Below are 51,940 nucleotides of genomic sequence, written 5' to 3'. Positions count from 1 at the left end.
TTGCTGTGTTCCAAATGGTCTTTCTCGAATTCTTGGCAATGTGTGTGTGGTGTGAGGATGAAACAGTATGATTTGTATCCTTCTTCAACTGGCCATTCTTTTGATATCGTTTCTGAACTGGCTTACAGTTGTAGTAATTGTAATAGCCATTCCTTGAGTACTGATTTTTGCGACTGGATCGTTTAGATGACCAGTTTCTTTCATCAGAGCTATATCCAATTCCATACCGTTTGCCTTTGTTCTTACTTTCAGTCAATTGAACAGCTGGTTTACTTGGTTTTGAGAATTCATTTACCATAGTTTATTTTACAAAGGTAATGTACTTTCCTTTGTTTTCATTCAACCTTGGCTGTGTATCACTTGCAGAATTTTCATCATGATCATTAAAACCCAAATCGGTTTTATCAGCAACAGATTTTTGAGAATTCTGCATTTCAGTCAATGCAACTGAAGACTTGTTCCAAGCTTGAATCAGCTCATTATGTTTTGAAATTTCATTTTTTAACTGACATATCGAGGCTTGATTTTCAATCATTTCAGCTTTTTGCTGTGCAATCTCTTTTTTTAGACTCAACAGTTCAACTGACTTATCAGTTTCTGTTTTGTTGTCATTGCGATCATTTTGCTCAGTTCTAACCTTCTGAAATGATCGAGCAAGTTTGTGATACTCATTTACAATGTCATGTAGTGTGATAATGAGTTCCTCACGAGTGAAATCAGTAGAGCTGAAATCAAATACATGTTCACTTGCTGACTCCAGTTTTTCATTGTCAGCCATCAAGCATTTGACTTCTTCTTCATCATCACTTGAACTGTATGAGGTTTCTGGCTCTGACTCCTCACTGTCAATTTCTGCCCACTTAGATTTGTTTTCCTCAGCTAAAAGTACCTCGTGTTTCTTTTTGAATGCCTTTTTGTCATTCTTGGTCCTTCTTTTGTGCTCATAGGGCTTTTTCCCTCTTTCAGCTGAACCTCGGCTGTCCTTCTTTGGTTTGGGACAGTCTGCAATAAAGTGATCAGCTTTGCCACAGTTGTAGCAAGTATACGGTTCTTCTTTAGAATTGTTTCTATGGTATTGCTTCTGAAAGTTTCCTTGATTCTTCCTCATAAAACTTCCAAACATTTTGACAAATAATGACATTGCATCATTGCTCAGCTGATCGGCAAATTTTTCAACTGAACCAGTTGGTTCTAGTCTGACAGCAGTTAAAGCAGTTGTAGCTGCTGGTGTTGAAGGTTTTCCTTCTCTAGTCTGCAGCTCAAACTCATAAGCCTTTAGATCAGCAAACATGTCATGGAGCTCAACCTTGTTTAGGTCTTTTGACTCCCTCATCGCCATGGTCTTAACATCCCACTCTTTCGGAAGACCCCTGACAACTTTCAGTGCAACCTCTTTGTTGCAATACACCTTTCCAAGTGCATTTAACTCATTGATAATGCAACTGACTCTTTCGTCGTATTCATGCTTTCATCTTGATGTTATCAAATTTTTGAACGGCAACTGATAGCTTATTCTCTTTGTCTGCTCGTTTTCTTCACACATTTGTATCAGTTTCTCCCATATTTCCTTAGCTGTTTTGCACATTTTGATTTTGCTGAAAGTGACTTTATCCAGCGTTTTGTATAGGATATCATTCGCCACATTATCCAAGTTGGCTTTTCTTTTATCTTTAGCTGTCGATTCTTCTCTGGGCTTTTCTATTCGATGAGGTGCCTCACCAGTTATGTCAACAGCTGTATTGGCTTTCAATATCTTCATGGGTCCATCAGTAATGACTTACCACATATCGTCATCTTGTGCAGCTAGGTGAGCCTGCATTTTGATTTTCCATTCATCAAAGTCTTCTCTGGAAAACATAGGAATTTTGTTGAATGAAGTCATAATGATAAGTTTCGTGGATAAGAATATTCAAAGACAAGATCAAACTGCTCTGATACCACATGATAGGATCGGTTAGAGAATAAGAAGTGTTTAGAAGGGGGTTGAATAAACACTCACGGTTTTTAACTCTTTCTCGAAGGTTGAATCAGTTTGGTGAGAAATTGATTATCAAAATCTTGTCAGTCGATCACCGTCAGTTAACAGTTAAGTGCGGAATATAACTGACTTAAAGATAGAATATAGTAACTGAAAAGCTTGTAAAAGATGCACAAGGTTTGTTTCTAGATGTTCGAAGATTTCAATTACTCATATGTCACATTTTTTATCACGAAGATAGGATTTCCACTAAAAGACTTTGATCAATACAAGACTTGTACAGACCCACTTCAGTTTGGACTTAACAGTGTCAAAACTGGAACTCTTAGTTTACAACTAAATTTACTCGATTGAAAAACTTAGCACAACTGATCTCTAGGATCAAGTTTCACAGTAATCACAATGTGCTAAAATGCTCGAAAGATAACCTAACAGCTATGAATGTATATGATAAGTGTGAGCGTAAATTTCAGCAGAGTAACAGTAAGAAAGATTGTTAGTTCACTCTTCGCAACTGATTATAAAGTTTCGTTATAATTCTTCAGCTGCTTCTCTATGCTATTTATAGGCTTCCCTCCAACGGTAATATTGAATGCGGTTTAAAATTTCTATCCGTTGATGTGCCATGTCAAAATTCTTCTGCCAGTAGTACAATGCATCTTTTTCTGAAATGCAGTGTTCCCACTAACAGTTGCAGACTGTTGTACTAATTTTCGTTTGTCGTTTTCAACTGATGACGTGTCCAGCTGAAACTTCAGATGAAAGGTAGAAGCTGATAAAGTTCACAACTGCTGTCAGTTGATTGCGCGTCTAGTTACGCAGATCAGTTGGTTGGATAGTTCAGTTGCTGGATTCAGTTGAGGCGTCTGATTATGTTTAGTTTATATGATCAGTTAATTCGATCTTTTAGCCCTTCAGTTTGTCAAACATCCGAAACTTAGTTTCCAACAGGTTTATTATTTTTTAAAGAAATAGAGAAAAGACCATCAATCATTGTACCATTTCCAACAATATTTGATTTATAAAATAAATTTATTGATTTATCCAAAAACTGAAAGGAATAACCAAGTAGTACAAGATTTGAAACCGAAATTAAATTCCTAAAAAACTAGGAACATAAAATGTCTTTTCCAATTTTAAAATAAAACCATTACCCATTATAAGGTAGCAAGTCGCAATAACCTTCACATGCGAAGACATCTTGTTTCCTGAATAGATGTTCCGCTCATTTCCTTAAGGTTTCCTTAGGTTTTGCATATCCTGCAAGGTATTTATAACATGGATTATAGAACCAGAATCGATTCACCATGTGTTCTAAATCATATCAGTCATATTAGATTCATAACAAACAAATGAAATATGAATACCTTTCTTTCAAGTCAATCCTTAAATTTATTACAATCATTCTTCATGTGTCTCATATTTTACAGAAGAAACACTTGGATTCTTTCTTGATGTCACGTTGGGGTGGAATTATTCATTTCCCTTTCCCCTCGACTTTGGCTTGCTTCTTATACTTTTCTTGTGTAGTCATAAAAACATTATCACTCATTTCCAATTAACAACCTTCCTTCCTCTTGAACACACATGGTCATTAATTCATTTATTGACCACTTATCTTTATGTGTGTTGTAGAAAATTTTGAACGGTCCATATTGTTGTGGAAGAGTACATAAAATTTATTTCACAAGAAAAGTTTCAGACATTTCTACTTCAAGTGTCTTGAGCGAACCACTATGTACCGCATTTTTATGATGTGCTCTCGCACACCTCTCACACTGGTGAGCCTTAATGAAGAGAATTTCATAATTAGGGTGCGAGCAAATGTCTTATCTGAAAACTGAAACTGTTCATCAATAGCCTTCAGTAATTCTTTACCATTATTATGCTGATCAACAGAGCCACGCATACCAGCAGAGATTTTGGTCTTTATGAACATTACGCGGAATCGATTAGATTGCTCCCATTTTTCATAAAGATCAACATCATCTGTAATATTGTTTTCAATAATAGCAGAGGGTTCGTCTTTCCTTATAGCATAATCAATATCCATCCACCCTAATTAAAGAAGGATTCTTTCTTTCCATATTTTATAATTGTCGCTCTTTAGTTCGGGAATATCAAATTTCATATCAGAAAAACTCGCAGATTGCATAAATACATAAAAATATAATATGCTTATTATTTTTAAAATTTTGAGGTAATATCATGTTTTACCGATATAAATAATTAAAAATATAGTGACATAAAATTGCATGTGGGCTAAAACTTTAATTCAATAAGATTTTTCTGAAACTTTATAATAAAACTATCAAAATATATTTTCCCTTAACTCCTGTGGGTAAATTAAGAAAATTATAATTTTGATATTTTAACCTAATTAGTTATATAAATATAACAAAAATCCATGTGAGGTAAAATTTATTAAATTTATATAATCAATTATTATTGATGTCCATTATATGATCCAAGTCCACTTAACGCATAACTTTCAATAATCAAGGATGTTGTGATTATTCCTCAACTATTTAAAATTATACGCTTCACTGAACAAAATTTTGGCTTTATTTAATGTTTATATAACAATTATTTAGTGACACAATCAACACTTTCCAAAAGTTCTCTCGGGAAAGATAGGTAGTGCTAAGGTCCTTTAAATACCTAACTCCTACACAGAGCAACGTTCATCAAGGATACCAGTGGCTAGTCAAGACAGTTTAAACCGATCTATAAAGAACTTTCTCAGATCATGTTTTCTTGTGTTACCTTATAACTATTATTCAACTTAATTATCCACATTTATGTAAATCTTTATAAACCAAAACTTTTCATTAAATAAATTTATATTCACATTTTTACTTGACATGTTTATTGTAAATTATAAACAACTTAATATACTTTAATATGAACATAATGTGAATCTTGATTTACCAAAATATTTTTCAATATATTTTGCATTTAAAAATTTCAAGAATAAATGCAAGCATAAAATTAAATTCGCGTGTCCATATCGAATAAATAAATATCTATAATATTTGACATAATATATAACATGTAAAATTAATTCGTAAACATGTATTGAAACTTGAGATGCTAATTCCCAAATTAAAATTTATAATTATTATTATTATTATTATTATTTTAAATTAGGAAATAAAAAATTTTCAAATTTGACAATCAATACCAAGAACCACATCCTTAATAATCATTATCAACAATATTTGATTTATGTTGAAAAATTATTTTAAAATGTGTTAAATATTTGTGTTGAAAATGTGAATGTTGAATGTTGAAAATTAGGTAAAATTAGGTGTTGAATATTGAAAATTAGTGTGTGATGATGTAGGTAATGATGTATTTTATTTTTGGATTATTTGTAAAAATTTTCTATAAATAGATCTCTCATTTGTGAAGAAAATCACAATTGAGTTGAGAGAAAAATATTATAAAGTGTGTAGTGTGATAATTTTGAGAGTTTGAGATTTTTACTTTTTTACCGTAAATTTTTACTTTTTCACAACACGTTATCAGCACGAAGCTCTAAAAGTCCTCCATATTTTTCCAAGCTCCGAACAGAAGAAAAAGGTAACAAAAGTAATAATATTTATTTTACTGTTATTTATTTATTGTTTATATATGTAATATATAATATAATGTTATTGTTAGAAATAATAAAAATAATTTTTTCAAAAACTTGTTATAAATCCTGGGAGGATGTTAAGACGACATCCCACACTCCCGGTAAGGGATACGACAAGTATAAAAGCCTATAAGGTTTTTTATAAAAAATAACTTATGACACCTAATTATAATAATGTGATATGATATACATAATTATTTAAATATGACTAATATTATATACACCATATTATTACCATAAAATTATACAAATACATACATTTATTTTCTTATACACCAACGGTAATAAACGGTAACAAAACGGCTAGTTTTTGCTCTATAAATACAATCTCACAAATACATTCAATCACTCCAACTTTCTCTTCTTCTCTAAAAATTATTCTTCATCAAATTTTCGAAGAAAAAAAGAAGATGGCTTTCACGAGGTTATTTTTAATTATTTTGGTTATCATACTCACCAGTCTTGTATTTATCGGAGAATATCCTCCTCGTGTGTTTTCTTTATTTTTACGAATACTTGTACTTGTTGTTTATCCATTACTTTGTATTGCAATATTCATTAACTAATAAAATGCATCGTAATTTTTAGTACCACCATGGCAAACTTGGCAAAGCTCGAATTCATCGCTCTTGATATTACTGGGAAAAACTATATGCCATGGACTCTTGATGTAGAAATGCATCTTGAGTCATTGGGTCTAAGCGAGACCATTAAAGAAAATGGTATATCTTCATCACAAGAAAAAGCAAAAGCTATAATATTTTTACGACGACACCTTGATGAAGGTTTAAAATGTGAATATCTCATCGAAAAAGATCCCATGGCTCTGTGGAAAGGATTAAAAGAGAGATTTGAACATATAAGGGAAGTTATACTTCCGACCGCCCGTGATGAATGGAATATGTTAAGATTCCAAGACTTTAAAAAAGTCAGTGATTACAATTCAGCGATGTATAGAATAATCTCGCAGTTAAAATTTTGTGGACATGAGGTTACAGAATCGGAAATGCTTGAAAAAACATTTTCCACGTTTCACGCATCAAATATAACACTACAGCAACAATATAGAGTGCGTGGATTTGCGAGATATTCTGAACTCATCGCCTGTCTTCTTGTGGCGGAAAAGAACAACGAGCTATTAATGAGAAATCATCAGTCCCGACCCACTGGATCAACAGCATTTCCAGAAGTAAATGCTGTAAGCAAAAATGAATTTAAACCTGGAAACCAAAATCAAAGTTACAGACAAGATTTTGGTCGAGGACAAAATCGAGGTCGTGGTCGTGGTCGTGGACGTGGACGTGGACGTGGAAGTGGTCGTGGTCGTGGACGCGGCCGTGGTTTTGAAAATAATCGAGATAGTTATTTCTATAACTCATCTCAAAAGAACGTCCCAAACCACCCACCGAAAAGGCATCAAGAGAATATGAGTGTTAATGAGAATCACTCAAAAAGATTTGAAAGTTCTTGTTTCAGATGTGGTACTCCAGGACATTGGTCCCGTATTTGTCGAGCCCCTGAGCACCTTTGTAAACTTTATAAAGAATCAATAAAGGGGAAAGAAAAGGAGACCAACTTTACTGAACACAGTGAACCTTTGAGTGGTTCAACTCATTTTGATGCTGGAGATTTTCTGATTGATTTCTCAGATAATGATCAATTTGATGGTGGAATAAATATGTAAAATATTTTATTTTTTATGTATTCGTATGATAATGTTTTATAGTGTGTTATATTGTATTGTATTTTATTGTCAATAATTTTATTTCATTGCATATTTTTTTGAAGTTCAAATATGGAAAATGCTACGAACCAAGCTGAAGTTTGCATACCTGATAGTGGTACAACGCACACTATCCTCCGAGATAAAAGATATTTCTTGGAACTAAAACCAACAAAAACAACGGTGAATACAATATCAGGTCCTGTAGACTTGATTAAAGGATGTGGTAAAGCACAATTTTTGTTACCTAATGGTACAAAATTTTTGATCAATGATGCTTTATATTCACCACAATCGAAAAGAAATTTGTTGAGTTTTAATGATATATATTCCCATGGGTATGATACTCAAACAATGAATGAAGGGAATGAGAAATATATGTGTCTTACCACATATAAATCAGGAAAGAAATATGTGATTGAAAAACTACCAATGCTCCCTACTGGATTGCATTATACACATATACGTCCCATTGAATCAAACATGGTAATTGATAATTCTTCAATATTAACCAATTGGCATGATCGATTAGGACATCCTGGTTCAACAATGATGCGAAGAATTATAGAAAATACACATGGTCATCCATTGAAAGACCAGAAGATCTTTCAGAATAATAAGTTTCAATGTAAAGCATGTTCTCTTGGAAAACTTATTATAAGACCATCACCAGCCAAAATCCAAACTGAATCACCAATGTTTCTTGAACGTATTCAGGGTGATATTTGTGGACCAATCCATCCACCATGTGGACCATTCAGATACTTTATGGTATTGATTGATGCCTCCAGCAGATGGTCACATGTATGTTTATTGTCAACTCGAAATGTTGCATTTGCAAGATTACTTGCTCAAATAATAAAATTGAGGAATCAATTTCCCGATTATACAATCAAGAAAATTAGACTTGATAATGCTGGTGAATTTACTTCCCAGACTTTCAATGATTATTGTATGTCTATGGGAATCATTGTTGAGCATCCTGTTGCTCATGTACATACTCAAAATGGATTGGCTGAATCATTGATTAAACGTCTGCAAATGATTGCTAGACCAATGATTATGAAAACAAAGCTCCCTATTTCTATATGGGGACATGCAATTTTACATGCTGCTTCATTAATTCGCATCAGACCAAGTGCATATCATAAATACTCCCCATTGCAGCTTGCATTTGGTAAAGAACCAGACATTTCTCATCTGAGAATTTTTGGATGTATGGTGTATGTGCCTATTGCACCACCTCAACGAAAGAAAATGGGACCTCAAAGAAAGATTGGAATTTATATTGGTTATGATAGTCCATCGATCATTCGATATCTTGAACCACAGACAGGCGACGTGTTCACAGCACGTTTTGCTGATTGTCATTTTAATGAGGAAATCTTCCCAATGTTAGGGGGAGAACAGAAACATACCGAAAAAGAAATTACATGGTATGTATCATCATTGTTACATCTGGATCCAAGAACAAAACAATGTGAAAAAGATGTACAGCAAATTGTGCACTTGCAAAGAATAGCAAATCAAATACCAGATGCATTTGCAGACACAAAAGGGGTAACTAAATCATATATACATGCTGCAAATGCCCCTGCTCGAATTGAAATTCCGAAGAAACAAATTGAAGATAGTCATGATGTCATTAAACGCCTGAAGCGTGGAAGGCCAGTTGGTTCCAAGGATAAAAATCCTCGAAAAAGAAAATTCATAGAGAAACACAATGATCACAAAATAGAGAATGATGTTCCTGAAGAAACACATAATGATCACAAAATAGAGAATGATGTTCCTGAAGAAACACATGATGATGAAAATGTTTTGTCAGAACCACAAACTGACGAGAATCATGAAATCTCTATCAATTATATTAATACTGGAAAAATATGGAACCGAAAAGATATAGAAGAAATTGATGATATATTTTCTTATAATGTGGCAATCGACATCATAAATGATAATGAAGATCATGAACCAAAATCTTTTGGTGAATGTAAAAATCGGCAGGATTGGATAAAATGGAAAGATGCCATCCAGGTTGAATTGGATTCGCTAAATAAACGTAATGTTTTTGGACCTATAGTCCTTACACCTGAAGGTGTAAAACCTGTTGGATACAAATGGGTTTTTATTCGAAAGCGAAATGAGAAAAATGAAATAGTAAGATATAAAGCTCGACTTGTTGCACAAGGTTTTTCTCAAAGGCCTGGAATTGATTATGAAGAAACGTATTCTCCTGTGATGGATGCAATTACGTTTCGGTATTTGATTAGCTTGGCAGTATCTGAAAATTTAGAAATGCGTCTTATGGATGTTGTTACAGCCTACTTATATGGATCACTTGATAGTAATATATATATGAAAATCCCTGAAGGATTTAAGATGCCTGAAGCACAAAGTTCAAAACCCAGAGAATGTTATTCTGTGAAATTACTAAGATCATTATATGGGTTGAAGCAATCCGGCAGAATGTGGTATAATAGGCTAAGTGATCACTTGATGAAAAAGGGATATGTAAATAATTCAATATGCCCTTGTGTTTTCATTAAGAAAACAACATCCGGATGCGTAATTATTGCTGTATATGTTGATGATTTAAACATCATTGGAACAAATAAGGAAATTCAAGAAGTTGTGTCATACTTGAAAGAAGAATTTGAAATGAAGGATCTTGGAAAAACCAAGTATTGTCTGGGTTTACAAATTGAACAAAAAGAATGTGGAATATTTGTTCACCAGACAAATTATACAGAAAAGATCCTTAAACGTTTTAATATGGACAAATCAAATCCTTTAAGTACTCCAATGGTTGTTAGATCATTAAACATAGAAAAGGATCCATTCCGTCCATGTGAAGATGATGAAGATATTCTTGGTCCAGAAGTACCATATCTAAGTGCTATCGGTGCCCTTATGTATCTTACAAATTGTACAAGGCCTGATATATCTTTTGCCGTAAATTTATTGGCAAGATTTAGCACATATCCAACAAAGAGACATTGGAACGGAATTAAACATATATTCCGTTATCTACGAGGAACGACAGACTTGGGACTTTTGTATTCAAAAGATGCTAATCCAAGTATAATTGGTTATGCCGATGCTGGATACTTATCTGATCCACACAAAGCACGTTCTCAAACTGGATATGTATTTACTCGTGGAGGCACTGCAATTTCTTGGCGTTCACAGAAACAAACACTTGTAACAACTTCATCAAATCATGCCGAGATTATTGCACTACATGAAGCAAGCCGTGAATGTGTGTGGTTAAAATCAATGACTCAACATATCCAAATCTCATGCGGATTATCATTCGACGAGAAGCCTGTGATACTATATGAAGATAATGCTGCATGTGTTGCTCAAATGAAAGAAGGATACATAAAAAGCGACAGAACTAAACATATTCCTCCTAAGTTCTTCGCATTCACCAAGGAGCTTGAGAAGAATAAATGTATTGATGTTCGTCACATTCAATCAAGTGAAAACTCATCAGATCTCTTCACAAAGGCACTTCCTACGACAATATTCAGAAAGCACATATATAATATTGGGATGCGCAATCTACGAAATTTGTGAAGAATTGTTCGTGTCAACATGAGGGGGAGTTTACGTGACTGCACTCTTTTTCCCTTACTATGGTTTTTATCCCAATGGATTTTTCCAAGTAAGATTTTTAACGAGGCAGTATAAAAACACGTAATATATACAATCATTATGATCATCATCACAAGGGGGAGTGTTGAAAAATTATTTAAAAATGTGTTAAATATTTGTGTTGAAAATGTGAATGTTGAATGTTGAAAATTAGGTAAAATTAGGTGTTGAATATTGGAAATTAGTGTGTGATGATGTAGGTAATGATGTATTTTATCTTTGGATTATTTGTAAAAATTTTCTATAAATAGATCTCTCATTTGTGAAGAAAATCACAATTGAGTTGTGAGAAAAATATTATAAAGTGTGTAGTGTGATAATTTTGAGAGTTTGAGATTTTTACTTTTTTACCGTAAATTTTTACTTTTTCACAACAATTTAGATAAAATCATGCATTCAAATTTATTGAAACAGTAGCTCAATGTAATTAGACGGTGGTTGAGTCTGTCAGCATTTATCCATTGATATCCATATCAATTAAACAAGAAGGCCACTATATCTCATTTCACAATATATTATTAAAATATTCATTATAATAATATTTTAAAACTACTTTATTAAAATATTCATTATAATAATATTTTTTTAAAAAAATAATAAAAAATATTATAATAATAAAAACCTATCTCAATTAAACAAGATGGCCACATGTATCTCATTTCACAATATATTATAATAATATCCATTATAATAATATTTTTTAAAAAAATTAAAATTATTATAATAATAAAACCTTGCAAACCATTTAATGCTTCTTCTGAATTCACGTGATATGTTGGATTTATATTAATTGCTTGAAATATGAAGGCAACTCATTTGTCTATTTCATCATCTTCAACCTCTCCAAATGTTCATAATAAAATTTTTCAGAAATTTTCAAAATGAAAATTTATGTTCTCAAAATTTTGAAAAATCAGATAACTGAATGTTGTCATCTTCAAAACTTCAAAGAAGAACTTCAAAATGCAACAAAGCCCTCCTACCAGTTATATTCTGAAAAAATTTCTTAGGTAAATTTCTTAATATATGTTATCTGATCTTCAAACTCAAGTTGTTTACATAAATTTCAAGAAAAAATTTTTTCCAAAATTTCATGATATCGGATATTCAGAAAAATGATAAAAAAATATTTTCAAGACAGAGGTATCACGGCTCTGATATCAAATTTTAGAATTTTTCTCAAAATTCATGTTTCTACACATTTATAAACAAAATGCGGAAGCAAATCGAGCATTACCTCCGGCCATTGAATAATTTATAAGCTCTCTGCTTTTCTTCTCATTGAAGCCTTCTAAGCAATCTAACACTCTCTGTAGATGATAGATTTTTTTCTCATGATGTGTATGCTTAGGGACCTCAATCACTGCTGCATCTCATACCATCAATGAGTGATTGTGGGAGCTTGATAGTCAAAAGAAGAGGCGTATACGCGTCTCAATTTTTTAAAGTTGAGGCTACTTGTATCGTTTGTCAAAAATGTCTGTTATGGCCGTCGTCATTTCCTATATGTCTTTATTTCTTTTGATAGATATGAGTCATTTTTCTTACAAGATCATCTGAGAAATTGCTAGGAAAGATGTTCCAACAAAAATAAGTTCGAACCAGGTCAAAACTCAAAATTCGTTCCTACAGAGTTTAAATCCAAGTTATTCAAATCCACTTGAGGCAACAAAAAAACTACACAATTTGAACAAGTAGATAAAATTTTGTACTAAAAAGAATTTATGTTTGCAATGTCATTGGAGAAAAATGCTTTTGTACTAAAAAGAATTTATGTTTGCAATGTCATTGGAAAAAAATGTGTAATTTTTTTCCAATGACATTGCAAACATAAATTCTTTTTAGTACAAAAGTTTATCTACTTGTTCAAATTTGGTTCAGTCGGCGAAAATGATCTTAGTATTGGTACCTTACACTCTATGTCATTTGGAATGAGACAACTTATCTAGCTTTGGCCTATAAATAACTTTGGATATAAGTAGTTTTTTTCAATCCTAAAAGTTGAAAGCTGACACACTGTAAGCCTTTGGTCATAGGCAGCTACTTAACTTCCACTTATAGACTTATTCTGGAAACATGTAGATTTTCCCAACTTTCATTTTCATTTTTTTTTTTTGTAACCCCGCCTTCATTCTCTTTTCTTCTCTCTTTTTTCTATGACCCGAAAAAATCACAAAATAGAAACCAAGTGCATGATCAAGTATTAGATGCAGTCTCATTATTATAACAAAAGACCAAACAACTCAGTTGTTACCAAGTTCGCCTACACATTTGAAGTTTTTTGACTCAACACTCATTTCATAATAAAATTGATCATGATCAACTTCATATTTTCATTGAATGCACACTCTCATGGCCTTTCTTAAATCTAAAAATGTTTGAGTCCTCGGCCTTTGTTAACACGTCATTCAATTGTTTATCTGTCGTAACAAATTTCAAAACAACTGTTCTTATTTGCTCCAAATCATGGATCAAATGACGATGTATGCCAAAATGCTTAGATTGTGAGTCTTGCACATTATTTTTGAAAATATTTATGGACCTAACGTTATCACAGAAGACGGTGCATACATATTTTACAATAGCATACTCTTGTTTGTTGAATGGTTTTCTACAAATCCAATTCCTATTTTGTCCATGTTGTGTTTCTACAGATAAAAAATGCAATCTAAGTTGATGGATCCAGTATTCAACCTTCTCTGTAGCTCCCTTACTCGAGCCGACTACACCGACCACAATTAGCATGCATAGTAATTTAATCAATACATAATCTGAATCTTGAACAACATAAAAAATAATATAATTCATACAGTGAAAACAATATAATCGTGAATCCATGCGAGACAAGCGGTACACCTGAATATCGTTATACAACCATATCAAACAATGGAAATAAAACACAAAGTAACAACAGATAAAACTCCTGGATGCAAGAATCTGATCCAATCTAGTAGTTGCCCTGATCATTTGACTTGCCCAAACTGAGATATGCCCCGTGGAAATAGGTTGTCTAAGATAAAGGCAAGGACGTAAGCAAACTAATCGCCCAATATATAATGTATGAGTATACAAATCTATATGTGCATGCATGAATCATGAACTAGTGATCATGAATCAAACTGAAAACTTATGCTTAGTCTGAAGACACATAAGTGTGTAGCACGCTGGGATGCCGAGATAGTTAGCTGCTCTCACACTCAAACCATAGGTGGACCTGAAATTTCTTGGTTCACCATAACACGTGCTAACTTCCCAAATTTCTAGTTCACCTTTCTGAACATGATTTATAAATATTTCCTACTATTCCCAACTTACTAAAGCTCTCTGATAATACATTCGTCTGTAGTCAGTCCTTTGGGGATGAAATCCTCGCTGCTCGATTTCTGAGTTGGCGACTACTCCGAGAGTGTTGCGCAAATCTTACAGCCTTCAAAAACAACTGGAAATACCTAGAAAACACTAGAATTGAGAGAATATTTTGCAAATGGTGTGAGAAAAATGAATCGTGCGTGACTTACTTATAGGCGGAGTTTGGAAGCTCTGAACCGACTTCTGGACGTAATTGTCATGTCCTTGACTCCTCATCGCATAGTGGAGATCAGAAGGTCCGTTCCTATGTTCGAAAGGTTCGAACTCTTACATGTCGATGATCATTGAAAACGTTACTTCTTTGCTGGCTACGTGGTTCAGAATCTCCGAACTCATCTTGGGATGGTCTGAACCGACCGGTAGTTCTGAACTTTGCTTACGGTGGTTCCAAACTAATTTTTGAATAATTATTCCAATTTTGATTAAGTAATGACACTATAATCATATTTAAATGTTACTTTATTGACATTCTCACATATTTATTAATTTGTTGAAGTTCAGAGTTCATATGGTCCATCTCCATTTGATAGTCCTCTTCCTTTTTCTCAGTTTTTCAGACACATTCTTGCTTTTTTTTTTCCATTTCTTCTTATTCTTCTAGTTTAGCTACATTATGTTTGAGTGTTTTATTCTTTTTGCAAACCATCATCCATTTCATGTACATTTCTTGATAGATAGTGATAACATCCTTATCTTCGAGTTCATTGTCACTAAAGTATTATTCACAAGACTCGGTTTTTCTTTTGGAACATTGGTCTTTGAGTTCTGTTGCAAGAAAGTGCTTGGGATGTTTGTTGTAACATTAAGTGCAACAGAATTGCTCGTGTGTTATAATCATATTCTTGGATTCCTTCTGACTCTACATCACTCCCACTAGAATCCATCGCTTTGTTATTATTTTTTAGGGTATTTGCACATTCAGGTTGTATATGTCTAGTGCCTCCGCATTTTTTGTACGTGATTCCCGTTGGGGCACCATTTTCTCGCATTCAAGATGCAGCAAAAGTTTTAAAGTTTAGTTTAGATGCTCAAAACTTTCTTTGGGCGTAGTATATATTTAAACATCTATAAGGTGTTTGGAATTATTACATTCCATATTTAATACTAAACACTTAACTAGTTCGATATTAGCGGATTTGACCTTTCTTGTATATCACTTCGAACGGATCTCCGCTTTTGATCGTCAAATTAAGTCTACGATCGGAGACTCTGTTTCTTGTTTGTATTACACTAGAATTAATCGTAAACAATTTCGGCTTTGAGAATGGATCGCCGGAATTTTACATATTCGGCGAGATCGCGACTGCGTCGGGGCGGCGACGCGGTGATATGGTGGAAGTGTCTCGACCGTGAATTGCATTAATTGAATTGATTCTCAATCAATCAGTAGTGGAAGCTTATTGATTCTTAATCAATAATTAATTGAAGCTAATTAACTCAATAATCAAATTGGCTTACGTGAATTGATTTTCTCCTTCTTTACAATTCAACATGGCTGCGAGTTTTTCTTCAATTAATGGTGGCGGCCGAGAGTTTGAGGTGAGGGGATTTTGTACGTAGAACTCATGTGTTATCAACATTTGATAACCTATTTTTTCAAAATACCCAAGTTCTATATTACAATGATTCCTAATTCTAGTGTATGTAGGACTCGTAATTTTCATTAATTAAAATTCTCTTTTTATTATTATATAATGCATTAATCAACTTTTGATAATGTATTATATATTTATTTTACACACATTTTCATATTTTCATATAAAATATATTTGTATATATATTAATACATCTACACATGTACAAATAATATATGCATACAAACATTAATTAAAATTAAACATTCATTATTTAATTCTTTAATTAACTTATCAGTTAGTTAATTTTAGACCTCTCTAGAATATTTTTTGAGAATTCTGTACATATTAGTAGTCACTACTACTAGTACTATTATTTAATTAGTAAATTTCAATTTCACTAAATAAATAATCATGAACTCATTATAACCACGATCAATAATCCGACAGCGTCGATGTGCCAATGATACAAATCTTGCTCATATAATAAAAATGAAAATTTCGAAAATCAAAATTTTCAACGTCCATGTTTGCAACTGTTAGTTTTGTAAACTCATTTACCGAAACAGGCAGTTCCACTCTACTTACTCAATTAGTGGTTAAGCTAACTTCCATTTCTTTCATCTTATGGAACTAACTTATAAACTCTTTTGTAAGCATTCTGTTTGATCTCCATCAAACTACAGTCGCCAAATTGAATTCCTTGAACTTTGACTTTCTCAACAAGAACACAAATCTGATACGTGTGTGACCCTCAATGGTTTGGAGATACAGCTAGTCATTGGTTCACAATTCCATGTGAATCAAAATAACATTTATTCTTATTCGGGCTTATCATAATTAGCTCCATTTTTTCATCAACCCTTGATCAAGAATGTCAAAACTCATTTCTTTTTGCACCCATCAAATTATGGTAAGAACATCTAGTAGCATTGCCCAATGATCATCTAGGTATTGCTAACAGTGCCTGCAAGAACATTAAGTTATGGTTAGCTTACACTATGGTCTCTTCAAATCATATATCTTGATCAAATATGCAACCATTGGTATATCGAGAGTTGCATATAAATTCGATAATGATGTTATGTATCTTTGAGTAATATTAGTGACATGATATGTGAAACTGAGGAAACAACTTTCCAAAATGCACATGTCATACTCTGGCAAGATATTCCTTGCACTATTAACTCATCAGATCACATTGGATATCTTCACCCATAGGCAAACAGTGAATTCCCGACTACAATGTATTTGCTCCTATGTATTTCGAAACTACAACCAACCTCGCCACCTGATGACCCTCAATGGAGTCGGTAAACGGATCAAAGTGTATTCTAGTATGTAGAGCCTCTATATCATCCCGGTTCAAAGAACTAATAGTGTACAATCATAACCGCGGACTATTCTATTGGATAAGTAATAACTACTTAGACAGTATGAGGGAGGATTGTTCAGTGGATTATCAAATGACCACACATCTGTATAAATAGACATCTACATGTCCTTACCAATGAAACATAGCTTTTACATCACATATGCTAGTCTCAAGCTCAAGCGACATTTATCTTTTTTTACGCGGCTGATTCGACTAAGACCTGTATAGAATATATGGTATACATCCTAATGAGTTTCATGGTCTTACATTGACAGGCATACATCATGGTCCATATTATATATTCAAGAACTTTATCTATACTGCTTACATGGGTATAAAGATAAAATAAATTTTATAATTTGATAAAACCCTAAAATATTATTAAAATAAAAGTTGTTTTTTCGTTCGAGTCAATAAATATGAAGTCATAAGTTAGCTTGCTGGACAACTAATCTAATAATCTCCCACTTGTCTTATATCCAACTATCCATAGATCTTACACTCATTGTTTCACGATGTTTCTCAAACAATGGTCCTGGCAGGGGTTTCGTCAGTGGATCAACAACATTATCAGCATAGGAGACTCTTTCTGTAGAGCCCAAAATCAATACACGTAAAAACAATGCATCTATTTAAAGTGTTACGTATTTATTTAATTTTAAAATGATTTTTAGCGACGTATGATTTATGAAATTGCATTATTTTGAATTATTACGAGTTTATGTGATGCGCGTTAAAATATTTTCTTGAGTTTTATATTTCAGGCGATTATTCGAAGCGGGATCGGGGAAAAGAGACCGGTGAAGATTTGGGGGATTTGTAAAATGTGGTATTTTATTTCAAGTCAGAATTTGATATTTTAAATGATTTATGAAGTTTTAAGCATTTTACAGTCTAATTTAATTATTAGGTGACTTTTAAGATTTTAAAATTTCAAAGTTTATCACTTGAGTATTTTATTATTTTATTCTAAATTATGGGATTTTTAGTAAAGTTAATAGTGGGTTAGTAGTCTTAATTAGTAAGTTAATTATTAATTAAACCCCTTAATTCTCACTAACCCATTAACTCACACACACATGCACGTATACACACACATACTTGGCCTTTCCACACACACACATCTCTTGCACTCTTTCATTTCTTTTTGGAGAGAATTGATATGGTTCTTAGTTCTTTGTCCAGCAGCCACCCCCCTTCAAATTATTTCAGCAACCACACGTTGATTTTAGCAGCAAAATCGTGCCTCAAGTCGCCCGGATCGCTTCCCGCACCGCGTCGCTTCGTTATTCACCGTATCGTGAGTTTTAAAGATCAAAGACATGTATATTCTTTTGTTTTCACATCGATCTTGTCATAGTAATTATTTTGATGTATATTGTATGAAAAACATGTGTATGTTATGCAAAAATTTAAGAAAAAATGTTTGAAACAATTTTGGATCTCAAAAATCGAGTCTGCTGTCTTTTCAAATACTGTGAGTTTTTGGTCATAATACCTTCGATTTGACAGTAAATTCGTAATTTTTAAACAAGGAACGAGGGAGATATGATTTTTATCGTAAAACCACACAAGCTATGAAATTTCCGTGTTATAAAATCCTTCACCCTCTGTTATTTCGAATTCTGCGACTTATAGATTGGTTTTCTGGAAATTTTTTCAACATATAATTTGTAGTACTCTGTGTTATCTTTGATTTGACAGTAAATTCATAATTGTTTTATAAGAAATGAAAGAGATATGATTTTTTTTGTAAACCCGCTCAAGCTGTAAAAATTTGTGCATGTTCTTCATGTTTTCTCAAGTTTTGTTTGCAGGCTTCGTTGGGATCTCCTGAATCTTTGCTTCTTTGGTTAGGACAGCATGTACAGAGCGTTCCAACAAAGCCTTCGACGCTTTTTAAGTATGTTTGACGTGCAAAAGAAAATGTTTATGTTTTTGAGGTATGCGAAATGTCTTGTGACCAACTATGAACGGGTTTGGAAGTCGGTGAACGCGGCCGAGGATCTCTCCACCTCGGTAAAGCATGATCGGGTTTAGATCAAGATTGAAAAGCAGTAAAATATGACCAGGGACCAATTCACTTGGTAAAGCATGACCGGGGATCTCATGTATGTGGTAGTGGACATCCCTGCCAGCCCAGTACTGTGGTTTAGTCTGATCAGACACATTTATGTAACGGGTCACTTGCTTTGAAACATATCTCTATGCAAGATGATGTTATGCATGTTCAAGTATGTATGATGCAAGTATGTTTATGAAAAGGTTTATGAAATGATCGCACGTCTATGTTTATGTATGTATGTTCAAGTTCAAGTATGTATGCTCTACTTTAAAATGCATATGGTTTTATTACGTATTATTTGTTATTCTCAGTTTATACATGTTGAGTCTTTAGACTCAATAGACTTGATCGATGCAGGTGAGGGCGAGTACGAGGAGACGAGGGGTCGGGACCAATGAGCCGTCTCGATCCGCGCAGGAGGCTAAATCAGAGGACCGCCTACGTTTTAAGTCATTATGCATGTTTCAAATACTCTGATTTTCACGAGACTGTTTACGATGTTTAAACGATTACCTTTTTGCAAACTTTGTTTGTAATTGTTTTCATTTCAAATATTTTTAGACGAGCAGATTATTTTCATCGCGATTTGAAGGTTTATCACTTATTTAAGAAAATTTTATTTTTCCGCAAAATTTTAAGTAGTTCAAAACACGGTACGTTACACTTTCTACTGACACGTCTCCTCTTTCGAAAATCTTCCAGATTATGTGGAACTTCCTCAATATATGTTTGGGCCAATGATGAGACCTCAATTCTTTTGCTTGTGCAACGGCACCAGTGTTATTGCAGTAGATCAGGACTTAATCAACTGTTTGAGGAATGACACCCAATTCTCGAACTAAATTCCTCATCCAAACCCACTCATTTGATGTAGCCAATGCAGCTATATATTCGGCCTCAGTGGTTGAATCCACCGTGGTGTCTTGCTTGGAACTCTTCCAAAAGACAGCACCACCATTGAGCTTGAATACAAATCTAGAGGCTGATTTCGAATCATCTACATCTGATTAGAAGCTAGAATCGGTATAGCCTTCCAATTTTAATTCTCCACTCCCGTAAACCAAGAACAAATTCTTAGTTCTTTTCAAGTACTTAAAAATTGATTTCACGGCTTTTCAATGCAATGGACCCGAATTTGATTGATATTTTCTTGCAACACTCAGTGCATATACAATATCAGATGGAGTAGATATCATACCATACATCCTACTGCCTATAGTAAGTCTTAGGGCTCATAGACTTAGATATAGTCACACCATGATAAATTGGGAGATATCCTCTCTTGGACTTCTCCATAGAGAATCTCCTCAGTATGGTATCGATATATGTGGATTGGGTAAGCCCTAGCATCTTCTTTGATATATCCCTATAGATCTGTATTCCTAATACATTGGATGTTTCACTCATATCCTTCATGAAAAATTTACTATCTAACCATATTTTAGTTTATTGCATCATCTTTACATCATTCTCAATGAGTAGTATGTCATCAACATAAAATACTAGGAGTTTACGACACTCTCGCTAACCTTACTGTATACACAAGGTTCCAGCTCTTTGATCCCCGTTTGAATCCATAAATGGATCTCTATTCCGGGCAGCGTGTGAATTTATTTATTTATTTATTTCAGAAAACATTTTTCATGGGGTGCGATTTCCTGAAAAATTCTTACGCAGTTAGAAACAATTAATTCAACACGATTTAAATAATAAAATCATACGATTGAGAAAAAAATTGGCTCTGATATCATTGTTGGGGCACCGATTTCTCGCACCCAAGGCGCATCGCAAGTTTTAAATTTTTAGTTTCGACGCTTAAGACTTTCCTTGGGCCTCGTATGTATCTAAACATCCATAGGGTGTTTAGAATTATTACATTCGTATGTTTAACGTTGGACACCAAACAGTCCGAGATTAGCGGATTTGACCCTCTTTGTATATCTCTTCGAACGGATCTCCCGTATTTGATCGTCAAATTAAGTCCACAATCGAGATTTTGTTCCTTATTTGGACTGCACTAGAAATCGCAAACAATTCCTGCGTTGAAAATGGATCGCCGGAGTTTTACATATCTAGCGAGATCGCGGTAGTGTCGAGGCGGCGGCGCGGTGATGTGGTGGAAGTGTATCGGCCGTGAATTGTATGAATTGAATTGATTCTCAATCAATCAGTTGTGGAAGCTTATCGATTTTAATCAATAATTAATCGAAGCTAATTCACTCAGTAATCCAATTGGCTTACGTGAATTGATTTGCTCATTCTTTACAATTCAACATGGCCGTCAGTTTTTCTTCAATTGATGGTGGCGGCCGAGAGTTTGAGGTGAGGGGATTTTGTGTGTATTTTGTGCGTAAAACTCATGTGTTATCAACTTTTGATAACATATTTATTTAAAAAATACAAGTTCTATGTTACTAGGATTCATAATCCTAGTGTATTTATGATTCTTAATTTCATCAATTAAAATTCTCATATTATTATTATATCATGCATTAATCAACTTTTGATAATGCATTATATATTTATTTTACATAAACATCTTTATATCTCCATATAAAATATATGTGTACATATGTTAATTAATGCATTTACAATTGTACAAATAATATATGCATTGAAACATTAATTAAAATTAAATATTCATTATTTTATTTATTTAATTAACTTATCAGTTAATTAATTATAGACATCTCTAAAATATTTATTGAGAATTTTGTAAATATTAGTGATCATTACTACTAGTACTATTATTTAATTAGTAAATTCAAATTTCACTAAATAAATAATCATGAACTCATTATAGTCCCGATCGACGATCTGACAGTGACGATGTTCCAAGGATACAAATCTTGTTCATAAATGAAAATTGAAAATTTCGAAGATCAAAATTTGCAACGTCCATAATTGACAGCTGCCAGTTTTGTGCACTCATTCATCAAAACATGCAGTTCTATTATCCTTCCACAATTATCGGTCTATCCATCTCATTTCTCAATCGGATTGTTCTGTCCCTACCAACTCTTCTTTTTTCAAGTTTAAACGGGTTGTGGTGCAACTCAAACGTGAGTGGATCCCAGTATCGTTCATTTACAAGAGGTTGAAATCTTCCCTCATACGTTTCTAGGTACTCTGACATGTTGTATGACATGTTGTATCACAACTGCACAAGTGTTCTGGGATCTAACGAGTGCCATGTAGCGGTGCAAATAGCATGAGAAGCCAACAATCGTCCATTTACCACATGAACAATCACTGGTTTATAATTTCACCGATTGCATATGTATGCCACAATTCGGTCTTCCTCTAGTCGCAATCGAAATAGTTTGCTTCCATACATCACATTTTGCAACACGATGTTCACTAGATTTTCTCACTCAGTCCTCATATTTCCGACATGTATAATATGACCATAGCTGATTTTCTTGAATCATACGACTGCCTCTTATCACACGTTTAATAAAGTACTGTATGCAACTCAGAAGGGTAAATTGTTCTATCACAGATATACGAATACTACGAGCTCCCTTTAACATAGTGTTTAAACCCTCCGACATATTTGTTGTCATCACCCCACGACGCCAACAACCGTTATAGGCCATACTCTGTTTTTCTTTGCAATTCTAGCCAAATACATGTGCGCCAAAATATTTTTGCTCTAGGTTGCCTCCATTAATGTTGTTTCAAACTTAAAATTTTGATGTTGTGTGTCTGTCTTCTAGCATAAATCTTTCAAATGTATATATTTGAATTTAGAATTAAAATTTGAGCATATGTGTCTCAAACACAAACGATGTACACCGTGAGGAGGTTGAAAATAGGCAAGATCCTCAATTGCTCCCACAATTCTCTTATGCATATCAGAAATTAGGCACATACCATTTGCACTACAAACAACATGTCGGCCAAGATTCTCCATGAATCATTTCTAGGAATCAGATGTTTCTTCATCCACAATGGCGAATGCTAGCAGTAGAACCTGATTGTTCACATCCAAAGAGACAACGATCAACATTTTTTGCTTGTATTTTGTGTATAAATGTGGACCATCGACAATAATAACTTTTCGAAAGTGCTGAAACCCATCTATGCACGACTTGAATGCCTAGAAAACATAGTTCAATGTTTTTATTGCATCGGTGTTTGATCTGAGATGCTTCAACTCTACAATATTTCCTTAATTATATTTGGACATGGCAACATATATTTTGAAAGTAGTTGCATGGAGTTCTCCTGTGTGTCATAAGCAATTTCCAGTGCGTTTCAAACTTAGTCATGCTTTCGTATACGAGATTTTATATACATATTTATCTTTCATAATTTTTGTGATATACTCAAATTCGTGCGAATGATCACATCGTACAACTTCCAATAGCGTTTGTGCCACCATATCACTGTTCAAGTTGTGAGGGTCTATACCAACATTGGTAGATATACATGCTTGAGGCCTACCATATTTTATTATTTTCCAATAATCTGTTTTCGACTTGAAAGAAGTTCGAATACCCCATCGACATATGACCATAGAAGAATCAATTTTGCACCTTAATTTCCACAAAATGGGTGTGCTATCCACGACACGATACTCAAGCCTGACAACTCAAACTGAATAATCCTTCACATATGAAATCAGATCATTCTTATCCTTAAAAAGCATATTTACGCGTAATTCTCCTCTCTCTAGATTATAGTAGCTTGTTCGTATTCTAAAAGATATGCCAACAAAATCAGGAGGCTCTTCCCCGAAAAATTTATTGAAAATTGATGGCATTTCAGAAGTGCTAGAAAGAAATGGTACAACTTTCCTCTGCAATGTTTCACCAGGTGGTTGACTAAACGATGTCCCCTCATCAGGATTAGCATGTGTATTCACATTTTCGACGACATTCAATTCTTCTTCTTCTTCTCCTTCAGAATTGCTATGTGAGATCTCAAGTTCAATATCACTCCTAGAAACATCATCATTAGTGGCCACATCGGGAAAACAAGATCTTGTATCTATGCCAGCATTGTTTGCTGCACAATTATGTCTTTCTAGATTCCAACTTGATCTACAAACATTTAGGTCCCAACCTAGTGTTGTATCCGCCCAACATACAGTAGGATTTGGTTCAGAAGGGCCGATGATATATTGATCTCACGATCCACTTTCATGCTCCAAATATATATTGCTTAGTCCTTCAGTGGCATGTGCAAGATATGATTCTGGCTCCTCAAAGCCACCATATGATGAAGTATTGGGTTGGTTATAATGAATTTGTTCTCTATAACAAGATTATTAGTTACTCGTTGGATTTATTCAGAACATTTTACTTAATCGAAGATGTGTGGAACGTATGATTCAGGTTCATCAAAATCAACATGATGATAAATTGGATTTGATTCCACATTTAAATGCAACATATGCATATTGGGACATTGCATTGTAAAATCTAATGTGTCGTCATCAATGATATTGATTTGAACTTCATACCAAGATGATTTCTTCATGAATGAATATTTTGTTGACAACTGACAGGATCGATTAGGGGGATCATCGTTGAGGTACAATAGTTCGGTTCTTGAAATAATGAACACCGATGAATTAAATCGAGTTTGGTTTTCAAACCAAGCGGAAGACACTCAAAATAATCCTTCATAGAAACCGATTAAACATTTTGTAAAACATTTAAAAATATATGCAAGTTGAATGAGTAAAAATATTTTAGTTGAAGTATTTTATCAAACACTTTGTATGCAATATTTTGGTATTTGAAGAACACATAAAATGCTTCAACAATGCATCTTTAAAAATAGTGGAAATGATAAGTAAATACAATAAATAAATAGACACAAATTTGTTTATAGATGTTCGGAGATTAAAACTCCTACGTTACCCCTTTTTCCCTTTGGGAAGGATCCACCAGAAGACATTAATTTATACAACATCTTGTACAAACCCATTTCAGCTTAAGATTTATCTCTTGCCTAATTAAAACTCCTAACACACTCTCGATTGTAGGTCGCAACCTCACAATCCATATAATGTTTAACGTCTCTTATGCCAAGACTACAAACACAATCTTTAATGTCTTTGTGTGAAGATTCACTCAACTAAACTTTGAAGTTTAACTCTCTTGTATATGTGTGAGTGATTGTGTATGAGTAATTTATCTTTAAAGTGTATATCTCAAATGTATCCTCACACAATGACTTATGCTCTCAACTAGCAGATTTCTTCATGCTAATTGCCCATGCTTTGAATCTTTTTTAAAAGCTCTTGTTTGATCTTAAGATGTTGTATTTATATGCCTCAACAATTATATATACGTTAGACACAAGAATATGACCGTTTGGAAAGTTTCTGTACTGTTTCTGAAATTGTAATGGCCAAATTTGCCTTGCTGGACATTTTTCCGAGCTTAAACTGGTCATTCAGCAGTTGGTCAACGATTCAAACTGGTCAGCGGTTGAACTAGTCAGCAGTTGAAAACAGTTCAGGGGTTGAAACTGGTCAGCGGTTGAAATGGTCAGCGGTTGAAATTGGACAACAGTTCAAACTGGTCAGCAGTTCAATCTGGTCAGCATCTCAACCGCAACTAACTGGTGTACTGTACAGAACTAATAGATTCATCGTTATTTATCAGTATCTTAAGCTTCGACTCAGACTTTAACTTCTGAAGATGATTTGTAGATCATCGTCTTATCTTTTCAACGCATATTGAATCGCTTCATTCCAATAATCAAGCTGAGAGATATGACCAAAATACCACAGCTGCGCATACCAAACTGAATGATGTTATCATGCAATCAGTTTGGCAATTCAGTGAACGGTTTGACCTAGATAACATCCGATTTTTCCCAACTGACGTGAAATACGACTTGTTTCAAATTGAGTTTTTTGATCCACTATGTTGGCGGATTATCATTTGAATAACCCAGCTGAGAGTTATCATCAAAAGACCGAAACTCGCCTTAAATTCAGTTTGGCTAAGTTCAGTTTTAGTTTGCTTTTTGTGTTTGCAACTTCACACATGAGTAAATATGTTAAAAATACAATAACAAGTTTTGTTAACATCAAAATCAAGATTGCGAACATGAAATGTTCCAATAACAACTTTATAGTAAACTTCATTGGATCGATTTCTAACATTTTATACGTAACTTGAACAAACTCCGATAAAGTAATAGATCGTAATACTCATATCGATCTAATATAATGAATAATATATTCGACTGATCCATTCTCGACAATAACATGTCCACAAAAATATAAAAGCACATTAATAATAGCCATTTGGATGAAGAAATTTCGGATATAGGGAAATTTTAAAGAAATTTACAGAATAATATTGGACTGAAGAAGTGTAATAAATAAATAAATAGGAGGCAAATAAGTTTAGAAATTGACAATTGTGAAGATTTTAAGTATAATGAAACAAACTAAGGAGATATTTATAGATTTTGAAAACATGAATCAAGCTTATTCAAGTCATGAATACAACATATTCAACGCGAGACTTGTGCTGAAACTAAAGCAGTAATTGTGGGAATCGTGCTGAAGCAACTTCCGATTACAGTAGTAGCTGACGATGCCACTGACAATGAACTCTGCAAAATAAATTTGCAGCGTCCGTTATTGTCGGTGGCGTTTTACGATAATCTTGCAAAACACCACCAACAAACTTATTTTTGAAATTAATTTTTGTTTTTAATTTTTTTTAAATTAAAACTTGTTGCCTTTTGTTAGAAATTGGAACTAACGAAATAATAATAATCTTTTAAAAAATATGACCTTTTTCAAACAATATATATGAAAACGTCATCATAAAAAATACATTTCACCTATTATACATGCATGGAAAACAAAAAATGACTCATGACTTATAGTCCAAATTTAAGATAATATATCCGGTTTGATATTTAGGCACAATTTGAAGTCATATATAATTAATTCGTTGAAAATTTATTTCATTAAAACCATATTATTTATCAATCTACTAATTATTTATCTTATATCAATCAAATCATTAATTATTTAATTTACATCAATCATATTATTGAATTTAAATTATAATATTATCCTTAATTAACTTGACACGATACCATGATGACAACAAATCCCACCCAAAACTCGAAAAAACAAAACAAAAGGCGTGGGGGCGATTATTATATCGGCTTTTAAAGAGTAAAAGCGCACAATGTTCCGTCATTTTGCGTGGACCTCTCTCACAATTCGGCAATGGCGAATGCTTCAACTTCAATGCCAGCATCACCTCCATCAACCCAAGGAAGATGGAATCACCTATCTACATACGCGTCGCGCATTTTTTTCTTCCTCATCATTCTTCAGGTCCCGCTTTTCAGGTCAGGATACATTCTTCTCCATTTCATTTTCACCCAAATTCGTAGTTATCATTTGGAATAATGGATTTTTTGTTCCAATTTATTCCAAAGGCTCGCCCTTTTTTGGCCGAAGTTTCAAATTTTTCGGAATTTTAGTTTGATTGGTACTTCTTTTGATGGTAGAAGAAGATGTATCGTCAGATGATCTGTGGATCTGTTATATTTTATCGGAATCCAAGGGTTTCTCTTTTTGGTCGTTTCTAGTCCAGTATGCTATGATGGTTCCTGATGGTTTGGGTTAAGTATGGCAAATATTAGACATATGATCGAATTTAAGTGAGTTGTTTGTGCTAAGGATATGCTTTGGTTCAATTTTCGTAGTCCTAATTGCAAATTGTCTACACAGGTAGAAAGCTTTTTTTTCAGCTGTAATTAATGCATGAGTTATTGAGCATGAAGCTATTTCATTATAATTTTTTGATAAATAAAGTATTGTAATTGTTGCCATGACTTGATCTCTGTGAATATGCAGTTAGAAACATTATTTGTGTAATTTAATCACCAGTAACTATCTTTCTTCCTTTCCTTTCTGTAACTGGTTTCGTCTTCTCATCTCCTGCACACTCTCAGGGTTCAATGTAGATCTGGCATGTGTACAACGCCTCTTCATGTCACATCTTCACAGTTGGTATCTAGCGAAGTCTTTCCACTTCCAGTGGTAAAGGGCCTTCTTTATCCGGGAGCTGTTGTAAATGGTCTCATCAGTAACATGACTGTGCCAAGCTGGAATAATCTTCTAAACTTCTACAACTTGACCGGCATAAAGGAGGCCTCTGCCGTAACTGATCTACAGAGATTAGAGGTTTGGCTTTGGCTTCTCTTTGCCCACATCTCTGTCAGAGCTTTATGTGATTGGAGGTTCTTTATCTGTTGAATATCAAATTGAACATGCTTCCATGGGAACAAAAAGGACTTTTTCAGAATCAATACTACCCTTTATCGTTATCAGCAGTCATTATACACTATAGATAAGATGCGAAGAGATTATTCTTCACAATTTACCAATTATAGATAAGACGCATAGGCATTTTTCTTCACAATTTACCAACATTCTTACTATTGTAAATTTATCAAAGCAGCCCTTGCGTCACTGTGTAGTCTCTAAATGTATTCTTCCTTTGGGGTCTTGGGATTTGAAATATTCAATTCTTATTATGTGAATGGAAACTTTTTCTTGTTTTGCTAGTATATTGATCACTATAAGGCAGTGTTCTAAAAGGCGTCGCCTAGGCATCAGGCGGTCTCCTACTGCCCTGATTTTTAGAAGCCACGTGATGTGATATATATAATTTTTTTAATTTTTAGTTTTTTTTAAAAAGATTGTTTTGACATATTTATCAATCAATTTGTATCGTATAAAAAGGAAGAATATGCCATTGATTTGGAGTTTGAATCTGATATAGAGAAATTATTGGAGAAATACGGAAATAAACATGAAAAAATAGAAAGTTACGTAAAAAAGATAACTGCCTAGGCGCCACCTAGGCGGCTTTTTAGAACACTGCTAAAAAGTAACCATTTCTGTGGATGAAAATTTTACTTCTCGTTTTCCCCTTAACAATTACCTTGTCATAAAGGATTGTTCTAATTGCTTGACCAGGTTCTTGCTGGAAGTTACTTCAGTGTGGCTGGTTCGCTGATTGGTGTCATAAAACCAGGAAGGATGAGCATGTTCGGAACACTTCTTGTTGTGTGGGGTCTTGTTAAGGAAGGGATTCTTGGAAAGCAAGCAAGCACGGATCCGACAAAGGCCGTATTTGTGTACCCAACAATGTTATTAGCCTTGGTTTGTGCTTTCCTGTCTGTCAAATATGATTTGAAGAAGGCGGTGAGAAGTGCCCCAACTCGACCTGTTGTTAAGCCTCTGAAGAGCTCTTCAAAATCCAAATTGAAATGATCTACAGATGCAACATGTAGACAACAGTAGGAAATTTTTCTCTCTTAAAGAAGGGTCCAATTGGGCTGCCCAGATTCCCTCAAGATGCCTCGAACCCATCAAGGTCATGTTTGCCAGGTGCTTGCTAACTAAGTATCCTGTCTCGAGACAATTTTGTTGTCTTTATTTTCTTTTTTAGCTTATCTATCACTCGCAATGTATTAGTTGCTGACTTTTATTTTTTCTGAGTTTGCAAATTTGTAACTTGGATTGTTTTTATGTCAATTTAGGAAGTAAGTCTCGTACCAGAAACAAATTTGTGTGTGATACTGGGGAAAGATTATATACTTGGCAGTCTACTTTAGTATTGACATAGGAAATGATACATAAGCCTTTTATCCTTATTATTGAACTGCTTTCGGATACAACAAGGCCGCACTTGTCATTAGCTTATTCTGTCCCTCTATTTGAAGTTTCAGAGACTTGATTTGACAATGATCGGAGAAGTTCACTCATAAACCATAGAAATAACAAGTCGTGTGACATCCTCGAACTTGGGTCCATATTCCGCTTCTCTTTTAGGGAACAACAATCAAGCCATGATCTTTAATTTAGCAGAAAACTAAGAATTAAATTTAGACTTCATGAGAATCAAGACAAGACCACTCTACCATTTTGACCCCACCATTTATTATGCAAAAACAATATTCTTATATTGCACCTACTACTCTGACGCAGGTCAAAAGCTTTGATGCCATATTCTGGCCTTTTTGTTGTTCTTTAGCTTGGAAACATGTGTAATTTGGTCCCTGTGGGCAATATATATTTCAAATTGAAACCAACAATTCAACATATTATAGTTAAGATGGCCAGTTTGAAGAGGTCTGCGAGATCATTTAGAAGGCAAGGTTCGTCAGGATTAGTGTGGGATGATGATGAGCTAGCAGGTGGATTTTATAAATTTGTGGAGACAGAAGGGAAGTTGGGTGAACTAAGGCACTGTCATAGTCTCGGTGGTGGTGCGTCTCTGGTGGATCGAGGCAGTTTAAAGGCAGCAGCACCGCATTACAACCGTAGTGTATCCGCTCCGATTACAAATCCAAGATTGCCTAAATTTGTTGGAAAAGTTTTATTTGCAGAGGTCTTTGGAAAACCTCTCAAGTCTGGAGAACATGCCAAGTGAAAGTTTTTATTACCTTTAATTACATTTAAAAAAAACAAATAACTCGAAGCATATGGTATTAATTTCCGTTACTTTTTTTGGTATATTAATTAGCTGTAAATATGGTATCTGCGTGATTGGATTTGTGTCAATTTCTCACCTATCCGGCTCGATCTATGAAAAAATATTACTTTTAATATCAAAAATATTGTTTTTCATTTTAGATATGAATCAGATCGATCATCTCATGAATATAAATTTGTGAGACTGTTTCACAAGAAACTTGCACATAATAAGGTTACTTTTACGGTTTATTTTAAGGGTAATATTATTTGCACTCCATAATTTGTTAATAAAATTTCAACTTATTATTTCATCTAATTTATTGTTGTGTAGATTCATAAAATTTTAGTCTCAATAATTTCATATATATGTAAAAAAAAAAAAAGTTAACTAAAATTTTTTGTACCTTTACCTTGAGATAAATTTTTTGTTATTTTATATATAAAAAAATATGCAAACATTTTAAAATATTAAATTATTAATTATTTTTTTAAATAATTTTTTTAGTTGTGGATGTTTTTTGTATTTAAAAATTTTCTAAGATAAATCAAGATTTTTTAATTTAAGAAAAATAAATTGATACCCCCGGGGAGGCCCGGGTCGTAGGTATTGGATGATTGCAGATCATGAGTTAAGTCCTGAATAACTGAGAAGACTATATTAGTTTTTGCATTCTTCAGTTCAGTTATGGTGACAACTGAACTGACGGATGCTCTAACTAATCAAAACAATTTGAAAACAACAATTAATCAGTTAAATACTCAAGATATGTTTATGGATGCTCAAAGACTTCAACTGCTCCTACATCACCCCTTCTACCACCACAGGTAGGATCCACTAGAAGACTTTGATTTATACAACACTTTTGTACAAACCCACTCAGATAGGACTTACACTACTGCCTAAACTGAACTCTTAGATATGACTGAAGGCAGCACCTTCCAGCCAACACTTCTTTAACGTCTATGTGTCAAAGACTACACACACAAGTTTAACGTCTTTGTGCAAGATGGTATTTGGGTGGTTGAGAGTGTTTGTGTGTTAGAACTGAACAAGAATGTTCTCACACACTGAGGGATATAAGCTTTTATACTAAGCTGATAATACGTTGAAGTGTCCCTCTAGGCTGATTGCTTCTGAAAGCTGATTTGCAATATGCGTGCCCTTTCTTTTCTCTCTTATTTTGTTGTTGTTATTCTCCCATTGTTGAGTCTTCACTGATCTCCTCTTTATATAGGCGAGAAAAACTTATCGTACAGTGAGACTCATTTATTGTATCCGTTGCATCTTGAATTCGTTTCTTGGACTTTGTGTCTCGACTTTTCAACTGCCATTCTGAAACGTTTTGTCTTTAATGCTCTGATGCAACGTCCATTATTGTCCTTTGACTAGACAAAGGCTTTGTACCTTTACGCACAGCTGGAATCCACTAAAAGAGTTTGTTTCATCTACAACTGAAAGATTCTGACTGATACTTCGGACTGGTCAGCTGAACTGATCTTCAGTTGGGCTGGTGAAATCAGTTGACTCGTCAGTTGAACTGATTTCCTTTCGTTCAGTTGGATTGATCAGCTAGGTTTCTTCATCAGTTGAACACTCCTTCGGCTGGCCAGGCTTCTGAGGTTCTTCTGCTGAACCACCTATCAACTGGACAATCAGATTGACTGCTCAATTGATGTAACAGTTAGACTGATTCAGTTTGTGCGATCAGTTATATCTTCAGTTTGCGATGTAAACAGCTCGTGACGGATCCTAGCTTCTGCACGCTAAAGTAGATTATTAGTAACACAAATTAACAAGTTTTGTTAACATCAAAATCAAGATTGCGAACTTGAAAATTTCCAACACACACTAAATGTACTATCCATGCTATCATTTATCACATCATATGAGTTTAATTCCAAAGCATTCAATTCATTTCAATGACAAAATCTCATCAATTTGACAATTTTTGAGAACTCAAAATCAATAACAGTTGAACTTGATTGATGCAATATTATTACCGTCCTCAATTATATGGTACTTAGGCAAAAAGGATAAATCAAAGTCATATCTCCTAAATATCACATGTTCGACATTTTCTCCAAACCCTCGAAAATGACAACATAAGGAACTAAGGTAATGTAGAAGATCATACCTCATAGTCGTTGTGGTGTCAACTACTCTTACCTCACGATGATTGCTCTCAACATCATATGGATCATCTCGTTGCATTTTTATACCATCAACATTTGATCGCCTCCTCATCACGAATTCATCATAATCCTGCAAAGGAGAAATAATAATGCTCGGGATTGAACCGGCTATATCATCACAATGAGAATAAACTATTTTGTAAAAGGTTCATGAAAGGGCTTATGCAAGAATAAACAACTCTCTAACTCATTCTTTTGGGCCATCAAATTATTTGTCTTTTTACTTTCTTTGGCCTCTTTTTTTTTCTTTCCTCTCATCCTTTTCTTCTATTTTTCTTTCCATGGTCATCTCACTCTTTTGTTCACTCTTTCTTTCGACCATATCTTTTTCTTTTTCTAAGGTCATCTCACTTTTTTGAACACTCTTTCTTCCGACCTCATCTCTTTTCTTCTTTTTCAATTGGTCCTTCAACACTTGTTTTGAGGACAAGGGAAGCAATACAATCGATTCTGTGTTTAGGACAAATGAGTACCTATTCTTGAAACCATCATGTGTCACCTTCCTATCGTATTTCCAAGGTCTACCCAACAAGATATGACAAGCATGCATTGGCACAACATCGCACAATACCTCATCAACATACTTACCAATCGAAAAAGGCACCAAAACTTGCTTGTTCACTTTCACTTCCGCACAGTCATTCAACCATTGTAGCCTATATGGTTGATGATATTTTAAAGTGGGCAAATTCAATTTCTCCACCATCTCACAACTAGGTACATTGGTACAACTCCTTCCATCTATAGTAACATTGCAAACCTTTTTGTTTACAAAGCACCTAATATGGAACAAGTTCCCCCTTAGATTTGTCTCCTCCTCCTCGGCTTGGGCTCTCATGATACGCCTAGTCCCCAATGCTTAACCTACAACCGCCTCATATCCCTCAACAGGATCCTCCAACTCAGGCATCTTATCATCATCATCATCATCGTCATCTCCATCACTTTGAGATTCATAATCCCCATAAGCATTCATTATCATTACCCTCTTGTTAGGACATTGGCTAGCGATATGGCCAACTCCTTGACACCTAAAACACTTGATATCTCTAGAATGATTAATAGGATTTTCATATTTGCCTTGCACTCCTTGTTTAGGTGTCTCTTTCTTAACTTCCGCTTTGGGCTTGACCACCACCGTGCCTCCTTCATGTGTAATGTTGGACTGCCAAGACGTTGATACACTCCCCACTTGGGTGGTGTGGCCAACTCCTCTCCTCTTGATTTGTTGCTCCACCTTTATATCCATTTGCACCATCTCGTCTAGATCCAAGTAGTGCCTAAGCTCCACTTGATCTTGAATATCCCTGTTCAAACCACAAGAGAAATCGTGTCATCGTCGCCTCACTATCCTCCTCTATATTTGTCCTAGTCATGACTACTGCCAACTTCTTATATTAGTCCTCGACACTGCTCGTATCCTGCTTCAAATTCTACACCTTCTTAGACATCTCCCTGTAGTAGTGGTTGGGCACAAATCTCTTTCTCATTACTCTCTTCATCTCATCCCAAGTTTCTATAGGTCTCTCATTGCATCTTCTCTTAGTGGTCACTAATTGATCCCACCAAGTAAGTGCATAATTTACAAACTCAACAACTGTCAACCTAACTTTTTTGAGTTCGGAGTATTGGTGACAATCGAAAACAAACTCAACTCGCTTCTCCCATTCTAAATAAGCCTCTGGGTCAGACTTACCGTGGATCGACGTGATCTTCATCTTAATGCCATCCATATTCACATCCTCCTTACCACCATCGTAGTACCTACCCCGTACAGCTTCTCCTTTTCCTCTCCCAAATCCTCTATCACCATTAATCCTGTCCCAACTATCATTTTGGCTCTCATAGTTACCTTCCATATCCATCTCATCCTCATATTCTCCTCACCCACATTTTTAGATTTAGTTCTACTACCACTAGAACTTTCCTCAATCCTATCCAACCTCTCATGCAAAGGCTCCAACTCGGCCCTCATCATCCTAGAAAAACGGTCGAACAACGCCTCCATTTGAAACATAGACAGGCCTTGGTTCGCGTCATCTCCTACCTCATTCTCCAATTTTCTTTCGGACATTATACCTGCAAGAAACGTTAGTAAAAATAAAAAAATATTTCTCACCTAAATTCTCACGGTCACTCCAAAGAAATTTCACTTGTCTCTCCTCTCTCTCTTTTTTTTCTTACGACAAATACTCACCGGTCACTCCAAAGAAAATTCACTCGCACTCAAGTATTTTCACTCGAATTCGAGAGTTCCTTCAAAGGTGCTCAAAATTTGTATTTGTGTATATCAAACAATCAAATTCAACTCGTGAACAATTGTGATCGATTCACTCGGACTGCGTAGATATTAAATTTGAATTTTTTTTGACTGTGAGAGGCGCTTGAATATGACTCACAAAAGGGAATAAATAAAATACCAAAACAAAAGAGTGATCAAATTTCGAAATTTTTGTACTCTTTTTTTTTTTTGCTCTTGCACAAGATGGATTTGTTGTGTTCAAAAATCCCAAGAAAAAAATCACAAAATTTTCGAGAATCACAGCTTCAAGAAAAGATGAAGGAAACGATATGACAAAGCAGATCTGGAAACAAACGAAGGATTAACACAGATCTGAAAATTAAGAACAAGATACTTACTTGAATTCAATGAGCCAAAGCTCTGATACCAAATGATATGAATCCTCGTACGAAGAAAGGCACACACGATTAAATTAGAATCGTGCCCTCAATTCAATAGCGAACAAGGATCATTGTTGTGTCCCGATCTTTTGATTCAAGTAACGCGTGATTTTCATCCCTAAACTACATGGTTTAGTAATAAAGAATCACAAGGAAAACAACCGAAACTAGATGAACCTTCAAAGAACAAGCCTATGACAATCCATGTAAGAAACGATCGACAAACGTCACAAAGCATAAACTTTGATAAGTTTGATTTTTGGATACAAAGCAAGAAGCTTTATTTTGTTGTTTGAGAGAAAACTAAAGAAAAATCAAATTATATTCAATCAATAATGTATGTATCATGTCAAATTTTCGTGCATATATCATTACAAAATAAACAAGATATGAAAAATCTAGTTACCTAAACAATTAAAACTCTAAACTAGGAAAAAAGATTTTCCTCGCAGTTAGGTGCGCTCGGGCGGTAAGATGTTACCGCTCGAGCGCCAAGGGTTCTGGACATTTCACGCTCGGGCGGTAAGTTTTGGACACTCGGGCGCAGGGTGCTCTGGAAATCATCTCTTGGACAGTAAGTGCGGCGCTCGGACGGTAAGAATTGGCCGCCCGGGCGTAGAAGGTTCTGGCCTCAAGTGTGTGCTGTTTTTGGATTTATCCTTGAGTTTCTTCATTCTCCTTCGGCTGCTCAGTACTCCTTCCTTATATTCCTCTTCGAACTCCGTCAATGACTTGAATATGCTTGATTCTCCATCACCAATCATTATCAAGCTTGAAAGTCCGAGACAACGACGCTCCTTAAACCTTCGTCCAACTATCAGCACGCCATACATGATCAGATTCATATCACAGAATCACATGAATTTGACAATACGAAAGGAACAGTTTGGCGTGTCAAAAATGTAGGTATGGACAACCATCTTACCATAACTAGTAAGTGACACCAAAAAAAATGCCATCATTGACTTTTTTTTTCTATAAATACCAGGTTTGTTTAAACATTAAGGGATTTTTTATTGATTCACATATATATCTCCCATATCATTTACTCTCGAGATTTTCATACACCATTGGCACAGCATTTCTCTTTACTACATTGGATTTCCTCATTCACTTGCTGACTTTAGCATCGGAGTGGTCACGCCAGACATCTTTCTGGCGCCCATTCACGTGGTTATTTTTGTGTTTCCATGTCAGCACAATCTTTTCTCGAGAAAAAACCTCTGGTTTGGACACATCTCGTTGTGCTCTCATCCCTCACCATTTGCATAACCCGACCCCAGTGAAATTGCCCACGCATCTTGCACCCATTTTTACCTGGTCACATCATTGTCGTCGTCTGTGGGAAAAAGAGTTTAAGGCGTAGATATGGCTCCCACCATAAGAGCAAACCAAGAAAACTCTCGGATTCCTGGAGGCGACCCACCTCTCTCTGGTCAAGGTGGTCCTCCACTCACGGGTCATCGGCCTACTGTTACCTTGTCACCCAAAGAATTGGCTCGGATTATATCCGACGCCGTTGAGAAGGCCATGGCAAAGAATGCCATTGAGAATATGGATATGTTGCAATATTATGAGAACATGATCAAACGCAATGTGTAATTGACTACTCTGATTGATTTGTCCTTGAGATGGTTTGAAGAACTGTCCCCTCAGAGTATTTAGTCTTTCGAGGATTTTCAGAAATTATTCTTACATCATTTTAGCAACAGTAAGAAGTACAAGAGAACTACTTTCAGCCTGTTCGAGGTAAAGCAGAGCCCTGAAGAAATTTATGGATATACATCAAAAGATTCAATCGAGTCGCTTTGGATGTCCCCTCCTGCGCCCCTGAAATAAAAACCACCGCATTCACACAGGGACCACGAGAGTTAGAGTTTTTTCACTCATTAACCAAGAAACTGCCCGGGCAGAAAAGTATATTAACATGGAAGAAGCTCAGAAACAAAAGCGAGATGCTTTGAAAAGAGAGAGAGGTGATCAGGTTGTCAGATCCGAGGAGAGAGCTCATAAGAGGTGAACGCGGGGCATTTTTCCCATCATGTACCTTTGAAGATCGCCCCTCGGAACCAGAGTACAACCCATCAAACAGAAGAACGAGGTTGCCACCCTGGTCAACTCAACGTCCAGGGCCTAGCTCAAACGTTGGTTTGCGAGGCGCCTCAAGTGGAAGAAGAAACCAGGAGCCAGAACGAAAGAATGCCTCATCTTCTGTCTTAGGTGTAATAAAAATGATTTCTGGTGGTTCCACGGATGGTGATTCTAATCGGACCCGGAAGGCACGAGGCAAGAGATATTGTTTGGAAGTAGAAACAGCCTTTTTTGGTTTCGCTTGTCACGCCGTGTATCTGGGAGGAGAGATAATTTTACCATTGACTCTGGGTACCCGGGAACTACGAAAAACTATTATGACTACTTTCAAAGTTGTGGATGCCCCGTCATCGTACAACATTATCTTGGGTCGGCCAGCTATGAATGAATTGAAAGCTATAGCCTCCACCTACCATCAAAAGAACAAATTCCCAGTTGAAAATCAGGTTGGAGAAGTGAGGGGAGATCAACCATCTTCCCAAAATTTCTATGGGGAGACAGTCAGGGTGGATCAGAAGAAGGCGAGATGGGAAGATAAAGGAAAGAATAAGGCTTGGGTGTAGAAGGGGGAAGTGCATTTTGTGGCCGAAGAAAAGCAAGAAACTATGGAGATCATGCCAGGAAAGGAGATCCGCGTGGCCCGAGACCTTGACTTATCCACCCGGGTTATTCTATTGAACTGTTTAAAAGCCAACATTAATGTTTTTGCTTGGTTGCAACAGGAATTCGTCGGGATTTCACCCCTAGTGGCCGAACATAGGTTGAACATCATCCCAGGAACCCGACCTGTGAAGCAGAAAACGAGGCACTTTATTCCGGAAAAAGACAAGGTGATTGACGTGCAAGTCCAAGAACTGTTGCAAGCCGAGCACATTCAAGATGTACAATTCCCTATATGGCTCTCGAATTTGGTGTTGGTTCCCAAAACTACGGAGAAATGGAGAATGTGCGTGGATTTCAGGAATCTCAATAAAGCTTGTCCTAAGGATTGTTATCCTATTCCACGGATCGATCAGCTGCTGGATTCCACTTCTAGTTTCGTTGCTCAGTTCTATGGACGCCTATCAGGGGTACCACCAAATCCCTCTGGCCAAGACGAATCAAGACAAAGCCAGTTTTATTACGTCTGGAGGCACAGTTTGTTATGTGGTCATGTCTTTCGGACTGAAAAATGCCGGAACAACGTATCAGCGCCTAATGAATTGAGTCTTCTTGAAGCAGTTAGGCCGAAACATTGAAGTTTATGTAGATGACATCCTGGCCAAGTCTCAGGAGATTCTCTGTTTTATTCTCGACTTGAAAGAGACATTTGCTATGCCTCTACAGTAAGAGATTAATTTCAACCCGGCCAAATGCATCTTCGGGGTAAAAAATGGTAAGTTTTTGGGTTTCCTAGTTACAGATCGTGGAATTGAAGTGAACCCTGAAAAAATCAAGTCGGTACACGATATGCCCTCCCCTCGATCTATCTATGAGGTACAAAAGTTAACTGGAAGAATTGTCGCTCTTTCCCGATTCATCTTCCGGTCTGCGCACAGGAGTTATCCTTTCTTTCAGTTCTTACGGAAGGCTCGAAAATTTGGTTGGGATGAAACGTGCGAACAAGCATTCAGGGATCTCAAGAATCATCTAGCGGGGCTTCCAATTTTGTAAAACCCGAGCCTGGGGAGAAATTATTTGTTTACTTATCAACCACGGAATACGTTGTCAGTTATGTGCTTATCTGGGAGGAAGATTCCAACCAGAAGCCTGTATATTATGTCAGCCACTCTCTCAGAGGAGCTGAGCTCAGATACAGTGAAGTAGAGAAAATAGCTCTAGCCTTGGTAATGACTGTGTTGGAACATTTCATGTTCGCAATCTTGATTTTGATGTTAAAAAAACTTGTTATTTTTGTTCTAATGAATTTATCTAAGTGCGCAGATGCTGAAACTGATCAGGCTTCGAACTGATTAATTATCGAGCCATAACTGAAGCTATCAAGACGCTAACTGAAAGTGCCAACTGATTGGCCTAACTGAACCAGTCCAACTGAAGTTTCAAAGACCAGTTCAACTGATTGTTCAGTTGATATGTGATTCAGCAGAAGACCTTCAGAAGTCCGGCCAGCTGATGAAGAGCTCAACTGATGAAAAGCCCAACTGTCCAGTTCAAATGAATCAGTGAAATCAGTTCAGCTGACGAGTCAAATGATTTCACCAAACTAGCTCAAGACCAGTTTAACTGATCAGTTCGGAGCATCAGTTAAGAATCAATCAGTTTGCAGAACACGACAAGCTTACCTAATGGAATCCAACTACGTACAACTATACAAATACATTTGTAATATCTATAGTACAATAATGAACGTTGCAGAAATGTTTAAAGCCAAAATGTTCCAGAATGGCGGCCGAAAAAGTTGAGACACAAATTTCAAGGAATGCATTCAAGCTGCAACAGATACAATAATCGAATCTCACTGTACGATCAAGCTTCTCGCCTATAAATAGAAGATGAAGTTCAGTGAGAAGTAAGTGGGAAAACAAGAGATGAAAGAAAGGGCATACATATTGCATATCAGCTTACAAAGAAGCAATCAGCTCAGTTGAAGGAATACACAAAAGTTATATCAGCTTAGTTTAGAAGCTTATTTCCTCAGTGTGTGAGAACACCTTCCCATTGTAATCATTGTTCAGTTCTCACACACACATATACCACCACTCACAAATACAGAGAGTTGAGCTTATAGAATAGCTGAGTGGGTCTTTGCGCAAAGACGTAAAACAATGTGTATGTAGTCTTTGACACAAAGATGTTAAATAAGTGTTGGCTGAAAGGTGCTGCCTTTAGTCTAGGTTAGGAGTTCAGATTAGGCAGTAGTGTAAGTCATAAGTTGAGTGGGTTTGTACAAAGTATTTGTATAAATCAAAGTCTTCTAGTGAATCCTACCCGAGGTGGTAGAAGGGGTGACGTAGGAGCAGTTGAAGTCTCCGAACATCCATAAAAATATCTTGTGTATTTAACTGTTCAATTACTGTTTTTAAACTGATTTGATCATTTCGAGCAGTTGTCAGTTCAGTTTTCAGCATAACTGTACTGATATATGCAAGAACTGATCCCTCGCTTTTCAGTTACTCAGTTCACACATGCTTAAAATCTTTCAAACTTAACAGCTTTCTTAACGAAGGATTACTTCTAGTTTTTTCTGCTTGGTTCTAAACCAAACTAGATTTAATTCATCGATGTTTACAGAAGCTCATGGAGAATATTTTGTTTGAAGCACCTTCGCAGGTGTTAGAACCGATCCTTCAGACTGCTCGGAAGTTGAGGCCCTATTTTCTCTCCCATCCAATCGTTGTTCTCACCAACATCCCTCTGGGAGGATCATGACTCACCCTGAGGTCTCGGGAAGGATGGTAAAGCGGAGTTAGGGGAGTACGATATTGAATACAAGCCTCGGATTGCCATTAAAGCACAAGCCCTGTCAGATTTTGTTTCAGAAATGATTCAGATGGGCGAAGAAGAAGTATGGAGAGTGTTTGTAGATGGAGCAACAAGTTTGGCTGGATGCGGAGTCAGGGTGGTGTTGATAGTACCCTCAGGAGAAAAAATTAATTTGGCCCTGAGAATTGATTCTCGGGTCACTAACAATGAAGCAGAATACGAGGCTGTCCTTGCTATCATACGAGCTGCCCGGAGATCAGAGCCTCCCGAGCCATTCTTTACTCTGACTTGCAGTTGGTCACCCAACAAATAAAAAGAGTCTATGAAACCAAGGATGAAAAGATGCTCAGATACTTGAAACTCATTATAACCTAGGAAGCATCCCTGATTGGAGCATTGAACAGATATCTTGAAATGAGAATGGTGAAGCAGACACCCTGGCAAAGATGGCTGCCTCTTTGTCAGATGTCAGCACCCGGGAGGTATTACATTTCACCCGGCTGGTTCTCTCTACTGATGAAGATGTGCCGCCAACCCGTGAAAATTCATGGATGACATCTCTGATCGAATTCATAACTCATGACAAATTACCTGAAGACCAAGCCCAAGCTCGAAAGATCAGAAAACAAGCTCTCAGGTTCGTTCTTTTGAATAATATTTTGTACAAGAAATCATACCAAGGGCATTTGTTAAAATGTTTAGTCAAGGAAGAAGAAGAGTATGTCTTTCGAAAAATACATGAGGGATGTTGTGGGGAGCATCTCGGGGGGAACGACGTTGGCTCGAAAAGCAATGTTGGCTGGATTCTGGTGGCCCAGCATAAGCCAAGACTCTTCTCGAGTGGTTCGAGCATGTGAAGGATGTCAGCATCATTCCAACTTTCAGCACAGCCCGACCACTTCGATGAATCCCATCTGGGCATCCTGTCCTTTCGATCAATTAGGCATGGATATTATTGGTCCTTTCCCAATAGCTCGGGCTCAAAAGAAATTTCTCCTGGTGGCAGTAGATTACTTCTCCAAATGGGTGGAGGCCGAGCATCTGACTAAATTTTTTTTTTGAATTTAGCATCTGACTAAAACTAATGAGGAAGAAGTGTTGAAATTTCTATGGAAGAATATTTTCTGTCGATTCGGGATCCCCAGAAGATTAATCTCAGACAACGGAAGACAGTTTCAAGGAAAAAAGATAACATCCTGGTGTCAAGAAATGAAGATCACTCAGTCTTTCACCTCAGTTGCAAACCACCAAGCAAATGGGCAGACTGAGGTGACAAACAGAATTACCGTGCAAGTTTTAAAAACTCGACAACAAGGAAAAAGCGAAGACTGGGTAGAAGAGCTACCTAGTGTTCTCTGGATATACTGGACTACACCACGAACGACTACTCAAGAAACTTCTTTCAATCTTGTTTATGGTTCTGAGGCAGTATTACCCGTAGAGATTGGGCAATATTCTCCCCGAGTAGAATTTTACCCGGATAACAATGATCAAACCAGGGCAATGGAATTAGATTTGGTAGAAGAGAAGAGAGAACGGGCAATGATCCGGATGGAGGCTTATCGAGGCCGGGTCATGAAGTCATATAATAAACGCGTCCGGATACAAGATTTTCAGATTGGGGATTTGGTTAAGAAGAAAGTGAACCCAGCTGGGGATGTGGGAAAATTAGAAGCCCACTGGGAGGGTCCTTTCAAAATCATTCCGAAAGTTAGTTCGAGAGCTTTTTACCTAGAAGATGCTCAGGGACGCTCTTAAAAGACCTTGGAATGTTTTTCATTTAAAGAAGTATTATGCTTGATAAAATGTTGTACTTGTAATCTACGATCCAATAAAATGAAAGAATTATTCAGAAAGTTATAGCACAAGTCCAGGGGCCCGTACCCTGGCCTGGGCTCCATACCCCGGTTATTCAACAAGTCTAGGGACCCATACTTTGGCCCGGGGCTCCGTACCCCTGTTATCCAAGAAGCCCAGAGACCCATATCTTGGCCTGGGGCTCCGTATCCCGGTTATCCAGTAAGTCCAGGGACTCGTACCTTAGCTCGGGGTTCCCTACTCCGTTTATCCATTAAGTCCAAAGACTCGTACCCTAGCCCAAGACTCCGTACCCTGGTTATCCAATAAGTCCAGGGACCCGTACCTTGGCCTGGAGATCCGTACCCTAGTTATCTAATTGGCCCGGAGATCCGTACCCCGGCTATCCAATGAGTCCAGGGTCCCGTATCCTGACATGGAGCTTCGTACCCCGGTAATCCATTAATCCCAGGGATTCGTACCTTGGCCAGGAGACACGAGGTCCCAGTAACTTCTTAAAAACCCGGTTATTATCCAATATTTAGAAAATTTCTAAGATTTTTGACATTCTACGAAGAGCATTATATGAATGGGAGGGGCTCGATTATTACTCAGGACTTTAAGTATTTTTCAAATTTTCGTTTAAGTTCAAGATATTTTCAATCTGGAGTATACGAAGGAAAATACGAGAGAAAGACATGCAAAGAAAATTTCATTAAATGAAAGCCCGAAGGCCAGGAGTACAGGAGAACTGAAAAACAAAATTTTACAATCCTATTCTAAGTATATTCTGCTCGAGTCGGGCTGCCCCTCATCCTCCTCCTCTAGAGCCCCCGACACATTATTCAGCCGCCTTGGCACTCTCCTTGCCGGCTTCCGCATCTTCCTTTGGAAGAGAGTCAATGGCCTTGTTCGCAGCAAGAAGACCTTCCTCCTCAAACTGCTCCCGGCATTTAATAAATCCTATCTTGAAGAAGTCATAGGATTTGTCTTCTACTACCAGCTTGAACTCGGGAGGCTGGAGGAAGGAAGTTCACCATTTTTCCTGGGAATACAGAGAGGCCACAAGGACAGTCTCAGTAGCAATCGCCCGGGACTGTTGGTTCTCTATTTCCTTGGTCAAAGAACGATTTTCTGGCTCCAAGGCAGTGATATGCCCCTGTAATGTTTCCTCTCGGGCGAGGCCGGCATCAACGTCCTCTTTTTTTTTCCAGATCTGCCTGAGCCCCGGCCAGTTTTTGATTGGTTGTTTCCAAGGCAACGCGGAGGCCCGCGACCATTTCTTCATGGCTTTCCCGAGCCCGGGATAATTCCCCATGGAGTTGTCCCTGAAGTTCTAAGGAAGCCCAGGCTTGACCAGCTTCCTCAGTGGCCACCGCGGCCACCTCTTCGAAGGCAGATATTAGCATTTGAACACCCTGATCAGCAGAAGTCCAAAAAAAAAAGAAAGGGAAAAACTTACGAAGAGGATTCAATTGGAGCCCTAGGAAAGCTTTGGGGTCGGGAGGAAGCCCTTTAGATGAGCTCTCTCGTCAGGGAGAAGCATGCTCTTGAGAAGCCGGACTCCGGCAGGAGAAGCTCCCTCGTGGAAGATGTTGGCTTGGGGGGTGATTGACTAGGAATGTTGGAGGATGAAGGAATGCACTCGGTCACAAGGGAGCGCAACCCGGTAGTCTGACGTGTCAGTGGAGCCTCTTCCTCAGTGGCGTTCACCAAAACCATCTCGGGTGTAGCCATCGCCCTACGCTTGCGTTGCCGCAGAGGAACTTGGTCCTCTGCATCCTCGGGAGATCGAGGCGCTGTAGTATTTGAAGTAATGGCCCCTCTTCACTTGGCCCGACCATTTCAGTGACAACTCGGGTTTCCTCATCACCAACCCCCCGAGCAAGGGTTTTCTTCTCAGCAGCTACTCTGAGCAGCATTTTTCTTCTCCTGTGCTTTCTCAGCCGCGTGCGTCCGCACAAAAGCAGCCTGCATTTCCGTCTCACTTGCAAGATAAAGAGGCATAATTAAAATTTTCATAATGAAAAATTACGAGTAAATGAAATAAGAAGAGAGAAAGTTACCAGGTTGAGCGCCCGAGATAGCTACAACATCCATTACCTTGTTGATAGGGTCCTTTGCCTGGGCACTCAACCCATAAGCTAACAAGTTTTTCTCCTAGAGGAGGAGAGAGAAGGAAAATTTCTTCCCTTCCACGAGCTCTTGGCTTCGAATGTAGGGCTCCTCAAATTTTAGGACCGAGGAAGACCAGGTTGAGTAGAAAGGCTGGGAAGAAAGCTAGTTAAGCAAATCTGAGGGGAAGGAATGATGATATCAAAGAACTTGCTTTTCCATCCCTTTAAAAAAGAAGGGATATCATCAAAGAACCGGCTCTTTAGACATGCAGACAATGACAAAGCATTGTCCCCAAGTCGGCACACAAAGAAATAGTGAAGGATGAGTGGATTGATAGGAAGGTTGTGCAACTTTAAAAAAATATAAGTTGCAGCCATTATACGGAAAGAATTGGGGTTAAATTGGTTTATCGAGATCTCGAAACAAAGGGCCGCCTCGATGAAGAAAGAAGGGATGGAAAACTAATACCACTACGCACCTGGTCCTTGAAGAAAGTGAAGAAACCCTCCGAGGCTGATCGGCCCGATCTGAGGGACCAGGGAGTCGAATTTGGTAAGAAAGAGGAATAGAGCCCATGAATCTGAGATCCTCCTCCGCCCCAAGGCGTAGAATACTCTCCATAACAGAGAACCAAGGAGCACTCGGAGCCCTAGGAGAAGGCGAGCCAGGGGTCCGAGCCTTTCGCCCTTTTTCAGAACTCGGGAGGGGCCAAAAGCAGAGGGTTTGATTCTTAGTTTTTTAGGTTTGGCGAGAAGATGAGTGGAAGAACACTTTTGGGAGGGAGAAGAAGGGGAATCAGAGCGCATCGTGACAGACTCGTAACCAGACGAGCCTCGCGCATTTGCCTCAGAGGTAGAAGAGGTGGAATCGGACATTTTCTAAAAAAAAAAAAAAGAAGAAGAAGAAGAACTTACGGGTTGCCTAAGGATGCGATGAAAGTAGTGACGAAATGCTGGAGTTGAAGCACATTACACCGAAAATATGAAGAAAGGTTGTGGAGAGAATGCGAGATCGTAAAAGTGACAAATAGGGAGGGTTTGTTGTTTTAAATAAGTAAAAGGAATTTATCTGAACCGTTGATCTAAGAAGGAAAGGGGAGGTCGGGATGCATCTGAAAATTGTGCAGGGATAAGAAAGGAAAGGTTCAGAATTCGAAGCATCTCAGACTGTTCACCTTTTTGGAATTCGAAATGTTTTGGGCCGTTCAAATTCTAGGGCATACGTCATCATGACATCAGCCCTACCCAATAATATGAAACGACAAAAATTTTCACTGACCGAGAACAAGTGAGTGATCGGGACAACGAGAAAGACTCTTACCCGACTATTTAGAGATGGAGTGGTGATACCCCGGTGAGGCCTGGGTCGTGGTTACTGGATGATCCCAGGTCATGGGTTAAGTCCTGACAAGCTTCGGGTCGGTTCGATAATAGTTGGGCAAATGACTGCCCGAGACATCATCTCCCCAGGCTATTAGAATCCAGGCTTCTAGACGAGTTCCCGGGTGATGGTTCTCTACCTGAGTTACCTCGATAATAGCACCTCACTAGAGTGCAGAAGTATGAGATACCTTATCTTGGTAATCATTAGTGTCAGAATCGCATGGATTTGACAAGGCAAAAGGGACAGTTTGGCGTATCAGAAAAGCAGGGTATTGACAACCATCTTACAATAATGAATAAGTGGAACTAAAAACAAGGTCATCATTGACTTATTTTCTATAAATACCAGGTTGTTTAAACATTAAGGGATTTTCATTGATTCACATATATATCTTCCTTATCATTTATTCTCGAGATTTTCACATACCATTGGCACAACATTTCTCTTTGCTACATTGGTTTTCCTCATTCACCTGCTAACTTTAATATCGAAGTGGCTACGTCGGACATCTTTCAGACACTCATTCACGTAGTTATCTTCGTGTTTGCAAGTCAGCACCAACTTTTCTTGGGAGAAAAACCTCTGGTTTGGACACATCTCGCTGTGCTCTCATCCTTCATCATTTGCATAACCCGATCTAGTGAAATTGTTCACGCATTTTGTACACATTTTTACTTGTCACATCATAAATGTAACAGTAAATTTATCTAACAACCGAATAATTTGATGAAGTGGTGTTCTATTAATACTTTTTGCTGCTACTAAAATAACATTTATTTTGTTTTAATCATAAATCGATCAAACAAAATAGAAGGTAGATCACGAATTAGAAATTATTTACCAAGGCTCAATTTTAAAATTTCAAAATGGAACCAGTTCCACTCTCACGTAGGGGATTGGATATTGGGTACCCGTACCCGAATGTCATGTTATCAACGTAGAAATGTTTTTTTTTTTTACTTTTCATTTTTATTTACTACAAAAATTTATAAGACTTACATGTTCGGGATCGGATACCCGTACCCGAATGTCAACCTACATATTCTCGCATGTGCTTCATTTACATTTAAATAGTAATAAGTATATATGTAGGGGCAGTCGACAAATATTTGGACACAAACCAGGAACACTTTTTTTATGGTCCCAAATTCTACCTCAGCCTCTACGGTCCGATCACACATGAATCCAATGGCTTATATTAATCCACGGTGCCAACCAATTCGCCTTTGATTAATCCAACACGTTATGGCTCAGAATGCTTCCACGCTACTGCCTCCACATCCGTTCGATCAAAACGAATCCAACGGTCACTGTAGCATCATCCCGCTTCTCATCTTCTTCTGTCTGTGCTCTTATTGGAAACATTGATGTCCCGCTCTTTTCGCTCTGACACCTAAATATCTCTTGTTCTAAATTCTCTGCCTTTCTCTCTGTACGACATTTTGGTTTCTCTCTCTAAATTCGATCTTCTTCTTTTTTACTTTTTTATTTATTTATTATTATTTGGCTCAGTATTTTGCTGTGAGGCCAGGGAGATGCAGGAGCAAGCTACCAGTTCCATTGCGGGTAACTCATTGCCTTCGAGTAGCGAGAGATCTTCTAGCTCTGCTCTTAATGTTGAAGTCAAAGAAGGTTCTTGATCATGTTTTCTCTTTAGAATCCCGTTTTTACTGGTTCTAAAATCTTTATATCGGATAACCCACTTGTTAAGATTGCGTCTTTTCTTCTTTCTTGCAATTTGGGGAGGAATTTTTGTACGTTTGAGTCTATCCATTGGCTGACTGCAGATCATGAGCTGAATTGTCTTGAAAAATTGTTACTCTTGTGTGGATGTCATCTCGATTTCTAAGTTTACACTTATTTATGTATAGATGAGTAATGCGTGCAGAATCGTTAGTTTTTAGATATGTTGTTCTTCTGGTTTTAGGAGGGATTCAGACAAATCCTTATTCTGGTTCTGAGAATTCGAAAACTGTAATTATCGTAATATTTGAGAAACTGGCGCTGCAAAGAGATGATGTTTTATTTCTTGTATATTGTACGGTCTGTAAATATTTTGTGGAACTTCATGAAGGAATGGAGAGCGATGATGAAATAAGAAGAGTGCCGGAAATGGGTGGCGAGGCAGTTGGTATGATGGCTTCCGGTCATGATGGTGGTTCAGTTGGCGGACCGGTTCAGCAATCAACAAGCGGTTCAAGAAGGAGAGGAAGAAGTCCAGCTGACAAAGAGAACAAGAGGTTAAAAAGGTCAGTTTATTTAGGCCTATCCTTATCCGCTCACATCCTGCCCCTTCATCACTGATCTCCCACTAAAATATTTGAAGCCCGCTTTGAGTTTTGTGATTATTGATTGTTAGTAAGGATATGATTGCCTTTTGTGATTTTGCTTGATTCTCATAGGTTGTTGAGGAACAGAGTATCTGCTCAGCAAGCAAGGGAGAGGAAGAAGGCATACTTGATTGATTTGGAGGGAAGGGTTAAAGAGTTGGAGACTAAGAATGCTGAGCTAGAAGAAAGGCTTTCCACTTTGCAAAATGAGAACCAAATGCTTAGACAGGTTAATTTTCGTTTAGTTGCTCACCTTAATGTTCTGAAATTCTTGTAATAAATAATGTACGTGTTGCTGCTTGATTTTTGTTACAGTGTGGTTCCCCCTTGTGAGTATCTTTACTCATTCTCTGCTAGAATCATTATGGTTGTAAAATTTAGGTTGCTTGTAGTTTACATGTGCTTTTATATGATTGCTTGGAGTAATAAGGGATGTTTTCTAGATTCACTTGATTGTGCTTTTTCCTTTCGTAGTTACTCGATGTTGTGTCAAGACTTCATGAGTACTGTGTTAATCCTTGAGCTCGAGAACAGTACCCAAACCTAAATAACCAGTATTGTAGGTGGGAGGATCTCCCAGACTTATTCGACACTCTACAATTTTTTGTAAAGCCCATACTTGATCATAACATCCCTACACCTTGACGCCCATGATGGCCCACTATAGACTCTGCATCAAATGTATAATGTGAAAATGAGCCTTATTAACACTAATGCGATGATGGCTCTTTTTCTTTTTGTCCCTTTCATCATGTCCAATGAGAACACCTTTACTAGTTCAAAATAACCGAAAGGAGAGTGTATGTCCAATAAATGAACGATATAGTTTTAAGAGTTTCTCTAACTGTATAGTCACACCGCAATTTTTTGTAGAAATCAGGATCATTGCATGCTTACATGTTATTTTGTCCACATAAGCGTGACTAATATAACATGAGAATCATAGCTGGCATCGAAGAAATGTAAGCTGTGATGCTAAGATTTGTATCTACTTTGTGGTGGACTTTATGATATACTTTTTGTCTTTCTACATTTTTCAACCGATAGCTAGGATGGTACTTGGTAACCTCTCTTGCTTCGTTTATGTAGATGATAAAGTTATTTTATCCAGGGAGATTATTACCTTAGGTTGTCTTTGGATTGATGCATTTGAGACGATGATTTCAAATTCATTGATTTCAAATTTCATGACTTGCTTGGATATACAAAATTCAAGTTATGAAATTTCCATTAGTAATTGTGATATAATTCAAATACATTCAAGATGGGTGTAGTTTGAAATCAGTTACTCAAATCCTTCCACAAATCAAATATCTCTTTCCAATCAAATCAAATACTTCAATCCAATCGCAACCTTTGATAACTTTTATGTTACTCTCTTCAAACATCCATGCTTTGAATTCTTGTAAGATGATCACATGATACTATTAGTGGCATTCTACTCCTATTATTTTTAAATTTGAGAGTTCTGCTATACTAAGCAATTTCACGTTTTCTTAATTTCCGAGTATAACACCTCAAAAGTGTTGGCCTCCATCAACAATCATGGGTGAACTTTGAGGAAGAGGATGTATTTCTTGAAGGTTTTTTTTACTCGTTTAAAGCATTTCCTGATTACTACAATGAACTCACTTGTATTTCGAGGGTTTACTTGACTTGATAGAATTTTGTGATCAAGGATGGATGTTTGAAGAAAAGATATTTGTTTGCTCAAAAAATTTGTAGAGGCCATTCATTCCTGAAGCAAGGTACTGGGTTTTATTTGTCATGAAATGATGGTTTTGTGGTAGGATTAACATGGCACCTTTGCTCTCGAACTTGACCATTAGAACTTGATTTGAATCCAACGATTGGCTGGCTCAATCTCATATGGGAGTCTGATCTTATGAAAACACTTTGTATTGTTGATCGATGTCTATAATATGTTGTATTGATGTCTACATGTGACGACATGTCAACGGGTATAAATATATACGTTAGCTTTCGATCTTAAACTTTTTTGACTGCAGATACTTAAGAATACAACCGCAGCAGGCTCGCAGGAGGGCAGAAAGTAGAATGTTCTTCGGAGCTTCAAGAAAAGAGATCGCAGACCACTAAATTGGTTGATGATTTTAGAGTAGTGTCAAGATGCAAGAGAGATGAATCATGACGATGGATATGAATATGGTAGAGTAAATGATTTAGGCATGTGGTTTATTTTGCTTGTTTTTGTTGACTTGTAATGCTATGATCCAAATTTTCTCTAATATTTATTATATATTTCTTATGTGATTTATCATGAAATCTCTGAAAAATGTTTTTTTTTCCTCAGCGTTGTGGATGAATTAATAACAAAATAGGAGAAATAATAACTCAATTTCCACATTAAACGCAAAAATAAATATATGGATGATAATATAGCTTGTATGCGCATAGAAATTGATCGATGTTATTTCAAAAAAAGAACTTGATAGATCATAAAAAGCTTCCACATAGCCTGTAATTGCACCTATTTTACCAACTGTTATATTTATACAAAATGAATAGTTTCCAATAATGTCATGCCAAATCACTTGATTTACTAATTTAGTTTTCATCTCGATTTTTCCATTTTTAGAAATATATTTCGTGTGAGTCCTTTAATCTTGTAATTATAGGGATGTCAACGGAACGGATTGCTCATCATCCTCACCCATGAATTGTATCCCTGCCTTCATCCCAGTTTCTTTCGGGTTCGGAGAATCTCGTGGGGATCAAATCCTCATCATCGTCCTTAACCTCGCTTCAAAAATAGTAATGGGGCGGGGATAGAAGCGGGTTCCGAGAATCCCACTAACCCAAACTTATTATTATTATTATTATTGTTATCGAGGAGGTTCGAGGATGAGGATATATACTCATATCTAGCCTGAATTATTTTGAGGATTCAAAAAAATCCCCAAACCCAAAATTAGTCTTCAAACCTGTCTCGTTTCAGGTTTTTCCCACTGGACTCGAACGCATGAGAAAAATTGTCGTCCTTTGTTGGGTTACGGAATGCTAAAAATATTTATTTTGATGATAACAAAATTT

General features: G+C 36.5%; 3 protein-coding genes across 3 annotated transcripts; all 3 read left to right on the top strand.

The window, feature by feature from the left end:
- The first annotated feature begins 27,553 nt into the window (after window positions 1-27,553).
- Window positions 27,554-30,046, top strand: LOC140982213 (uncharacterized). The gene is made up of 3 exons (XM_073448637.1): window positions 27,554-27,727; window positions 28,337-28,568; window positions 29,367-30,046. The coding sequence occupies exons 1-3, from the start codon at window positions 27,603-27,605 to the stop codon at window positions 29,661-29,663; spliced, it is 654 nt and encodes a 217-aa protein (XP_073304738.1). The 5' UTR covers window positions 27,554-27,602; the 3' UTR covers window positions 29,664-30,046.
- Window positions 30,047-42,467: 12,421 nt separating this feature from the next.
- On the top strand, window positions 42,468-43,016 carry LOC140982110 (uncharacterized). The gene has a single exon (XM_073448527.1). It carries the CDS (start codon window positions 42,468-42,470, stop codon window positions 43,014-43,016), a length of 549 nt encoding a protein of 182 aa, XP_073304628.1.
- Window positions 43,017-47,912: 4,896 nt separating this feature from the next.
- LOC140982201 (transcription factor HY5) lies at window positions 47,913-51,164 on the top strand. The gene is made up of 4 exons (XM_073448624.1): window positions 47,913-48,188; window positions 48,631-48,805; window positions 48,959-49,115; window positions 50,896-51,164. The coding sequence occupies exons 1-4, from the start codon at window positions 48,092-48,094 to the stop codon at window positions 50,941-50,943; spliced, it is 477 nt and encodes a 158-aa protein (XP_073304725.1). The 5' UTR covers window positions 47,913-48,091; the 3' UTR covers window positions 50,944-51,164.
- The last annotated feature ends 776 nt before the right edge of the window (window positions 51,165-51,940 follow it).

The sequence above is a fragment of the Primulina huaijiensis genome, chromosome 8 (assembly GCF_012295235.1).
Source record: "Primulina huaijiensis isolate GDHJ02 chromosome 8, ASM1229523v2, whole genome shotgun sequence".
NCBI classification, from domain to species: domain Eukaryota; kingdom Viridiplantae; phylum Streptophyta; class Magnoliopsida; order Lamiales; family Gesneriaceae; genus Primulina; species Primulina huaijiensis.
Note: the sequence above shows the minus strand (reverse complement) of the source record. Positions and strands in the feature narration are given on the sequence as shown.

Coding starts and splice junctions, on each gene's coding strand:
- LOC140982213 (XM_073448637.1), top strand. CDS start 27,603: ATGGCGAATGCTTCAACTTCAATGCCAGCATCACCTCCATCAACCCAA. Junction 27,728..28,336: donor CTTCAGGTCCCGCTTTTCAG/GTCAGGATACAT, acceptor GCACACTCTCAG/GGTTCAATGTAGATCTGGCA. Junction 28,569..29,366: donor CTGATCTACAGAGATTAGAG/GTTTGGCTTTGG, acceptor TTGCTTGACCAG/GTTCTTGCTGGAAGTTACTT.
- LOC140982110 (XM_073448527.1), top strand. CDS start 42,468: ATGAAGATCACTCAGTCTTTCACCTCAGTTGCAAACCACCAAGCAAAT.
- LOC140982201 (XM_073448624.1), top strand. CDS start 48,092: ATGCAGGAGCAAGCTACCAGTTCCATTGCGGGTAACTCATTGCCTTCG. Junction 48,806..48,958: donor GAGAACAAGAGGTTAAAAAG/GTCAGTTTATTT, acceptor TGATTCTCATAG/GTTGTTGAGGAACAGAGTAT. Junction 49,116..50,895: donor AGAACCAAATGCTTAGACAG/GTTAATTTTCGT, acceptor TTTTGACTGCAG/ATACTTAAGAATACAACCGC.